This window comes from Elaeis guineensis, chromosome 7 (assembly GCF_000442705.2).
Source record: "Elaeis guineensis isolate ETL-2024a chromosome 7, EG11, whole genome shotgun sequence".
NCBI classification, from domain to species: Eukaryota; Viridiplantae; Streptophyta; class Magnoliopsida; order Arecales; family Arecaceae; genus Elaeis; species Elaeis guineensis.
The window spans coordinates 98,643,255-98,712,856 of record NC_025999.2 but is presented as its reverse complement, the minus strand read 5'-3'; the positions used below and the strand labels follow the sequence as shown (position 1 = coordinate 98,712,856).

General features: G+C 39.9%; 3 protein-coding genes across 6 annotated transcripts; 1 reads left to right on the top strand and 2 right to left on the bottom strand.

Annotated features, from left to right (window-relative positions):
- The first annotated feature begins 14,760 nt into the window (after positions 1–14,760).
- Positions 14,761–25,714, top strand: LOC105048139 (E3 ubiquitin-protein ligase GW2). 2 transcript variants are annotated; one of them, XM_029265487.2, is made up of 9 exons: positions 14,761–15,712; positions 15,902–15,953; positions 16,059–16,104; positions 16,182–16,263; positions 16,371–16,530; positions 16,636–16,738; positions 21,598–21,684; positions 24,666–24,735; positions 24,870–25,714. In XM_029265487.2, the coding sequence occupies exons 1-9, from the start codon at positions 15,521–15,523 to the stop codon at positions 25,419–25,421; spliced, it is 1,344 nt and encodes a 447-aa protein (XP_029121320.1). In that variant the 5' UTR covers positions 14,761–15,520; the 3' UTR covers positions 25,422–25,714. The 2 variants fall into 2 exon arrangements, with proteins under 2 accessions (XP_029121320.1, XP_073116539.1); XM_073260438.1 differs by lacking the exon at positions 24,666–24,735 and having other exon boundaries at positions 14,769–15,712; positions 21,618–21,684.
- A 1,468-nt stretch (positions 25,715–27,182) lies between these two features.
- Positions 27,183–37,362, bottom strand: LOC105048140 (uncharacterized). Of its 3 annotated transcripts, none has more exons than XM_010927349.4 (11): positions 37,208–37,362; positions 36,658–36,828; positions 36,539–36,582; positions 35,536–35,601; positions 35,286–35,393; positions 33,406–33,472; positions 31,554–31,638; positions 30,497–30,657; positions 29,441–29,542; positions 28,619–28,841; positions 27,183–27,824 (listed from the first exon to the last, which is right to left on the bottom strand). In XM_010927349.4, exons 1-11 carry the CDS (start codon positions 37,244–37,246, stop codon positions 27,691–27,693), a joined length of 1,200 nt encoding a protein of 399 aa, XP_010925651.2. In that variant the 5' UTR covers positions 37,247–37,362; the 3' UTR covers positions 27,183–27,690. The 3 variants fall into 3 exon arrangements, with proteins under 3 accessions (XP_010925651.2, XP_010925655.1, XP_019707139.1); XM_010927353.4 differs by having other exon boundaries at positions 27,479–27,824; positions 37,167–37,302; XM_019851580.3 differs by lacking the exon at positions 37,208–37,362 and adding an exon at positions 37,093–37,158 and having other exon boundaries at positions 27,479–27,824.
- Positions 37,363–58,076: 20,714 nt separating this feature from the next.
- LOC105048141 (gibberellin 2-beta-dioxygenase 1) lies at positions 58,077–59,991 on the bottom strand. Its single transcript, XM_010927355.3, has 3 exons — positions 59,505–59,991; positions 58,993–59,338; positions 58,077–58,648 (listed from the first exon to the last, which is right to left on the bottom strand). Exons 1-3 carry the CDS (start codon positions 59,906–59,908, stop codon positions 58,409–58,411), a joined length of 990 nt encoding a protein of 329 aa, XP_010925657.2. The 5' UTR covers positions 59,909–59,991; the 3' UTR covers positions 58,077–58,408.
- Between the last annotated feature and the right edge of the window lie 9,611 nt (positions 59,992–69,602).

Here is a 69,602-nt window from a genome sequence, read left to right as displayed (position 1 = left end):
CCAACTGTTGCGGAGGGAGCGGGACTTTAGTCCCACATCGGTTGTTCAGTCAGACCATCTTACATTATAAGACTTCGAAATCGTCCAGCCCGTTGAGAGGCGCCTTTTGGCCTGCACAATGCAGTCCGAAGGATAAAGCCGTACAGAGACCCCATGGAGACGCCCAAAACGGACAATACCTCCTAGACGGGTGGGGCCGCCTTACGCCCACGTGGCTATGGATGCGTCTCGGGAGCCGGTCTGACCTTATGAGCCTGACTGACCGGACCGTAACACTGGTGGCCCATGCAGATCTCCCCCCAACAGGCAAGGTCCCCTGACTGGAGGGGCCACTATTGCGGAGGAAGCAGGACTTTAGTCCCACATCGGTTATTCAGTTAGGCCATCTTGCCTTATAAGGCTTCGAAACCCTTCAGCCCCTTGAGAGGCACCTTTTAGTCCGCGCAACACAGCTTCGAAGGACAAAACTGTGCGGAGACCCCATGGAGATGCCTAAAGTGGACAATACCTCCCATGCGGGCGGGGCCATCTTATGCTCACGTGGCTATGGACGCATTTTGGGAACCAGTCCGACCTTATAAGCCTAGCTGATCGAACCGTAACACTCCCTCCACAACAAATATAATTATTACCATCACGATAGTACACTATAACTGCCTGTTATATGCCACCTAAAGGTAAAAGCTAACCAAAATTTGTAACCTTGAAAAATCTTGATCTTGGTCATCCACACATCTACGATGGAAACCAGGAGGAACAGACCTTATCTGGGCAGGAAATCCAGGTAGCAAAAATACCTCAGACCTTGAATCAGGATAAGCTGCCACCATAAAGTTCCCTCAGTTCAATCATGATATATTAACGACAATCCAATTAGAAATAAGAAAGCAAAAAATAGATTTGTGTGAAATTCATTTAGGTACTATGACACCAAAAAATAGAAACAAAACATCATATGGCACATCATATTCTAACAAACATGACAAAAACAAGAGGGGGTAGGGTGGTGAGTGAAGGCTCAATCAACTAAGATTATGACTAAACAACTAGTCTGTTGCGGAATGGCAGATTAGTACCGCAAAGAAAAGTGACCAACTAGCAGAGTTCACTACCCTCAGAAAGAAGGGTGCATGTCCCAATATATATTTGGTACATAATAATTCCATATTCAGTTTTATGCAGTTTCAAGAGACTAGACTCAAAAGTAATTAAAAGGTAAATTCTAGACATAATGCAGATTATGCAGTTCTACCTTACTAGACATAATGCAAAAGCAGCACTTCCTCTGGCTGACAACCAAAATTTTCCATTAAGTGCCATCTAACAGAAAGTTTTTTCAGTCAGACAAATATAATGATAAGCAAATAGACTTCGGGATAAGATTTAGTGAAATCATCTAAATCCCAGGGAAAAAGAACATTCAAGGTTTGGAACTCAAACAAATTATTTACTGCATGCACTCATAAATATATGCATGCATATGAAAACAACCACAACACAAAATGCTAAATTCATATCAGTTCAAAAGAGTAGCAAAGAAAGCCTCCATCAAAAGACAGCAAATAAAGCCTCCATCAAAAGGGTAGCAAAGAAACATACAAAACAATACCATGTCTCACTGCTTATCGATGACTTGAATCAGTTAACTGATGTCAAACCAGCACAAGCAACTTTGGCATAATGCAGGCCTAAGGTTTCATTAAAAAGTATTACCATCATACATACAGATTGAATTTTTAAATGAAACATAACAATCTTCCATAGGGGTCACAAATAGTTTGCATTTATAGACAACTATATGTATCTCCAGCTCAAAAGCAACCAGAATTACAAATTCTATCTTATAATACACACCTACTTGACATGAAAGATGATTCACACACACATTCGCACACGTGCAAGACAGACACAGAAATGCAGAGAGAGAAAGAGACCCAATTAAATGAATAAGGAACTTGAGAATATTTAATAAAACTAAAAGGCAGCCAATTAAAAAAAAAAAGAAACAAACCATAGAAGTTGTTTCTTGATGACAAATTAAACTTTATAAATGTATATATATAAATATACATGCATATATATAATATATACATAGAAGGAGAGAGAGAGATAGATTTGGCTATGCTTGAGTGGATCTCCACTCAGATCTGGCCAGATCTATATTGGATGATGGAGGTCTCACATCGATGATCTACTATCTCTAAACTACTTGCACACCAAAAATCATATAAGTTAGAGACCTCTAGTCCATGCATCAAGTGGTCAAAAAACATGTATTGTTTCATGTTTAGTGAAACTATCCCTTTTTTTTAGGATCCTTGCCTACTTTCTTAACTAAGTATTATATTTCTCCAAAGTCTTTTGTAACAACCTACTGGCCTAGAGTTAGCAAAAGAATACTAATAATGGATCAAATTCTTAATTATTTTTAGGACTCCAAAATTCTTTCCTTAAAATTAATATATATCATTCCTACAGACCCAAATGAAGCATATAAGAACTGCACCTGCCACCCATACATATGCCAACACTAGCATCTTCATTAAAAAGAAATTTCAAAATAGTTCCCGCAATAATCTGTATCCTGAGGCATGTAATCTCTTCTTTTATTGGTTAAGATAAGGCTACAATGGAAAGAAAAATAACAAAAATACTCCTCATAAGTCATTGGTCATTATATAAAATTGGAGCATTAAGTATGGGGCCACAAACAATGGCCTGAACACATTTGAATTTGGAGGAAAAAAAATGGAAAGCAGACTTGATGACCTTTTAAGAACAGCCAGCAATCACAACTAACTTTATAGAAACTCTAGACATCACAAATTACCAGCAGAAAAATCAAATTCGGAATTTCAGCATTCCATAGGACAAACGAGCTTGATAAAATGTTTTAGGCTCTTCAGCAAGCACACATCCATTAACTTGTTGTCATCTAAAAGGTAAGGTCCCCATCAGCAAGTATCTTATAATTAGGACAATAACATCCAGTTAAGTAACATGGAAAGCAGTACATCAACACTCCAAAATATTAAACCCTTCTTGAATGTTATGAGAAGCAGCAAAAGTAACTTTCTTAGGGCCTATTTCACCAAGACAACAAGAAAAGGAGAAACAAGACATCCTAGCCTAGCTCACTGGAGACTTAGGCATAAGCCCTTCAAGCTTCATGGAAATGTGTGGCCAGCCAAACTAGGTAGGGCATCTTATAGAAGTCACACTAAATTACCAACTAATAGACTTCTTTTTTCCTTTACTTTTGTAGTAGGAGCACTACTTCAGGAAGAATCATTTTGCGGTAACCAATATCTCAAATCTGTATGGATCACCTCTATTGAAAGCAAACTTGAGTTTATTCACCAATACAAAGTTATTGTCTCTAGCTTCCATGGTGCAGTTTCATATTATAAGGAGGCAATTCTCTCCAACTCTAGGTGCGTTAGTGCAATGACCATGTACTTTGGTAATGCAATTGCATTAGTGATAGCCATTTTGTCTTCTTTTAGGTTCCTTCTGTATTAAACTTCTGTTGGGCCTCTCAGTTCTAAATTCTTCTTAACTTAATATTTGCACACCTTCACCCAGATTGTCGTACCATCAACTCAGCCACCAATTCAAAACCTTGCCTACCTAATTACCTTATTTGTTGACTTTTTGTTTCATAGTTCAATTTTAATCTAACATCAAGTTTATTATCAGATTCCAGCAAACCTGCAACCTTTGTTAGCTCTCCAAAAAACCTTCAAAGCTTCAATGTTATACCCTATAATTCTAGGTATAACCTGTAAGCCTGTGTTACCTAGCAACTTGCATCCAGATCCCAGAATCTACATAACATATAGCATCCAAATCAAATACTCGTCTGACACTTGGACACTTATCAAGTTTTTTAACTGTAGCTTTTAGAAATGGATGAGAGTTTGATCACTGTCATAGTTCTCATAGTAATATATCTAAAATCCTTAAGCTGATTGGGAAGTTTGAATAAGAAACTTGTTTATTAAAAGGTTTCAGGAAATAATAACTTTTATTTTTCTTGTTATACATATTTGAAAATATATTTATTTTAGTTGAAATTATCTTTTTCAACATATCCCCATATCTTTTTTATTTCCTCTTGTTAAGCTAGACAATTGAACGCATGTCCGAACACGATTCTCATGTCTGTTGTCCATGTATCATTGACCATAACCCCCTAGACTAAGCCTTACACAGTGTAGGTTTACTAAAATTCTGACCAAAGAATTAAATTTCATACTTCAACCATGAAGTCCAGCATAATCTTAAGCACCACAAATTTTGACAATAATTTCTACTTCCCCTCCTGCATCACCAGCTATATACATTAGAATGTTCTGGATCAGAAAGAGCAGATGAGCAAATGATAAACAAAGGCATAAATGAGGAGTTGAAGTAACTGTGTTTTAAATTTAGAAAGAAGGAGAAGAAAATACTACACTAGAGTTTCTTAATAAAACCATCAATGGATAAAGCACAAGATAGCAACTTGAATAGTCTGACTATAACCCTGTTTACAAGTGAGTATCGCATTCAAGTTGAACCGTAGAGGCAGAAAAGAAGAGACCAAAAGAAGTCCTGTATCCAAGCAGCCACAGCATGGGTCCGAGGGTATTTTTCATCTTAAGGACTCAAACAAGGATATGAACTAATTGCAAAGCTAAACACATAAAGACTTCTTCAAATAGGAGTAGGGAATGTTTTTGATAAAATGAATGTCAGTTTTTCCTCTGTGAATATAAGAAAGTCTACTCAAATTAGAAAGGAAAACGGATCATTCTTCAGTTTGAGAGTTTGGATTTATAGGGGGTCAATACAAAGCACAAGCATGAATACAAAGATAAGGAAAAAAAAAGGTAATCAAACACATTACGAACAGAAACCAAAGGAACATGTTGACTAGATTAAACTGCAGATTAATGTCAGACTGAAGGCCCAAACCTCATATCCACATTTACGAGGCTTCAACTGTTGACCAGCCCAAACCTCATATCCACATCTACAAGGTTTCAACTGTTGATCAGTCAGATCCATCTCCTCCGTGCATAGGGGGCAATATCTTTCCCCTTGGTTGCCATAGTCTTTCTAATAGATGTTAATACGAACAAATTAAAATGAAATACAGAGATCCCTCATGGCTCAGGCTAAGAAAGGAAAGAAATTAACCAATTAAAAGCACTAAACAAATTAAAATGAAATACAGAGATCAATCATGGCTCAGACTAAGAAAGTAAAGAAATTAACCAAACAAAAGCACTATTTAAATACCTCATATATGTACTGAGCGACTCATGTAGATAGGTGACATAAATGATCTAAAAAAGAGTACAGAAATAATATATTTAAAAAATATATGGCATAATAATGTAACATTTGTACAGACTGAGATAAAGGATAAATGATCTATCTTGCATGCTTAGGATTATGATCCAACTTGGCTCTTTGCCTTAACCTTTGGAGTTCTATGTGTTTCCCATAACAATCCTTGCCTATTTCCTTCTTTATTTGACTTCTTAAATGTCTAGGTCAAATTTGGAGGGGTGCTTCCATGTTGCATGAGTTCAAAATACATAAAAAATTAAAGTAACTTCCATACCTGACATACGCCTTTCCGCATTTCTTGTCAAGACATCATGTCAAGTCCCTCTTGCCCAGAATTGCCCTGGCTAAGAACTTAGCATCAATGCAGGAGAAAGATATCGGGCTGAGGAGTGATAATAAAAATTTTAAATTTAATAATGCCTTCATTTATAATCCCTGTCTCTGGGACAAGGACCAGTGATTGAGGTTAGAGTTAAGGTTATTTATCTTCTGTCAAAAGAAAACAAAAAAATAAAAGAGACTAGCACATATACATATATTTTTATACATACATACATATAGATCTGTAGACAAATATATACTGAATGGGTACAAGATTTCTTATGGACAAATGATTAAAAGTTATCTTTTATAACTCTAGAAAAAGGATTCTAGGAGACACCGCTCAGTGATTAAAAGAAACCACCAACAGCTCTAGTCTTTCCTGCAGGACCCCAACAACCATAAAAACCAATTACCACTACTACACCATTCCCTCAGGTCACTGTTTCTACCCCTCCATCCAGGAGGCATGGCATGATATCTCGAAGCCCAATACTCATTGGAACTAGGCATGCGACCAACAATTTGGAACCAAACATAGTCTAAGGGTGGACTAAAAGAAGATTGGCCACTAGCCCTGCTTGTATTCAATAGCCAAAATGCCCATTTTAGTTTTAGTGACACATTCATATAATAAAGTAAGTTTTGATCATTTCATTGTTCTCAAAACAAACCCTTCCAAAATATCATTATCATACTACAACCTATCTATATTGTGTACTTGTGCATGTGGAGATTGAGGGCTATGTGTTAAGCATATTTGTTCCTGTAAAGGAAGTTTTGGTCTCATGTTACCCTAACCACGACAATTGACCAGCAAATCAAATTTAGGTTTGTGGACTCTTATTTATCAATTGTCTTAAACATTATACTTGGTGACATTTCTTGCACTCCCTCCTCTTTACTATCCAATCAAAGCTCCTTCCCCAACAAGAACTCTTTAAGTTTTTCTTGCCCATGCCCATACCATCTCAATAATTTTTTTTTCACTGATTAAGACAACTCGTGCACCTTTTCTCATGTATTCATAGCTCCCCTTATCTTCCCCATTCTCAGCACAAATTCACAGCATCCACACCCATGTTATTGTTCATCTTTTGTGCTTGGACCCTCTTATTCCCAACATTCTAATGCATACAGCACTAGAACCTCTATTTTATATTGTAATGTTTTCTCCAGAAGCATGTATTGCTTCTGACACTCCCAAAAATATCTCTCAACTTCATCCACCTAATCTAATTCTATCAATATATATTCATCTTTATCCTCATTCTTTAGAAATATGAATTCAAGATAACAATAGCAAGCACGCCGTATGGTCTCTTAGACGTCATTTTTGACTATGGCTCACTTTCCTTTTATATTTCTCCAAACTACATGTCTTTTCTCATTATTCTTCAAATTTTCATAGAATCATCCTTCAAGATGTTCTATGTCACTCCAATTTAGCAGCCAGTCCGATCCTCTCTTATCAGTTAGCATATATTACACGCAAACATATGACATGAACGTTTTTCGACGGGAGATATAAAAATGGTATGAGGCCAATGTCAATCCTTGATTTAAGTCCCGCCACCATACCTTCTTTTTCTTCTTTGATCGGGATAAGAAAATTCTACGTTGCATCATAATCTTGTCTACGAAATATCGATCACAAACCAACTGATTCTCATCGACCGAAAAAAGAGAAGGAGAGAAAAAAATGCAGCGAGAAAACCGTCGAACTGAACGCAAGAACTAGAGAAAGATAGAAAAACTGATGAAATAATCGAGAATGAGGAATTCTTGAACTTACATTGCGAAAATCTCGAACTCGAACCAACGGAAATCCAAAAGCCCGATGATGAGAGACAAGAGGAGAGAGGAAGGAAAAGGGAAAGAGGGGGAGAGAGTCTTGGAGGCGGTTGCACAGTGAAGTCGTTTTCCGGCCCCGAATTCGATATGGGTGGCAAAGCTCAAGAATAAACAGGATTGCTAATGTTATGCTTCGGCAAAAGGGTTCGGGTTGCATCTTTCGCGCAAAACAATGTTTCACCTTCTTTCGCGACTCCAGCCGTTCGATCTCGCAATGGCCGCTTGGAGTGCTTTGACAACTGTGCAATACGTGATCCGATGGTAACACTGGCGGAAAAAATAATCATTCTTTCGGTACAACCCGTACCATATCGAAGAACGATTTTTTTTTTTTTTTTTGCTACAAGAAGAACGATTAATCTTCATCGCGATTTTTTTTCCCTTCTACAGTATAAAAGTATAAATCACAAACTCAAATCGTATTGTCAAAACTATCAATCACTTTTTCTAAGAAAGGTATATCCCAACCCCTATTAGAAAGAGTTGTTTCTTTCTCTTTGCTTTGTTTGGCTCTCCCATCGGTCACTCGCATTTGATGCATGGACATACCCTTAGCTCTTTCGTGCTGTCTTTTGAATATTGCCGGCTCCATTAATTATTGTGGTGGTATAGAGATTGGTTAGGATGATTTCGGTTTAATTATAAAATTATCTTTTAACCTTTAATTTTATTCATATTTTACATATGCTTTCCTCATTTTTAAAAAATTTAGTTAGATTTTTATATTTAAAAAAAAAATACTAGCTTAGAACCCCATGCGATGCATGGAATGTGACTTTTATCATCAATGACAAAATTGGAGATCTTGATTATGATGTCCTGCATATTCACTATCCTTCCTTATTCGTAATGAAATTATACACAAAAGAATCAAAGGATAACAACGATTTTAATGTTGGTATACATAATCATCAACATCAGAGCTATTTTAGCATTATCTATTCTATAGTAGGAGGATATATATGCACCTCATTGATAACTAAAATCTGTAGTAATCGATCAAAGTATTCAACCCATCAGCTTCAGTGTTAAAATCTTTATTTGTCATGGAAAGCAAAGCTAGCTGTTATGCCATCTACATGAACTATTATAGTAACTTGTACTGATACAATTATGATAGTTGTGTTGTTGATTAATATACATAAACATCGTATAAGAAAGGAGAGAAAATAAAATTAAACTCCATTTCCCTATCTATCGATTAAAATTAAATTTTAATTTTATTGACCACAATGTATTACTAAGGCTATTGGAGTTTTTTAATTCCTCCCACCAAAATAAAGAAGAAACAATGTTAACTTGTTACCTTAACCCATTCTTTATGTTCTCAAAAGTGGGGCCATCTTGTCAGTTGAGAGGGTCGAATTGCATATGGTACCAAAGGAAAGAAGAATACCGAGTCCCATCTTGTTTGATTACGTTCCAACTAACAGGATTCTTCTACATCTCACAAGCATTTAATAAAAATGTGTCCTTCATTAACATCATGCTTCTACCAAGAAACCAACCGAAACCTAAGAAACCACTTCGATCTCCGTCAGGTGCTCTCCTTCCCCACAGATCTCCAGAGAAAAAAATGAAAAAAATAAAAAAAAATAATGAAAAAGTCTTATCTTTCATTTTTCTTCTATTTTTTTCCTTAAAAGTCTCAATCAGGGAGCTACTCACACTACCACAACTCGCCAAAATCCCATATGTTGAGAAAAAACTCAATCGGAACCAGAGAAACCCCTCTGATCTCCCTTAGGTGCTCTCCTTCTCCACAGATCTCCGAAGAAGAGAATGAAATAAAATAAAAAAAAATCAATGAAAAAGGACACTCGGAGAGATGGGGCTCAGAGGGGTCTCAACAGGGGGTGGGGGGGTGTTGTTGGGCTGCTCGAAGGATCTCGATCGGATGGCTGGAGGGCTGCTTGCAGGGGTCTCGACATTGGTGCGATAGTTGGAGTTCTTCGTCGAATGGTGAAGCATGGCGATTTCAGCGGCCGAGGAGGAAGGCAGTCTCCATTCTCCACGGCGACGCTTCTTCCCTCCTTCAAAAACCCTTCAAATTCCTCATCATTTAGCCATAAAACGATGGCCAGGGTTTTGTGATTTTTTTTTTTATCCATATGGCTTTTTTTCCCTTCTCTTGAAGTTCCACGTGTCAAACGGAGGCTTCTCTATTGAGAAACCTCCATTTTAATATATATATATATATATATATATATATATATATATATATATATATATATATATATATATATATATATATATATATTAGTATCTATCCTTATTAATAATAAAAACAATATCCATCCATCCATCCCTACTAATTAAAAAAAAGGGACCCACCTAAATCTTAAAAGTGCTAAATTTATAATAAAAATTTAGTATCTAAAGTGAGGATAGATAAAAAATAGGAATGCGGCATTTTTACTATATATTGGTTGTCACCAACTTTTGACTTATCTATATTTTTCAACTCTAACACTCTTTTGACTTTCACACCTCCACCTACCTCCATCTCCATACTACTATGGTTATTCAAGCACCATCCATTTTCATCTTTTTCACCTATAACTCCCGCATGTACGCCAATACCTTCTTCCTTTGTAAGCTTGCTCTCCATCTCTTCCTTTACATGCTTGCCTCTGAGGATGAAGATGCAACTGTACCAAGACTATATATTACTTATTTATATATATATATATATATATATATATATATATATATATATGGTGACTCTTGTATTGAAAGTCAAAAATTTTTGGTAATCCATGCACTAATGTGCTTGTTTACTTGTCAAAGTGGTCAGTGTTACCATGATACAAGGCTATGTCATTTTTTATCTTTTTTCTTATGGTTCTATCTTCTTACACACTCAGTTGTAGAATTTTAAATAATAGAATGGGGATCAAGGACTTTTTTTTGGTCCTTATAACATTGAATTAATTTTGAAAGAGTCAAAATATACGATGCTACAATATGCGAAATTCTTTGTGCACCACGAGCGATGTAGAAAATCTGACGTGAGGCACACCATCTTGTCCGATTAGTTCATATAGTCACCATTTTTCTATATACATTTAATACTTGCAGGTCGATTTTTTATTTAAAAATTTTATATGATGAAAATATCTCTATTTTTTAAAAAAATTATGACATTCTATGTTCATATTATGATATCCTATATTCAGAAAATCATAATTTTTGTCCACAGAATGTCATAATATGACACATGATGTCATAATATATACGAGATGTCATAATTTTTTTTAAAGAATAAGGATATTTTGGTCATGCAAAATTTTCAAATGAAAAAACCGACAGGCAAGCATTAAATCCGAATTGAAAAGTAGTTGGACAAAAATATTCTTTCATATTAATGATATTCTGGGCCATATTATGACATTCTGGGCTATAATATGCCACAGGATATCATAATTTTTTTCAAAGGACAGGAATATTTTCATCATACAAAATTTTAAATGAAAAAGTCGACCTGCAGGTATTAAATGCGCGTTAAAAAATAGTGACTATGTGGACCAATTGGATGAGGCGGTGTGCTCCACATCGCACTTTCTACACCGTCCACGGTACACAAAGAATTTCTCGCTACAATATTTTAGTCAAAGCTGAACATTGCTATTTTATATGAAAATCATTTTGCTGAAGTAGGATGATAACTTAATTATAAGTTTAATTTTGAAAATTCATGAATGCAAGAATCCTTAATTTATTTTTTTCTTTTTAATTAATCTGAGCATATCAAAGGCACATAATTTAGTTTGACATTGGATTTTAACAATATCTATCTATCCACACCTGCCTTTTGTTATATACCTCCTTTTGTTAATTAAATTCCTGATGGAAGGAATACATCACACAGACATCAATTATTACCTTCAACAAGAATGTAAAATATGCGACCATGCTGATTGGATTGCGCATGCTTTTATGACTTCTTGACTTCAACCATAGAGTTCGAACTGCAGCTGGTTATAATATAGTGATCCATGAGGCTAATATATTTTATGTTCAAGATAGGAAGGAGAGTCTTGTGAAAAGAAACAATTTTTACAATCTTCGTTCAATGAGAACCGATTTACACCGAGACTTATTGATCAGGCCTAAACTGCAATATACCATGTAAAGTTACTGGTGACGCCAAACAAGACTTATCATCGCCTCTCTCTCTCATGCTTTTATTGCTCAAGAAAGCTGAAGCTTGAGGATTTGCAGTTGTATTAATTCCACTAAAATCTGCTGCCTGTTTGATTTGTAGAATGCATTAGGCTAGTCGTCATTCATGACAGGGCATTTTTATTTTGATTGAGCACATTGGAAATTTTGGGGGTGTATATATATATATATATATATATATGTTTCAGCATGCCATAGCAATATATAAACGATAGTAATTCTGTAGGAGATCGAGCCTCCAAACTTGTACCTATAGAGAGCTTTTGAGAATAGAGAGGAGATTAAATCTCACCAAATGGACCTAGTATAGGAGGGGTTCGAATCCAGGCCATTGATACTCACCCTCTAATGATCTAGAAGTATTGGATCCTTATATTTTCCAGTAGATGTCAGGTTATATTATTATAATAATTGCCCGTTTAGCTGAGCAATATGCTATCTTATAATGCTAGTGTTGCATGACAATATATAGCAACTGCCATTTTCTTATCATTTTAGAAGGCAATATGCAAAAAGTAGCTGCCCTGATGTAACAATAAAATTGCTCTATTATGATATAAAATGATATGGATTCAAAACACAGAAATAATTTCTTTATATGGTGAAGTAAAACCGTATATATCTGATCCTTGCGGATCTTGCAGTGGCCAGAGTCCCAAATATTCGGACGTCCTTTTTTAATATGTAGCAGCCGGCTGCTATTGTTATATTGCTCCATCATACACTTGTAATTTCTTTGTTATATCTATTCCAAGGATTTATTTTCTTCTCTTTTTTTTTGCCATTTAAAAAGAAGAACTTATTCTCTTCATGGGACATAAAATTTAATCTTGGTGAACACTAATTCAGCTCCATCCAAAGCAGCTGTCGTTGCTTCCACGCATCTTCCCTTGTTCCACTCATGATCCATAAGCAGGTATTTGTCACACACGCACCTTTGTTTGACAAGGACAGCGACCCTATACCTTTGACTCATTCCAGTTATTGTAGTGGTGCTCACGGGAGCAACGTTATATCTCTAGTCTGACGACAGTGCAAAGGGGGCTAGCTCTTGCAAGATCATTAAAATTTGTTAAGAGACATTATATTGAATTCACCTAGTCATGTCGCAGCCTACATGCCCCGTTGAAGAGGGAAGAGTGCAGGACTACCCGAGAAGAACGGAGAGTTATACGGGTTAGGTCATGTCGATTAACGTAGGCCAGTTTAATCCCAAGCGTATACATCCAACTTGGAATAGGTCAATTAGTTAAATCACTACGATCCATCCATTTCGTTCTTTAGCTTATATATATCTCAGCAGGAGTTCTTAATGGGGAAACAATAGAGAGACTAAAGCCACGAGCTAGGCAGTGTAGTCCAGAACGCTGAGTTGTGTCCACGTGGTCTAGCCAGAGATGTGGAAATTAATTTTGTTCACGCCTTTGATGATCTGGATTTCTGGGAATCTAAGATCATACGAAACCCTCAAAAAGAATAATAAAATAAAAAAAATAATAATAAACAATCGTTATACCGGGTCAACTAGATGAGGGTCCTCGCACCGCGTGGTGACTCCCGGTGGCCAGTTACTCGCCGCCGAAGAGCGCCCCGATTCGCTCCCCGCATTACTTTACCGTCGGCGTGATTGGAGAGCTCTTTTAAGCGGTCCAAACTATCACCAAATCAACCACGACCCACAGAACGCAGCTAGGGATGACAATGGGTAGGATTTGGATCGGATAGTATACTACCCATCTCCAAATCCGAACTTAATATCCTATACCCAAACCTACCCGATACCCAATCGGATAAGAAAAGAGATATCCATCCCCATATCCAACGGGTTCGGGATACCTGTGGGTAACCCATTTCCCCATACCCAATCCACAGGGCCGGCCCTGAGGCAGGTCAAACTGGGCGACCGCCCCAGGCCCCAGGCCTAGACCTTGTATTGATGTTCCAATAGGGTACAAGGGTGGTTTTCTATAATATTATAACAAGAAAAATAATTAAATAGGTTAATGGTGGGTTTTATACACTGCTTAACGAATATATCTATAAAAAATTATTGCATGTAGATTAATTTTTTAATGATAATTAATATTTAAAGTATGTTAATTTTTAATAGAGAAGGTCCCATTTTTTCATTTAGCCTTAGGTCTAAAAAATGTCAGGACCGACCCTGCCAATCCATACCCGCCCCATACCCAACCCATACCCGTCCATTCTATATCCAAAAAAAAAATAAAATAATTTTATGCATATTATCAATCAAAAATAGAATTACCAATTATATATATATACACATACATACATACGCACATACACACTTCTAACACACACATACATACATGCATACATATATGCATGCATACATATACATACATATATATAATTATATATATATATATAGAGAGAGAGAGATCATATATATATATATATATATTGTGTGTATATGTGTGTGTATATATGTATATGTATGTATATATATATATATGTATATGTATATGTATGTATATATATGTATATATATATATATATATATATATATATATATATATTAATATATATACATATATATATATATATATATATATATATATATACATATATATATGTATATATATATATATATTCGGATATGAGTTTGGATATTATCCATATCCATAAATTCGGATCGGATTCGGATAGAAAATAATACTATCCATATCTACTCATATCCGTACTATAATTTTCGAATTTTATCCAAATTCGAATTCAAACTCAATTAAATTTTATTTTTTGAATTTGATCAGACACGGATAAATGTATATCCATCGGATTGGATTAATTTTATCGTTCCTAAACGCAGCAGCACAAAATCACACGCTCATATTTCCTCAATCCTCGGGGAGTACGCTGATCTCTCCTCCCCCGCTTTAATAAAGCGCAGTTGGCTTAGGGTACGGGGAGGTGAGCGTATCGAGAGACACGGGCAAAGAAGGGAACGGGAGACCGGACCACGCAAAAGGCTTCAGTTGGTGTAGCGCAACCACACTAAACATCCAATAAAAAAACCAAAAGAAAGAGCCCGAAGAGATGATATAAGATAGCACAGATAGAGAGGGAACAGGGAAAGTTCTGCAAATCTCTGTCGTCGGCCCACCCCCTCTCTCTCACCGCCTCCCAATCATTCCCCGCGATCTTTCTCGTGCTTCCCAACGCTCTCGTACGGTAGCGCGCTCCCACTGGACCTCTGGCTCTCTTTTGGATCTCTTCTCCTTCCCCCACGTCTCCAAGGCACCGTCGTCCTCTCTGATCCCTCTCTTCTTTCTCTCAGTTAGCGAAGAGGTATTTAAAGAGAGAAGAGAAGGTGGGGTTGTTTGTTGATTCGTTGGCCATCGATTGGATTGTCTGTTGCGAGGTTTTTGGATGGCTTTGATGGTGCTTGATGGACGGGGAGAGGGATTTAGGGTTTATTGACCTCGATATTGGTGCTCTTTATGGTTGTATATTGTGGGGGTGTGTGTGTTTTGGAGGGGAGGGTGGTTAGAGTGGGGCGGTGATGGCGATGCGGTCCGTGGGAGCGAGAGCCAGGGGCGGAGGAGCTGCTTGCTGTGATCTGGAGTAGGGACTAGGGTTGGTGGTATTGGATGGTTTGATACCATTCGTGGTGGTGAAGGCGGATATTGGGGTAATCTGCGAGGAAAGTTAGAATATTAAATTTCTTTTTTCTGTTTTTCTATAAACCTCGAATTGGAGATATAAAAAATTGTGGGATAAGGGAGAAAAGGATTTTTTTTTTTCCTATAGTTTTTTCCCCCTCTTCTTTCAATCTCTGTGGTTGTTCGTGAGTTTGATGGGGAATAAGATTGGTAGAAGGAGGCAGGTGGTGGATGAGAAGTACACGAGGCCGCAGGGCCTGTACCAGCACAGGGACATCGATCACAAGAAGCTAAGGAAGCTCATTCTTGACTCCAAGCTGGCGCCTTGCTACCCTGGGAACGAGGAATGCGGCCTGGATCTCGAGGAGTGTCCCATCTGCTTTCTGGTCTGAATCCTTTCTGTCCCTTTTTTTGTGTGTGTGTGTGTCACTTACGTTCAACAATTTTAGGTCCGCAAGCTTCATCAACTTAGGAGTGGATTGGATTCCTTTTTTTGCTCTTAATATTCTTTTTGATGTATAATTGCACTTGTGATATTGTAATAATTTGTTCTTTTGTCTTTTTAATGTTTATAGTATTATCCGAGTCTTAATCGGTCGAGATGTTGCGTGAAAGGCATATGTACAGGTACTGTCCACATGGCAATCTAACTTCGATGTGGAAGAACTACTTTTCTTTTTGGAATTGTTTCATCGTATTTAATTTCTCACCTTGAACTGGTTGCTTTTGCAGAATGTTTTCTTCAGATGAAACCACCTCATTCTACTCGACCTACACAGTATCCTTCATCTCTTGTTCTGATTTCTGAGCGTGTTAGTTTAGATACTCAAAAAGGATTATCTCTTAACTAGTAAGATGTCCCTTCTGTAAAACTCCAAACTATGCTGTGGAATATCGTGGCATGAAGACAAAGGAGGAAAAGGGCATGGAACAAGTTGTAAGTTTTGCGCAATTATTCACCTGTCCTCATTCTTGGTATCCATGAATGTGGTGTTGCTGGGACTGAGACTGGACTTAAACATTTGGATTTCTGTTTTTGTGCAGGAAGAACAGAGGGTAATAGAAGCGCAAATAAGGATGCGGCAGCAAGAACTGCAGGATGAAGCAGAAAGAATGAAGAAGAGGCAGGATGTAAGTATGCCAAGCAGAAGAATGACTTCAGCAGAAGTTGAACATCGGGATATGTGTAGCACCTCACTTTCAGGTCTTCATTGCATTATGCACGTGGCTTGACCTATCCATTATATTTTCTGCTTTTGTTTAGCGTCTCATAGATGTAGATAATTGATTTGCATCAATTACTCTACAGTTCCATCCTTTACATGCACGGCACTAGGTAATGAGTCTGTTACATCTCAAGCCTCATGCTCTGCACCAGCAAGCACCAGGCCTTCACACTCAAGGCAGAATCGGTATGATATGATGCAATTTCATTATCGTTTTGAATTTTCTATAATTTATTGTGTTGTTTGGTTGACTGTTTAGTACAAATTGTCATTTAATCGACATATGGTAGAACTATTGTCATCTTCTTGAAAAGGTATGGAACCATCACAGTATAACAATGATGATTCTGCTAATCTCACATTTCACATATCTGGCATATATGTTTTGGTCCCAGAAAATTACTTCTTCTAAACGACCACCCAGTGTTGATTTTGCTATTGTGAACTGAAACAATTTATTTGTCCTGTCATTCAAAATTTCTCTATATTTGCTGCTCTAAAGATGAAGGCTTCCATATATCAAACCTTGTCTCCTTGCCTTGTAGTCTAGATGTTGACTCTTTCCATGTGTAGATGTCTTGAACGATTCCTCCCCAGTTTGTGGGCTTAAAATGGTGTAATCAATAAGGTTTGTGTCCTTTACAAACTAGTCCTCTCAGACTATTGAAGGCCCACCTTTCACCCAAATTTCCCCTTTCAAGTATCTGATCTGATTCATGGAAGCTGATCCGCTGAGGTGGCCGCCCCCACCCCCCCAAAAAAAGAAAAAAAGAAATTCATATTTTAATTCATTAAACAAATGTCACAACGTCATATTGATGGTTGGTTGCAAAAAATGTTTCTATGAGAACAAAGATACATATTACAAGAAAAATAAAAAAAACAACAACATGGGTAACTTTACTTCAAAATGAAGTGGCCACCTTGGACTCGGAATGACATCGAACTGGATGTTCTACCAATTCTGTCCATTAATGTTCACTGATTTCGAGGGGGAAAAATCAATGCATATTTGCCACCAAATTGCAATATGAAAATTTGTGCCATAACAAGCCTTCTTGTTACTAATGTATTTTGCACCATGCTCACTTTGGTGGTAGCAAGATTAGCTTTATTAGGTCAGGAGACCTGGCAAAGCACAATGATCAAACCTTCTTAAGCAAGCTACTTATGATTCACTAGAAGAAAGTCGTAACCATTTTTTTATTTTTAAAACTTTCATTCTTTTATTACAGCCTAACTTGGTCTGGTTCTTAAAATTAGCGAGTAAGAATCTAGAGATTAGGCCTCCTAAGTTTCCTTATGGAATCTCTTGAAAGTGGGGTTGCCCTTCCCACCTTGAACCCCATGGTTTAATTATTCCTCAGCCTTAGATATGAATTAAATCAAATCGCAATGAGCCTAAAAAACAAGAGAGCTAGTGTAATTGCCAAAGTGAACTATCAAGCAAAAGTTAGCTCTATTATCCCTAATTATTAGTCCTAGCATCACAATCAATGTCGGCTGTATCAACCTGTGGCGACTGTACCATATCATACCGGTAAGGTATTGGTAAGGTATTGACGTTTGTTCCATATATGAGTTGAACCAGCCCGAACCGAGTGGGACCAACTGGGGTGCGCACCATACCATAAATCTTAGTTTCTGGCAGCATTGTTATAAAAAGTGAGAAAAAGGGGGTCGAGAGCTATCTTGATATAAAGTGCATACTGCACTGCACCATTTGTACAGTACGGAATTAGTAATGTACCAGTATGGTACCCAGTACCGAGATTGTGGATCTTGATCAAAATCTTCTGTTTCCATGCTATACTCTTGTCCCATCTTACTCTTCAATGTATCAGTATCCTCCAATTTTTTAGATGTACATACTCGACAACCCACAATGCCCAAGTTCACCCTATGCAACTGCACCCCAAAATTCTGGTTATGCCCATAAACAAGCTAAGCAATCGAATCCCTTTTTTATCTTCCATTTCTGTTACTTTGTCTCAAGAAATTATTTTGCACACTTGGCAGTGCAGGTGGATTAGCAAGCAACTATAGCCAAAAATATACCTGCCCCACTAGAATGTGGTCTATATCCACTGGCTAATTTTTTTGTTGAATCTTTGAAGAATTGAATCATGTCATGCACATTGAGTTACACTAACATGTGTTTCAAACAGTTGGTGACTAACAAATTGATCATGCAACCCAACAATTCTTCCCGCAGGTGAAGTCCATTGCTGTCCATTGTGGCTCTGTTGAGATCAGCTATAAGTCTTGCTATTGACAAAATACCAAATTATCCAAGCAGTATAAGTATCTTTTAGGACAATCAATCCTTTTGTGGATATCTCAATTCTTGTTTGAGTTCTTTCTTACTCTTCTTTTTTTTAAAAAAAAAAATAAAATTTCAAAATAAATGTCTGTGCTATTTTTCATTGCTGTAGTTTGAGATTTTTTTAAAAAATTTTTAAATGCTCCCTACATCTCAGAAATCTTTTTATAGTTGTGTTTTAGAAACTGTTAACTTATGTTCCCAACCACTCTAAAATTCCTTTCTGTTGTGAAGCACTGTATGTTGGTCCCCTCTTCAATCTCTATTTTGGTGTCTGTTGTGCTGCAATATCCATCATCCCCTTGTCTACTACCATGCTTCCAGTTCGACTAGCGATTACTTTCTGTGCTCCAGTTTTATTATAAACTAGGGCTGGAACTGGGAACTTTAAACATCTAAAACAGATGCATGCAGAAGTTTGTCATTCCCCTATTTTAAATAAACTTCTTGTTGCATTAATCTCTCACAGGCTTGTGAACTGATGTAAGGTGGGTGTTGTATTGGAGCAAAACCTCTTTGATGACGTTACTCTCTCTTTTTACCTCCATGGTTGCTAAGCCATTTACCCTTACGTGTCATTCTGACCAGGTCTTAAATTTGTCATCATAATCCAATTAGGTCTGCATATAAAATAAAATGTACAGTATTCTTTCATGTACACATGATTGTCTATTAAGAGAATGGTAATGTCTTGTCCGTTATAACTGAATATATATTTTTTACATGAATGTTATGGGTTGATCATACTAGATTACAGTGGAGTTAAGCCACTTAATTAAGTACAAGACAGTTCATATCAATGTTTCTTGTGCCTACAACTTTGAAGTAGGCAGAACACTGACAGCTTACTCATTGATGGTAATAGTTGTTTGATAAGTTACAAGTCATGATCTGATATGATCCAAGACTATGTCAGCCACCATCAGTTTGTTCTGGGCTGATGATGATGATGACGATGAAACAACCTAGGAACATACCAAGAAAGGAATTGGTTCATATCATTGTTTCTTACAGCTACAACTTTGAGTTAGGAAGAACAGAGACAGCTTATTCATTGATGGTAACAGTTGTTTGATAAATTACAAGTCATGGTCTGATTTAATCCAAGACTACATCAGCCGCTGTCAGTTTGTTCTGGGCTGATCATACTAGATTTCAGTGGAGTTAAGCCACTTAATTAATTGCAAGATAGTTCATATCGGTGTTTCTTACAGCTACAACTTTGAGGTAGGCAGAACACTGACAGCTTACTCGTTGATGGTAACTGCAGTTTGATAAATTACCAATCATGATCTGATATGGTCCAAGACAGCTGTCAGTTTGTTCTGGGCTGATGATGATGATGATGAAACAACCTAGGAACATAACAAGAAAAGACTTGGTTCGTATCATTGTATCTTACAGCTATGGCTTTGAGGTAAGCAGAACACCGATAGCTTACTGATCGATGGTATTAGTTGTTTGATAAATTACAAGTCATGATCTGATATGATCGAAGACTATATTAGCCGTTGTCAGTTTGTTCTGGGCTGATGGTGATGATGATGAAACAACCTAGGAACATCCCAAGAAAGGACTTGGTTCACAAACTACCACTTTGAAGTAGGCAGAACAATGACAGCTTACTCATTGATGGTAATTGATTGTAATAGTTGTATGATAAATCACAAGTCATGATCTGATATAATCCAAGACTGCATTAGCAGTTGTCAGTTTGTTGCTGGATAATGTTTCAAGTTATTGAGGTTTTCTATAAATCCTGATACAAACACAATGACCTTTAGGCACTTCAGAAAATTTGTATGCATAGTTATGTGAAACTTGTTTTCCATTTTTTGGCTTTCCCTGAGAAACTTTCTTGAGAATCTGAATTTTCCTTCTTGAAAGAATCTGTTTCCCCTATATATGGCAGGACAGAATTCGTTGTAACTGCATTGGGAACATAAGATCAATCTTAAGATCCTATGAGTAACTGGTATGACAATAGAGGGACGTGATATATAATATTAACATAATGCAACAGCACATTGTCATGGTAATTTTATGCAAATGTTAAAATATGGTTTTGTTGCATTGCGTGGGTGGATGACAGAATGAATGAGAAGGGGACCATTGAAGCCCTAGTTCCCATCTCACTTGCTACTTTTTTGATTCTTTTAATGGTTTATATAAAAATTAATGGTGCTTTAACTTGCATGTATCCTCTAGAATGCTTTGCTCTTTTGGGTTTCCCACATCACAATTTTTATTCAATCTTATGTTTCCTGGTATTTTTCTGCATCCATTTTTAATTCTGGTGACCAAAGTTGTGTCTACCATGTAATTTGATATGAATCAGTGATATACTCGTTGGCTACCTAGCAAATAACTACAGCTTAAGTGTCTGTTGCCTATGGAGTTCTTGTAACGTATCTTGATCCTGTCAACTGTCTCTTACTGTTTCTGATGTGGATTAGAGTCATCATTCACTTTTTCTGTTCATTACTCTCATGGAAAAGATCTTTGTGTGCATGCCCTCGCATTCTGTGGGTTTCTGGTTATTTTCTTCTATGATGTTTGTGCACTGTCTTATACCTTAGTCAGTAGTTCTCCATCTTCAGTTGTAATGGAAAGCTATCAATGTGGTCGGATAGTTCTTTAACTTCTGGTGGCTGCACACTTGTTATCATGTAGCCTAATGACTTTAGGTATGTTCTGATCTCATAGCCTTATGTTAATTTAGGGAACTTCAAAAAAATGCAGGGACGGCAATTTTGACCTGGATCTTGAGGAGATTATGGTTATGGAAGCAATTTGGCTTTCTATTCAGGTGATGCTATAAAACATTTTTTTTTATTTTTTCAAGGAACTTTGAGCTATATGATAGTATCATAATACAGGAATAATATTTTCTGAACCAATGAAGAATTCTTGAATTATTTTCAAAATTTTAATTGGTGGGACCTTTTTCCCCTGTGATGCCAAAAAAATTTAACTGTTCAATAGTTCATGATCTGATAATTTTGTGACCTATGTGTGAAGTAGTTATGTATCAGGTGCTGAATCTGCTGATAATGTTACATGGTGGTAATGTTGCTGTTGTTCGCTATTGCTTTTCCAGTCGTTCGTCCATAAACAGTTTTGCTGTGTTGGTGATGTTACATCTTTTGATGTTTATTTTTCTTTCTTAACTCCTTTTGCATTCTTTCCAAAACTTTTGCCGGAATTTTAAATCTTTGTTCTAGCTGAATCTTTCTTCGGTGCCTAAATTGTCACTGAGGAGAGCGCCTTTATCATTTTTTTGTTGCAAATTATCGCTTTTATTCTATGAATCATTTTTTTGTCGCAAAGCATCTCTTTTATTCTATGAATAATTCTTTTGCAAAGTACCTCGTTTATTTTATGATGCATTAGTGGTTATGTGGGGATAAATCATGATTACTATGAACACTGTGTTAAAGTGGGTGGAAATAAATGGGAAATGATATTTCACTTTTCTTGATGCATTGGTAACTAATTTTGACAATTTTCGACTTTTAGTTATTTACCAGTGCCTTGATATGATTCATGTTAATTGACTGAGAAGGCTTGGCAAGCTGTAAATGCAAGCATGATTTTATATAGAAAGTCTTCTTTGGCATCCAAGTATCCAATAAAATCAATTATGAACTGGAGGTGCATCATGCTTGTAAAATTATTTAAATATTATAAGCAGCTCTATTTATTTTCCGAATCAATGCATCATATCAATATTTCACTCATGATTCCCGTGTCAATATACATCTTTTTAACCTTTGAAAAAGCCAGGTTGCATTGTCAAATTTCTGTTATTATTCATAAATTGACAGATGATATGAGAAAAAGTATTAATAAAACCTACTACAATTTTTCCATGTAACTTGTGTGGATGGTAATTTATATGAATTCATTGCTTGTCATTTCTTTGTTAACCACTATCAAACTTTTCATTTTTAGATGGTAATCATATTTTGTGGGAGGAATTCTTGGTAGTGCAATGCTATCTTCCTATCATTTCTTCTAATTGTAATGTTCTGTTTACACCCCTTATGAGTGCTTTTACTCTAGAAATGATCTGAAGGATTGTTTCGACTCTCAACTACAAGTTGCAAACTGAAATGGATGTCAGATCTGAATTTTTTCTTTAAATCTGAAAATAATTTAAGATTTGATGCAGGGAAACCTGTGCGGGATCATGACTATGATCTAGGGTCATCAATCTGCAAGCCACAACTGATAGAAAATACACCCCAAAAAGGAAAAGAAGGGAGGGATCGGGAAGAAGGGAACCAGAATTTTGAATACTTTAAATGTTGGGGATGGCCTCTTGCCTACGTCCATGGGCTATAATAACCTAATCCATAATAAAGCTGGGCTTCATCTGAACAGGAGTTTTAAGTTGCCAATTTTATGAGTAGAGAAGTAAACAGAAAATGATAAACATCCTAATCTCTTTTTAGCACTTTCAAGCCATCATAAGTTTTTCAAAACAAGCTTGTTTGATGCATCTAAGACATCTAAAAATTGTTTCTTATCAATGCCCCCCTAATTGACATATCTTGCTTAGCTAAATCTTATCTTAAGCTACCAATTCAACATATCATCACTTCTAGGTAGTCTCATGATTGGTTGTGCACATATGAGAACATTTGATCATGTTCCTGTTGGTGTGGTTATAATTAAGCATTTCGTTTCTATTGAGATGCATATCCATCCAAACATATACTTTTTCGCTCTAATTTATGTATTTAAGATTTGAGGTAGTGCTTTAAGCTAGTTAGTCGTGTACACTGTTTCAAGGCTTGACAAGTACCTGTTTGTGACCAAGAAGAGAGTATGTGAATTGTGAATCAGTAAGGTGCCTGAGATTTTCTCTAGTTTCCAGAGTCTTGAGGTATTTGGCTTGCAGTGTTGGTTGGATGGTTCCAATTCACTTTTATGATGGTCAGGAAACCAGACATATGGAGTGATGATGGATCTTGAAAGGGTGCTATGGAAATGATTACAGTGTAACGTTTGATGCCGAGCTCTGTTTCCTAATCCAGTGATATCTTATTTTCATAATTTGATAATCCCTCTTATGTTACACACTTCTTGAAAGAACCCATTTTGAGAGTGTCTCTTCAAATCTCCTCCCTTTGAGCGGGGAAAGAAGCCAAAATCCAATAAGTTATTGTTGTCTGAGAACTATGAAATGTAAGGATGGCCTTCGAATTTCTAAGATCTGTCTGCCAAGGGTTGATAACTGAGTTCCATAGTCATCTTTAGGCAACCGGTGGTTGTTACCTCCCTGCTAAGTGTTGATAGGCATTATATTAAGTCAGTGGGGATGCCTGCTTCAGCTATGACTAGGCTAAACTTATCATATTAAACTTACTAAGTTTCCTAGCACTACTCAAAATGGTGTCTTCACTGACAGAAGTGCCCGGCACTATGCTACCACTAGTTTCAAGTAATGTTTTACAATGTAGTCTAACTGTAACGGACAAACTTTGAAACAATCACTGTATGTTCAGATGGACTGTTTCAGCTGATAATAGATAGAAAGGTTTGAATTTACTTCAAATTTTCATCCTTCTAATGCGTATAGGAATTACTTCAAAATTTTCATCCTTCTTAATGGCGGTATCAGGTTTTCAGTCTCTTTCACATCAGCACAGTAATTTTTTCCATGTCGCAGTTTGCCCGCTTATTTTATTTCACAAACCATTCACTTTAAGCTAGATCATCTTGATGACGCTGCACAGCATGGGTCAAATTAGGTGTTCACACTTAGCCTCATGGAAATCTCAGGCAGAGGTTAACGAGTCTGGTTGGTTTCTACGTTCTGTTCATCTGGAACATCCCGGGAATTGCCTCCATGGTAAAGCATGTCATAACATGACAGTACTTTTTGTTTCAAATGCAGCCAAGCCTTTTTTTTTTTCAAAAAAAAGCTGTCATAGTTAGGAAAATTGTGCTCTGGTATCTGTCTTATTAATATTTATTTTTGAATAGGAGCAAGGAAGCCCGGGAAATCCACCTTGTGGTGGCGATGTTTTGCCTGAACCATCCTTCTCAGACAACTCCGTCGCTGTAGCTCCAGTAGAAGCATCTCCTGGTGGGCTGGCCTGTGCGGTGGCAGCCCTGGCCGAGCGTCAGCACATAAATGGAGACTCTGCTGCTGGCATGGCTGGCAGCGACGCTTCGTCTTTCGACATGCTTCGGCAGCCAAGCAGCTTGCCTGTTGGCATGGCGACTGCAGCGGAAAATGATCCTCCGGGGTCCTGGAACGAGGTATTACCAGACAGTGGGAGGGGAGTAACAAGGGAGGAGGGTGAGTGTTCGACCGATCATTGGTCAGAGGTCACAGAGGGGGGGACCAACTATGCCGGCTCTGATGTCAGGGTACATGCAAGGTCTGCTGCCGTATCCCTCCCGGAAGCTGGTAGCATGGCTGTGAGCCACCTCCTTCCAGAGAGCTTTGAAGAGCAAATGATGTTGGCCATGGCTGTTTCTCTTGCGGACGCTGGAGCGAGGACGAATGCCCAAGGGCTGACCTGGCTGTAATGATCGATGGCTTGGTTGTAAGAGTCTGCATCTATTTGTTTCCTTTGCTTCTTTCCTCTCTCCCCCCTCTTTCATCTATAGTTGTTGCTTCTACAGATTTTTTTTTTTTTGGGTTGGTTGGTTTCTTTTTTACATATATGTGAAAAGGGAAAGGAAAAAAAAAAAAAAGAAAAAGAAGGAGAAGAAAGAAAGAAAGAAAATATGGTAGTGACATTTGTGGATGATGGGTAAGAAGGCAGGTACAGTTGAAAGGATAACAGAATGTGCAATAATTTGATCTCTTCTTCTTTGAACTTGATGGGTTATTTATTTATTTATTTATGCGTGGGAAGTGTTCAGATTTTGGCCGCAATGTTGTATCAGTCTGGGACATCGTAGGACCCGTTTGCCTAATCGACTAGCATTATCCTAGCGTGGCTATGGTATCACAAGTCCTCCTGAACCGCTTCAACTGCTGCACATGGTATGACTTAAACCATAAATGGTTCGGCAAAAACAGACGTTGTTTTTGGTCATTGGCCATTTGTTGTCTGGTTACGAGAAACTGACATCTTACGTGACCCGCACGGCGTTGATCAGAGTGCTTATGGGATGGGTCAGGCCGGGCTCGAGCCAGGTTCCGCTTCAAAGATGATCCAAGTCAGCTTAATTTTTGTCTTTTTCTGTCGTCAAAAGGATCGGTTATTCTCATATATTAAAATCGTTAAAAAATGTGGAGTGCGAATGAATAGTTTCTACATCCTCGTGCACCAGCAAGCATGGTAAAAACAAAAGAAAAAAAAAAAAATCTTGAATTATTGAAAAATTTCTCATATGTTCTTGATTGTTTTCTTTGGTCAACTGATTTTTGGTTTGACCGAGTAACAAGCTTAGAAAATTAAAAAAAAAAATTTAAGCACTCACAAATTATATAGAGATTTTATGATTTATGCAAGAGTTATTAATGACCGATTCAAGGATTTTTTTATGGATTATAAATTAATCACGATATGTGTCATTACTAGCTTTGTTTTTTATAGTGTTCATTGTTCTAGATTCTGCTGGGTTTGTTTGAACATGGTAACTCAATTCTTCATTTTCCCCTCTTATTTCAGGCATCAGGAATTCTTGTTAAAAAATTTGAGTTACCCTTACCTCCAGCCCAACTGTTTCTAAATCCAAATTCCTGACGCGAGGACCAATTGATCAAACGCTATTAAATGAGATCAGATTTCACATTTATACTGCACGGATGAGAGGAGAGATTGTAGGCCTTCAGTCATGATGGAAGACTTTGTGTGGTTGTATTTTCGGCTTTGGTTTTTTTGGGTTCGGATTTGATGCAACACGTTTGTTTCAAGTCGTTTTTTTTTTCCTTCCTTGGTAAAAAGGGTCTCGCCTTTGACTCTATTTGCTAGTAATTCTCCATGATGCCCTTTAATAGTTCATGTTCTACAAATGTACTGAAAGAAGAGTCTTATAAATGAATTTTCAAGCATTAAGTTGAATTTGCAGCTGTAACCATGTTATAAAGGAGCATGATCTGGAGCAGAAATTAAAGATGCATTTGATTTGCAACTGAAATTGGAATGAGAATAGATTAGAATGAGAATAATCATATTTCTTTAAGCATTTAGTTTGTGACTAAAATTGAAGTTAGAATAAACTTTGAATACTTAAGGAGAGTCAAAATTATAAAGGATTGGACATTCGCATTCTTCTTTAGAATCAGAATGGAAATAAAACTCACTCCAATCAAATAGTTGAAATACCAACCAAATAGTTGGAATAAGAGCCGCTCATTCTTATTCCTATTCTAGAACCCAACTCCATTCAACCAAACATTCCTTAAGAAGAAAAAAATTCACCATTGAAGAGCTTCCCAAAAACTCCATCAAGCAAAAATGTATGCTTGAAAATGTTGTTGGCCCTTGATTCTCCAATATTCAAAAGCTCTCCACCTCTCGTCCATCTCTTAAATGCGAAAATACAAACAGCAACATGCCGATAGTCTCAATTTACCCTGGAAACATCCAAGGCACTAAACATGCATAAATTAAGGGCTCATCCTCAGTAGGCACCGTAAGATCAAGACCACAGTTGTATATGATTTTGCCCTCATCCTCCGTAGGCAGCATGAGAGCAGACGGCAGTTGGATATGAATTTGGCAGACAACTTCCAGTTTATTAACCAACCATGATGAATGCAAAGTTTGATGCTTCCAACATGGCTATCTGGACCAAGTCCACATCATGCAGTCCTGTTTCTGAAAATGATAACATATGGCCCTTAATGAAGAATCTGGCTGCCGTAGTCCTGGTTAAACTTTTCATAGCGGTGGGCATGGAGATGGGCTGACGGCCTTGTGTTTTTCAGAGCCACTTGAATATCTTGGACCGTGACTGGACCAACTGGAGGCAACTCTGCAAGTAATAAACAGGTTAGTGACATTCAGCAAGTATAAATTGGTACAAACATTCATCAAAAACAGACGCAGAAGGTTTAAAAAAAAAAGAAGGCTTGCACCATTTATCTATATCACTTGCATGTATTCAGCGTAGCACCATGTGTATTAAAAAGACAATCTTTATGTTGATCCCGGATATTGGAGAAGATCAAACACTTCTTCCAAGCACTTGTCAGTGACTCAGAGTTATGAAGTAAAATCCCTGTAGCAAGAAGTTGCCTGATGGATCATCCCATGATTCTCCATTGACAAAAGCCAAAACCCTTCATCAGAAACGCCTTGATCAGGGATCTTGGTTTGGCCAAATTGGATACAAGACAATATGCAGGGAGATCAAAGTCTTCCCTCAAGGATTCACTACAGAGAATAATTAGGGATTAACGCTGAGAGTTACTAATCTTGGAGATGCTCTATTGAGCGATTGCAGAAGGTGAGGTGCAAAAACTTCAAAAATCTGTTCTGGAAAAACAAAATATACAAATTCTAAAGCTACAATCAGTCCCAATTAATATGCTTATTCAACTTCAGTGAATTTTAACTTTTAACGCCACCAGTGCTGGTCCCAAGCAAGGATGGAAAATGTGGTTGGTTGGTCTTAGATTGACAGCCAGTGATTATACTCTGTCAAATTATGAAATGGATCCAAATTCAACTTGGAGAATTAGAATACGTAAAGCCAACATAATAATTTGGACAAGGCTTGATGGTTTTCGGGGGCCATAAAATAGAATCATGAAGAAGAATACTCACCATCTTCATCGACTGGTTCCTGTTTGTCCTCCAAAAGTACCATCAACCTCCTTAATGGCTGCATGGCTGCCTCCTTGCATACTAATCGGATGTCTGAACCTGAGTAGCCTTCTGTCTTTTCTACAAGAAAATCATATGGAATCTGTGCTTCCCCAGGAGCCGATGGCAAGAGATCCTCAAACATTGCATGCCTTGCTTCCGGTTCTGGAAGAGGGACAAGGATCTGATGGAAAATGATAATGGAAAACAACTGAGTGCGAAAAGCGAAGGGAAGAAAAAGAGCAAGCTCTTTCAAACAACACTACCACATGGTTTCAAAGTCTCCAACGTGATCAAATGTATCAGTGAACTAAAGCAGTTGCCATATAACATTATGGCCAGCAGACCAAATTGATCAGTAAACAACCCAGGATTATTATTCATCTAACATTTCTTAGAGCAAACAGATTTTGTTAAAAGGAAATTCTAGAATTGCTTAGAAGATAACCCTACAACTACTCCATGTATCAGATAAAAGAATGGCATATCTAAGCTTCTAATGGCACCGAAGAATGTAGAAAGATAATTTTGGACCTGAAACGAAATTAAGGGCAAACTATTTTTCTTTCCACTTTATATTCCTTTTCCTTCATTTTGAAATTAACCTTCAAAAATGATTTTTTTTTTTTAAAAAAAAAGACCTCAGTTTTATGCCTGAAAATGATGAAAACAATGTCAGGCCGCACACTAAAGGTAAGTAACCTAAAGCAGTATTTCGGGAAAAAAATAATGCCTATATGGCTATTTGTCTATGATCATATAGATAATTCATGTTAAGGATACTCGCTTTTCAAGACGCCGGAGCATAGCTGCATCCAATTCCCAAGGTAGATTAGTTGCAGCTAAGACGAACACAAGTTCATTTGTCTTTGTCAAACCATCCATCTGCATTAAAAATCCAAACAACCAATTGTTATTGAAGTTATGTACTATCCTCATCATAAATTTGGTGCACGCTAATGTCAAACTACAATTGACAATTATTACTTTACCTATACACAGCAAAAAAAACAATATTCAAGCGAAAAGAGAAAAGCATGTGTTCCATCATCCTTATAGTTGCATCAAACGACTAACTCAGAATAGGTCTTTCTTTCCTCAGAAAATTTGGTTGGTTCTGAGTCATCTGATGGTTTCAAATAATATGAATCAAACAGCTCTAAAGGCCCCATGGCATTTCTGGCTGAATACATGATAAAAATCTTTCAAGGATCAAATGTAACATCTCTTAACCGTTTCTGAAAGATATGTAAAACAAGCCTTTTACACTTTAATATAAACTCCAAAAGCATGCATGCATATCAAAATACATACACACTGTGCTGCTAAACCTACCTTTTGGAGCTCAAGGAATACAACCACATATATAAGCCTGTGAGACAAACAGTCATGCTGAAAGACTTCTAAAGGTTTTTTGAATATGATAGGAACCAAAAACTAAAGTACCGGTACCAGCATCCATACTGGTAGCTCACTGCCATGGTCTGATATGGTAAGGTACTGTACCAACACATGATACACTTCTTAGTGCCAGTTCAGCAATAATAAGGGTACAGAACAAGCATCGATACAGTATCAATACAGGGCATGTTCTGGTATCTATATCTTGCCCGCATGGCCAGTATGGACAATGTGCAAGAACACCTGGATCCTTGCTGGGATGTTTGTTCATTGTCCCGTCTTTACAAAATTGTTGTTCTTAAAACTAATTGATGGTTAAATTGACTTGAAAAAAGCTTTCCTTTCACCAACAACTTTATTGGAGCTATTTTTCTTTGTCCACATAAATGGAATATTTTTTCTTTTCCTGAAACCTGAGATAACACAAAATGAGATTACCTGTATAAGGAGCTCGGTCTTCAAACGTCGACTAGCTTCATGCTCACTTCGTGCTTCACCACGTTGACTAATGATTGCATCAATCTCATCAAGAAAAATAGTAGATGGTGCATGGTGCCTGGCAAGCTCAAATAAAACTTTGACTAGCTTCTCTGAATCACCTGCAAACTCACAAAAATTTAAAGATTGATATAAACCCATTTTTCAATGATAGATCAGATAAACCAATAGAAAAGATATTACAAAGAAATGCACTTAAAATTATTACTTGCATCATCTTCTTAGGATTAGTTGTGTTGTTTAAATAAGGGTAAGTGATAGTCTTGCAGGAACCTATCGACCAACAGAATTTTCTTTCCCCATATATACAATCACAAAGAATTCTATAGGAAACAGAGAATTCTATTGTGTTCTTTATACAACTCTGCTGCTTCCTTTATAGTTAAATATCAAAGGCAAACTTTGTAAGTCAGACATAAGATCCTGGTGTACAATGAAACCACCAAGCTCTGACAACTCCAAAACGAGACGAACGAACCGACCAATAATGCACCTTTCATTGATCAAACTACTACTACTTCTTCCTTTTGTTTTTGAGTTCTAGATGATACATTAAGATGAAGGAAAATATATGCAAATTCATCAGGGAATATAGTTGTTATTCCCTGCCAACTGAAAAATTTGTTGATATGGAAAAGGAAATTCAGGACAGAGGATAAGGACTACCAGAATTAACAAACAGTGAAATACAACAAGAATTAGAACATATAAACTAGAAAAGCCACTCAGGCAGCTTTAGAATTTTGACAGAAAATATCATCAAGTTTCGGCATTATGTAAACAATCTACAAAAATAACAAATTTCAGTCACTATCTATTATGGAACACATACAATGATCCTATCAATCAAATTTTACCTTTTGTTGTCACAGCCATCTTTATGAGTTGGAAACTAAAATAATGATGATAAACAAGCATATCACAGGAGTGAGAGCTGGAAGACTGATGTTATCACAAAAATTGGAAGTAAATGAATGTCTATTCCACTATCACATACCACGCCATTTGCTGACAATTGATGATGCTGAAATATTGAAAAATGTAGTCTTGCATTCAGTAGCCACAGCTTTTGCAAGCATTGTCTGGCATACAGAAGTTAAGACTCAGGTAAGAAGCACATTTAACTCGTCAAAATGCAGCACAAATGTATGTGTATATATCTTACCATTGCTAGGATTTTCAAACAGTGGTAAAACGAAGCTACTTTTTGGAACACAATGTTACCTGGACACATTACACAAGCTCTAAATTTTGACATAAGAACCTCCAAATAACGAGAAACATTGCCACATTTTTACCTTATGGGTCTTTCTATAAATTGGTACAGACATGCTTATCACTAATAATCAATTGGACCTATTCCACAATAACTTAATACAAGCTGCTAATTCCTTTAATCAATATAACCTTATTCAACACCTTCTCTAAACATGAGCCAAAAAAATGTAGGATAGGGGTGTCATCACATTTTGGATAATTGAAATTTTAGATTTTTTTTTTTTTTTGAGTCCAAATGTCTAAACCAACTACAAAGTTAAAATTAGAACTCCTGCGTGTATTAATAATATAGGTTCTCTAATATAATGTCACTAAGAGGATTGACATTTTAATTTTTTAAGCCTGTTTTTCTTAGCCTTGATTTATAAACATTTGGTCAAGATCAATCTATTTGTCAACTGGTCAACTTGGTCTAGTACTCTCTAGTCTAGTCCAGAAATGAAGTATTTTAAACAGGGAATAATAGGGATGAAACAACATGAAACATGTTTAAGCACCCCATGTCACACATGTAACTAAAAATTGAAACCACTCTAGTTGAGACAATTCACTCAGGAATGAATTTCAAAATACATGCATCCATAACTCCTAAAATGCAATGGCTTTTTGAGCAAAAGCACTTATCTGGTATCTACTGATAAGATGGATCCCTGTCTTAAGATTTGCTGCCCAACAGCCTCTCTATATGAAAAGCAAATTTGGTAGCTATCAAACCGAGCCATTTTAATTGAATTTCTGATTAGACATCATCCGTGAAGGTCTGAGACCACTTTTTCCAAGTTAATGCTACATCCACTAGATTGCAAACATACCCTTCAAGATGCCCATCACTTATTAAATCTTTTACCATAGATGTCTTCCCTGCACCTTACCTTGCTCTACATACAACAATGTCCACCCAGAATAACTCCTTAATTGCCTCTCCTCAAACAAGACAGTCTGTGAAATGCAGTCTTAACATCATACAGATAACTATATAGATATGTAATGTAGGCAAATAGTAACAAAATGTGACCAAATTCAACCACGATAACATGATCCAAATATTTGATAATGCATAGGGTAGCTCTTTTGTAATGAAGAACTGAGTACTTGCAAGCTATCACATGCATATCAAATGTGACATCCAAAGGAGAGGTTCTGGTACAACAGAAAAATTAAAGGTAAAAGTTTGACCTAGTATTGGTATGCATAATCATACTCGGTTATGCATTATAATATAGATTAGGCTTTGTACCAAGGCCAAGGTGGTTTTATGAGACTACCTCGAGCACGCAACATCTACAAGAGATAACTACCAAGGTACCATGATCAGGGCTACAAAAATAACTTAGTCCAAAAATTGTTGTTAAGATGTGCACATTTGAAGCAAATAAGTTTACATTAAATTGACAGATAGTATCACTTTATTTGCATAGCGAATAGCAAGTGAGCAGTACAAAACTGGGGAAAAAAATAATTGAAAAAAGGGTAAAAAATGAAGTCTAAGTACTTATGTAGTTATGTTTTAAAGCACATCAGCGGAAAATAAGAAAAAAATGATTCCCATTAAAGTTATTGCAATGTACAACCTTCCCTGTTCCCGGGGGACCAAATAGCAAGATGCCTTTCCATGGGGAAAGAAGCCCGGTGAAGTACCTGGAAATACATGTTCAATGAAAATTAATATCAGTTCTCATGCAAATTTTAGTTGAAAGTTATAAATCTAATCTAAATGCATTCATTGCAAGGAAAGGATATAGAGCAAATCATTTAGTAATTCAGCATTCTAACCTGAAATTTTGATTGATTGAAATTACAAGTAGCAATATCTAACCCGATCAGGGAGAGAAACAACATGAGAATATGTGAAGATTCAAAAGAGAGTCCTAGTGCTCAAGGCTCCTACCATTGCGAGGTCTGGGGAGGGTTAGACGTATTCAGCCTTACCCCCACATGTGGAGAGGGTGTTTCCATGAGAATATGTGTACGAAGACTAAATAGGTAAATCATCACGTTCTGTAATGACAACTAGCAGCTAACATTTATGCAAACATGCAAAAAGTTTTCTAAACTGCTTAGGTTTCAAAGCTTCTACTTCTTACTTAGTGATATTGTTAAAGTTTGCTTTGATTATTTTCTCAAATGATTGGATGCATGGTTTGTTTCTTTTGCATTCTACTTGTCATATTGTTGATGCAAGATCCACATTCCTCTAGTAAACTCCTGTCTTCATAATTCGACCCTAACAGAAAGCCACCCATTCAGATTTTTATTACTAATCTATATATAGTCAACTAATGGGTGTTGATATGATATTATCCCTATAACTAAATATTATTGCCCCCACATCTTCAGTGACCATTTCAAATTGGTTCTCAGAGACACAAGCACTGAAGAATTGGAACTACTCTACTCATATATTTACATATTTCATCACTTTGGTCGCACCTAAAGCTCAAATTTCATAGTTTAAGAAATAGTTAAAGGGCATTCAGTATGTAACAAGCTAACTCCTCCTCAGCACAATTTTAAAGCTATCCTTTATATCAAGGATGAATCCTTCATACCTCCCCCATTTAGCAAATCTGTTTAATAAACATGGTTTTGAGTAATAAATAAATAAACAATACAGATATAGAATTTCAAATACCAAACCAATATTTTCTGATATGTACTGAAGATATGAAAACAAGAAAAATGATTAGTGACACAATACAACCTGTAAGCTTTGCCGGTTAATTTTACATGATGATTAAAATGAACATCCGCACAAATCAATTTAGTCAAGGTGCAGGTTATGCTCCATAGCAATTCTAAACTCTGAATTATTGTTGTAAGAAGTGTTTTGATGGTGCATGCATGATATTCAATAGACCTAAACAAATGAAGTCCAAAAACCAACATGTTAGTGCCAAAAATATATCATAAAAATTAAGACGGGGTGGAACCGAGAACCAGTTCTGCATAGCCCAAGACATACAACTTACCATAACTAATGAAAAGACAAGAACTCTACTTAAAGCACAAAGGACTAGATATAAACCTGGTACACCTGGTTAATATATTTTTGGAATGACTTAAAAGCTCGTCTAGGAAATAATAAGCCAAAAACCTAATATATAGTCGAAAGCCAGTCTAATGAATTGAAGGAGATAGTAGTTGTATATGGATTTTTGAGCATAAATTAACTATTTCATGCAATACAAAGCAAAATCAATGGATCATTATGCAATAAAACTACCAAATCAGCAAACAAGATTCAGAAGGGTAACATGAAAAGTAACATTTTCTGATAACACATTATGTAAAAACACTTATTCTCAAACATAAAACTACCAAAACACTAATTTGAGGTAGCAAAAAGGTATAAAGAAGAATTTTTGGATATCTACAGGCTAACTTCAAGAACATTTAAGTAACTTTGTGCAATCAGTACTAATCCATAAAATGAAAGGATAAACAAACCTACTTTGGGTACTTTATTGGCATGACTACTGCTTCCTTAAGAAGGCGTTTCGCATTTTCTAATCCTTTGATGCTTTCCCACTTTACATCAGGACTTCCACGGATGATGTCTCTGCAGCAGTGTGTGAGACATGATTAACTGATGAATATTTTGTTCCATATCATGTCAATGTTGACGTATGAAAATCCAGACATTTAGAAACTGAAATTTTGAAACTGCTTAGCTGCCATTATCCCTGACATAACACACTGACCTGCATAAAGTCTCTGCCAAAGTACGCATTTCTGCAGACTCAAAAGGAGGAAGTAGGGGCCTCTGACTGCAAGTGAATTGTTGGTAATTTAATAAACTTCAGAAAATAAAGCAACATTGCATGCAGTTTTGTAGCTTAAATGAATAAATAGATTGTCTATGAAATGGAAATTTTCGTGCATATGATACCTGGATATTTCAAGAATGCTTTCTCTAGAAAGGGGAAAAAAAAGTTAAAATAACAAAAAGAGCAATTTTGCTAAGAAATATAGTGGAAAGACTATTGAGAAAGCTTCTCCAAGATCTTGCTAATAATACAAACAAATAATTGAATTACAAGTCGTATGCGATTAACTGGCAAAAAAAGAGAACCAGATAATCCAAAACATTTTTTATTTTTCCTCCTCCGATATTGTCACATGTACAGCAGTTCTGCATTACAGATCTTCATTGTCTAACAGATAGATATGTCCAGAAGTCCATATTGCCATATTGTTTATCTTCTATAAAAATCCTTGACGTTAACCTCAACCGACAAGCTTCATCCCATTATATGGGATCAGCCTCAAGGATTATGGAATGATTCATCAAAGTAGAAGAACTTTTTAAGACCATGTGCCTATGTTAGTTTTGTATGAACTAGTGCCAAATTCCTAAACGACAGCACTACTAAAGCACTTTTGTATCAACTATTCAGGACAGCATAATTTTTGACAGCAAGGGCATTGTTGTTTGTGCCATCCATCATTATCAAGAACCCGTACTCATAGAATTAAAAAAAAAAAAAGGAAAGAAATTCAGGGCAAAGTATAGTTTTTTGAATCACAGAAGAAATCAATATTTCTACATCATAAAGAGAATGCTGCCAAACTAAACTGTTTATCTTTCTATACGAGAACCATCGAATAGTTGAAACTTCACAACTGGCTGAAATTTTGTGTTGAAGCAAACACCAAACCCTAATCAACATGCATCCAAAAAGATTTAGGTTGATGAAATCTTACGGCCTTTCCGAGATAACTCCCGGCCGCTCATCAATTCTTCTCTCCTGTGACTCAAAATGAGAGACCATCACACTTCCGGCCAATGTATGCATCACCGGCGGAAATAAAGCAAATCATACCTGTTGCTCGAACTGCTCGTAAACAGCCAAGTCGGCAGTGTTCTTCCTGCTCCCATTGGCATGAACCGATCCATTCCCATAACTCACATTATGATCCGATCCAGCCTCCGTCATCTCTTCCTTTGTCTCCTTCTTCCTTCCGAACTTCATGTTGTAAAACATCTTGAAATCCTTCAAGAACCAATCAAACAGCTCACATCATCAAATCTTGAAAGCTACACAACTTCCTATCGCAACCCATCTTGAAATCCCTCGAGAATCAAGAAAGCAGCAAATAATCATCAAACCAACAGAGCCACATTTTTGAGGAACCAAGCAAAGAAGAAGAACAGGCTCAGAGAGAGAGAAATCCAAAAAAGAGAAGTGCAGGAAACCAAAGGATTCGAGAACACGAGAAAAGAGGAACCGCAAATTTAAATTATGTCCACAACCCACGGAGAGGTGAAGCACCCCCGAGAAGAGAAGCGCGATGAAGATAGTGGAACCAAGAAAGAGCAACATCCACGTACGTATCTCACGAGTTAGGGAGTGCACTGGCGGAAGAGTTCACCTCAAAAGTCCAGCGAGTGGGCGCCGGATCTTCTGCCATCTCTTCTCGGTCCGTCCGTCCTCCGTCCTTCTCTGCCTCTTTGATTTCCCTGTCCCTCGCTATCCTCGTGATACGGTGATACGGCGGCCAAATGGTGATAGAAAGAAAGGGCGAGAACGAGAAATAAAGAAAAGATATTAATGTAGTGCTTTTTATTTTAATGAAAACGACAGCCAGGCAGGGGCACGTGGCGCTTATTTTTCCTCTCATGCAAAGAAATCGGCGAGACCGGAAAAAAAAAAAAAAAAAAAAGGGAAATTGGGCACGAACGGAGCGGGGTTTTTTTTTTGTGCGTGTTCTTTTCCTGCAGAATCTTGATACGGCCTTGGAGCGTGTCGACTTCTCCCCGGCCAACCCCTGAGCAGCGGCGCGCATGTTGAGCCAAATGGATGGCACGGAGATGTGTGCTGATGTTGCTTGAGATTTTTCATATATTCCGCAGCACCTGGAGGACACCAGAGCCTCACCCTGGCTGCAGCCCCATGTGTGATTTTTTTTTTTTTTTGGGTACAGAAGTTGGACACAAGAAATGGGCTGGCTGGGACAACGAATCTGTTCTATTATATATAGAAATTTAGTTGCCTAAAATTCTCCATCCATCGTAATTCCAGCAGGAACAACGAATCTAATCTATTATATGTAAAAATTTAGTTTGCGAAAAAAAATCTCCATCCGTTGTCATTCGTTGACTAGGGTTGGAAATGAAAATGGATCCAATCTGACCAGCCATATTTCTACTCTAGCCTGATCTAAATGTTTTTTTTTTTTTTTTTTAAATTTCAGATCCGGATTAGCTCTGAAAGCTTTTAGAACATACAAATCCTAGTCCAATCGGAATCCGATTAAACTAGTCCCCAAAACAAGAAAAGTATGTTCTTCTCCTCCTCCATGACGTACACTCTACTCCAACCGCCACTCCATTTCATTTCAATTAATTTTGTGGTCATAGAATTGATTTTTTTTTATGAAGGGTAAGAGACCAGTAACTCATCACCAAACTTAACAACAAAGCAAGCATAGTTAAGAAGAAATTATAAACTTTTTATTAGAAAAAACAAAAACAAGTTCCGATGCCTGGGCAACATTCTACTCGATTTGAAGTTATAAAATTTTTATTAGATGATTTTTTGTTAATGTGGTTTGAATTTTAGATATTTTTATGGGCTCGAATTATGATTCGATTCGAAAATCTCATGTTGCGATGGTCCATGCCCGAAGCCCACCACTGACCTCATTGGGGGGTGCAGGGGCAACGTCCCTTGCGGTACGGATCAGTATAAATATTGTACTTTCTGCCAATCTTGATAGTTTTGTGTGAGAGATTTGAAAAATCAAATTGCGGCTAGGGTTTGGAGAGTTCTGAGTGGTTGTATCTCTCTTTTCATCATAGTGAAATTTTTTTCTCGTGTCTTGCTCGTGAACGTAGGCTTTTCAGCCGAACCACATAAATCCTATGTCCGTTTTTCTTCTCTTCTTTATTCTGTGTGATTGTACGAATCTGTGTGTGCCTTATTATTTTACTTGCTGTAATATTTTTTTAATTATTTTTTTATATTCCCATCATATAAGAAATTTTGATTTTTTTAACCAAGGCAGCCTGTAACCTAACCTCCCAATCAACTTGCATCTACCCTGATTGCCCTGTTATGCTATCAGTCTAATGGACTGGAATAGTTTAAACTCTCTCTCTCTCTCTCTCTATATATATATATATATTGTTGCGGCCAATCCCCTCGTCGTCTGGTCGCCGGGAACGAGCGCCTGCAAAAGAAAGTCCACACTGACCGGAGGCGGCTCCGGCGGAGACCCTCCGACGGTCAAGTCAGAGAGGAGACTAGGCAACAGTGAGAAGAAAACAAGGAGCTCAACGAGAGGGTGAGGAAGGGAGCAAGCCTGTGGTTTTTTTTTGAAGGGCCTCTAACACTGTAGCCTTCCCCGATATATATAGTGGAGCGTAGTATAGCGCCGTCATTAATGGCGCAGACAATTGAGGAATTGTCAGCTCACTGTAGACTGTCAGAGTCGCCGTAAAAGTGTCACATCGCCATGGGGTTGTCAAATCACTAGGGTTGACAATGTCCTAGGTGGGATAATGCCCTTAGGCGGCAGTGCCGCATGCTGCTGTCAAGGCTGACAGTCTCTGACAGCTGTACGACGATCGGAGGAGTCGACCGACCTTAGGTCGGTGGCCAGCTGTGTGGCGTCGGGTGGAGATTCGAGCCCTTCCAATGGTCAGTCGGGCATGTTGCGAGAGTCGGCCATCGGACTTCCTGGTGCAGTCGATCGGGAGAGTGAAAAAGGTCTGCCCGACCGACACATCCTCAGTCGGCTAAGAGCCGTTAATCGGTCGGTAATGGCATCCGACGATCGGTCAGTCGGCCGGTCGGTCGGTCGGGTAGGCCCGATTATAAGTCGGCGTGAGCGGGGTCGGTCGGTATTCCCCAACAGTTGCCCCCCTCCACTCCTGAGTCGGACGGTGCGCTGGTCGATGACTTCGTTTGGGCAGCAATGCCGGGCGAAAAGGAGTGGATTCACTGTGTGCCAAATTTCGACCGTACCGCAGATTGATATGATGTCAGGTGTCTCACGATTGCCGGACGATTCGCTGTCGTCAGGTGTCCAGTCGGTGTCAGATATCTCATCCCATCGACGTCAGGTGTCATGTCGGCGTCGGACGTCCCGCAGGCGTCGGACTTCCCACCGATGTCAGACATCCTGTCGGTGTCAAACGTCTCATCCCATCGGGAAGGGAGCCGCCATTCCCGCCGTCCCTTCGGGGATGCGAAATGTCGCGGCCTTTACGCCACGTGGCGTGCGGCCATTGGGACAGGTTCGTTGGAGTGGATGGAGGTGATGTGGCTCGATCTGAAGGTAGGTACGTCGAACCGTCGGGCCGACGGACGGCCCGGATGACGCCACGCGGCAGGATCTGGGGAGTCCTCGTTGGTCGTGCCTTCATCTCGACCGTCGGGGGGCACTATATATACAGGGTCGCCCCTATTCAGTTTTTTATCCTCCTCATTTTACTGTCGAGACTCTGCCTGCGTAAGTCCTCATTTCAGGTACTCTCCCCCGTTTCTCTTTTTCTTTTTCTTTGTAGTTCCTTCTTCTTCTGAGGGCCATCATCATCTTCACCATCTCCTTCTTCTTCTTCCCTGCCATTCGTTTGAGTCCATGGCCAGGACGTCTCCACGAGGTGGTCGGTCGGGAGAGCCGACTGACGACACTCGATCGACCCCGGAGGTGGAGGTTTCTTCACTTTCGGGGCCGAACGTCGATCGGCTCCGGGAGCAATACCTCATCCCGGGGCAGTTTCGGCTGTTCGCCCCTGGTGCCGACGGTCGGGTTAACAGCCCGCCTAAGGGCCAGGTGGCCTTCTACTTGGAGGACCTCCGGGCCGGTCTTCGTTTCTCGGTTCTGGAGTTCGTCCGAAACATCCTTGACTATTACGGGCTGTGCCCGGCACAACTCGCGCTGAACTCAGTTCGGCTGATAGTCAGCTTCGCACTTCTGTGTCGGCTTTTGCCGACCGATCCTCGGATCTCCCTCTTTCGAGCTTTCTTCATCCTCCGACCCTACCTTAAAGCCCGAGGGTGGTGGTACTTCGTTCCTCGAAAGGGGCTCTCCTTCATTACTGGTCTTCCGTCGTCCATTCACGGATGAAAGAACCAGTTCTTCTTTGCATCGTCTTCCGCTCCTTGGGGGTTCCCCGTCCGTTGGGAGAATCTCCGAACAGAGCCGAACGAGAACAGTCGGGTGGAGGCTGAAGATCGGGAGGACTTCCACCGGCTGAAGGACATCTCGGTGCCGAAGCAGAGTGAGCTCGTCACCGAGCAGGCCCTGTACGACGCCGGCCTCAGCCCGGTCCCCCGCCTAGGTCGGTTTTTCATTTTCCTTGCCATTCTTCTCCTTTCCATTTCTTCTTTACGGTACTGACCATCGCCGTCCTTCTGCAGATATGCCGCCGAGATCGTGACTGACGGCGGCCGACGTACGCCAGTACGCCGTCCGAAAGAGGCCGACGCAAGGGGCCGGACCGTCGCGGCCTCCCAAGAGGCCCCACGCAGCTCCGTCGAGTGAACTGACTGGGTCGGGGGCAGAGCCCGTCATCGCACTGTCGGCGCCGACAGTGCTTGTCGAAGTCCCGTCCGAGGGACCATCGGGCGAGGGCGCCGCCTCGCCCGAAAGAAGGGCGGCTGACGAGTCGGTCGATGGTGCACCGACTGCCAGCCGACGGAGGAGAATCGGGAGGAGGTGCATGAGCCCGCGCGACCCGCACCAGCTGCTGCTGTGCCGACGGTCGAGACTCGGTCGGGCTCGAGTTTGCCGTCCATTTCCGATGTCAGGGCCTGGACGTCCGGCCGAGGGAAGGCCCCCATGGCGTCGGGTGACGAAGGACGATCGGTCGGCGGAGGGTCAATCGACTTCCCCCTCCCTGAAGGCGCATCGGGCCTGGCTAATCATGATTTGGCCAGGAGGCTGTGCCAGGCGCTCCTCCTTCCCGCCGACATCGAGGCGATGAAGAACCAGTGTGTCTCCGACATGCTGTCTTCATTCTACCCGATGATGATCCGGGTAAGCTCCTCTTTCCTTTGCCTTCAATGTAGTTTCCGCAGGTTTGGTTACTTAACGGTCGGTTTCGTCTTATGCAGCTGGTCTTCAATATCTCCGAGCTAGAGGTCGGGTACCGAAAGTTCGGTGATATGCGCACGGCTTGGAGAGACAAGGTCACGGGCCTTGAAGCCGACAAGGTCATCCTGGTCGACCAGCTACAACAGTCGGTCGAATGGGAGAACTGACTTGAGGGGGACGTCTCCAGACTTACAGAGGAGGTCTCCCGACTCAAGGGCGCTTTGGCAACATCGGAGTCGGAGCTGCAGTCGGCCAGGGACAACGCGAAGAAGAAGTCCCGCACTGTCCGTCGGCTCCGGCACGAGCGAGACAGCGTCGCCAAGGAGCTGGAGGCCGACCGCGAGCAGCTCCGAGTAAGTCTCGAAAATCTTGCCAAGGCCGAAGAAGGTTTGTCCATCGCCCAGGCCGACGCGGACATCGCGAAGGCTGAAGCAGAGTCGACGAAGGAGGCCTTGGGTCGGGCCGTTGAAGGCTTCCGTGACTCGGAAGAGTACCGAGAAGAGCTTCTGGAGAGCGGCTTCCTCTCGTACCGGGTCGGGTACGAGGATGCTCGGGAAGCCGTTCGAGGTCTGTACCCGGAGCTCGATCTCAGCAGCGTAGTTCTGCCAGAGTCGGAGGCCCCAGCTGCGGAGGAGACGGCCGAACCAGTATCGGAAGGCCTTTCCACCAGGGCGGAAGCCGAAGAAGACGTAGAGCGGGCTACTGAAGATCAAGCGGCCCCGACTGCCGAAGCCAAGGCGGATTCGCCGACCGTTTCTCGTCGCTATCCAGTGGAGGAGGCCGACTCCGATGATTAGTCGGATTTTGTTTTTCCTTTTCGCTTTTGCTCGGCTTGTACTCGGGCTTCGACCCAACTTTGTAAAGTCTATTTTGATCTTCAATGAAATCAAAGTTCTCGGACTTAAACTTTTTTCTTCTGCTTATCTTTCTCTTTCGATGTGTCATAGAATGCATCCGAACACGTAAGTCGCCAGCCCATATAGCTCAGTTAGGACGTTCGGCAATTTGTGCCGTCACGAAGGTAGAATAAGTCCCAACTTTGAATCGACCTTTCGATGGTCGATGGCCTAAGTCGGGCGTCATTCGCCCGGCTGTGAGTCGGGCGTGTCCGTTGAGTCAAAAGCCGACCGACCACCGGGTAAAGCTTGGCGGTCGGGTTTCTTCTGACGCGTTCAGTCGGATATCGTCCGGTGCGTTTAGTCGGGGAAATGGTGATAAGTCGGATCCCGATACCCTTGTGTCGGGTATTTACACTGCGCCTCAGGATATACGGTGGTAAGCCGAATATCTTCCGGCCGACCGTAGCTCGATCGGTGAGTCATGAACGTGACTATGGTCGCATCGTGTGATAGTCGGTGGCAAGCCGAGTATCCTCCGACCGTCGTAGCTCGGTCGGTAAGTCACGACGGTGGTCGCGCAGGCCTTTTCGCCTTTCTTTGATCGGGGCTCAATCGGTAAGTTAGCCGATAGTCTGGCCCGAAAGTTTGACCGTAGAAGGAGTGTCAACCCCCGTCGCCGTGGATGGTTCGGTCCTTGTGAGTGCCCGATGCGTCGTCGGTGGTTGGGCAGTCGATTTAATACGGACACAAAGTCTGAGTCGGGACGTCGGGACTCGACTTTCTTGGTGAGCGCCGATCGTCAGTCGAAGAGTTAGAACTCCGAAATTTGAGATCGGATGTGTATTCCGAATGAACAAGTACAAAGTTCACTGGTGATACAACTTCAGGTTGTCGGCGTTCCAGGTCCGGAGAATGGGTTTTCCTTCCGGAGTCTCCAGTCGGTAAGCCCTCAGGCCATAGGTGTCTGCTATCATGTAGGGCCCTTCCCAGTTCGGAGCCAGCTTCCCTTGGTCCAGGGGCTTCGAGACCTCTGCCATTCTCAGGACTAAGTCACCAGGCCTGAAAAGCTTTAGTCTGATCTTGGCATTGTAATACCAGACTACTTTCTGTCGGTATGAAGCCATGCGAAGTTGGGCCTCGTTCCGCAGTTCGGGGAGGAGGTCTAGGTCGGCCCTCCGACAATCAGAGTTGTCCGGCTCTTGATACCGCTCGACCCTGATAGACGGCAGTCCAATCTCGAGTGAAATCATCGCCTCCGTCCCATAGGTCAAACCGAAAGGCGACTCCCCGGTCGGAACGTGGGGGGTCGTTCGGTAAGCCCATAGAACGGAGCCTAGCTCATCGACCCAGAGGCCTTTGGCTTCATTTAGTCAGGTTTTGAGTCCGTGTAGTATGGTCCGGTTGGTCACCTCGACTTCGTCGTTGGACTGTGGGTGCCCGACTGAAGTCAGTCGGTGCGTGATGTGAAACTTTGCGCAGAAGTCTCTGAAGTCTTGGTTGTCGAATTGCCGCCCATTGTCGGTGATGATGGTATGCGGCAATCCGAACCTGAAGATGATGGATTTTTGGATGAAGTCCTCCATCCTCCGTTCGATAATCTGCGCCAGGGGCTCGGCCTCCACCCACTTAGTGAAGTAGTCGATGGCGACGACTATAAACTTTCTTTGACCCGATGCTGGAGGGAAAGGATCGAGAATGTCGACCCCCCACTGAACGAAGGACCATGGAGCGACAATAGGAGCGATTTGGCTGGCCGGTCGGTGCTGCACGTTAGCGTACTTCTGGCAAGGTTCGCACTTTCGGACCAACTCAGCCGCATCCTTCCTCATGGTGGGCCAATAGTAACCCTGTCGTAGGACTTTGTAGGCTAGGGATTTGCCCCCCAAGTGACTCCCGCAGATTCCTTCGTGCACTTCTCGGAGAGCATAATCCGCGTCGGTCGGTCCCAAGCACTGAGCAAGGGAAGGGAGAACGACCTTTTGTAGAGTCGGCTATCCATGATCACATATTGGGAGGCCGACCATCAGAGCCGTCTGGCCTCCGTGAGATCTTCAGGACTGATTCCGTCAGTCAGGAACCGAACAATCTGATCCATCTAGCTCGGTTCAGCCGTTAGTTGTAGCACCTCTTCGACCTGTCGATACTTGGCTGCTCAAGGTTCTCCACGAACGTCCGGCCCAAAGAGTCGAAAGCCGAAGTCGCCAGTCTGGAAAGTGCGTCGGCCCGGGCGTTCTCCGACCTAGGGATGTGGGAAATTTCAAAATACCTGAGGCGCGTTACGAGATCCTTCACTTTCTGAGGATATTTGGCCATGACCGAATCTCGCACCTCGAATTCACCTTTGACCTGCCCCACGATCAGCTGAGAATCAAAGAATGCCCGGAGGCTGTCGATCCCAAGTTCCTTTGCCATCCTCAAGCCGGCAAGGAGCGCTTCATACTCGGCTTGGTTATTGGAGGCTTTGAAGTCGAATCGGAGGGCGTACTCGGTGACTACCCCATCCGAGTTGGTGAGCAGGAACCCAGCCCCGCTCCCTTGAGCATTTGAAGCTCCGTCGATGTGCAGTACCCAGGTGGAGTCCGGGTCTGGCTCGGAGACCGCGTCTCATCCCGGGTCCGCTCCTTCCGACCCTTGGTCGGCCGCCGGGCATTCGGCGATGAAGTCGGCCAGGACCTGGGCCTTCAAGGCAGGTCGCGGTTGGTACTGTATGTCGAACTCGCTAAGCTTCATCACCCATTTCGCCAGTCATCCCGACGTATCTGGTCGGTGCAATATCGCCCTCAAGGGTTGGTTGGTGAGAACCACGATAGCATGCGCCTGGAAGTATGGACGGAGTCGTTGTGCGGAGACGGTCAGGGCGAAAATCATCTTTTTCGTCTTCAAATATTGAGCTTCAGCACCGCGGAGCACTTTGCTGGTATAGTAGATAGGCTGATGGGTTCGGCTCTCGTTTTCTCGGACGAGCACCGAACTGACCACCTCAGAGGAGGTGGCCAAAAAGAGATACAAGGTCTCTCCGATCTTCGGCTTCATAAGCAGCGGCGGGGAAGCCAAGTATTTCTTCAGATCTTCGAAGGCCCGTTGGCACTCATCCGACCAAGAAAAGCCCTTCGCCTGCCGTAGAGTTTTGAAAAACGGGAGGCACCTTTCAGCTGATCGAGAAATGAACCGGCTGAGAGCGACGATTTTTCGTTCAGCTGCTGGACCTCCTTCTTGGTGTTCGGATGATGCATGTTGATGATCGCCTTTATTTTCTCAGGGTTGGCCTCGATCCCTCGCTGAGAAATCAGGAATCCGAGAAACTTCTCTGAGGTCACCCCAAAGGCGCACTTAGTCAGATTCAGCTTCATTCGATGTTGTCGTAGAGTGCGGAAGGCTTCTTCGAGGTCATGGACATGGTCTGCAGCCTGCGCACTTTTTACCAGCATGTCGTCTACGTATACTTCCATGTTGCGCCCGATCTGGTCTTTAAAGACCTTATTGACAAGTCGTTGGTAGGTGGCGCCGGCATTCTTCAGTCCGAAGGGCATCACTCGGTAACAGTAGAGGTCCTTGGGGGTCACGAAGGCAGTGTGCTCCTCGTCCTCGGGCGCCATCCGGATCTAATTGTACCCGACAAAGGTATCCATGAAGCTGAGCAGTCGAAATCCGGACGTCGCATCCACCAGCTGGTCGATCTTTGGAAGTGAAAAGCTGTCTTTCGGACAGGCCTGATTCAGGTCGGTGTAGTCAATACAAATCCTCCACTTTCCGTTGGCTTTCTTGACCATGATGACATTGACGAGCCAATCGAGATATGTGGCTTCCCTGATGAAGCCCGCCTCGAGCAGCTTGTCCACTTCTTCGTCGATGGACTTCTATCTTTTCGAGGCAAAAGACCTTTTCTTTTGTCTCACCGGCCTCATCGTTGGATCGATGTTGAGTCGGTGCATCATTGTCTCCAGAGGGATGCCCAACATATCTGCTGCCGACCAAGCGAATACGTCAGTGTTGGCTCTCAGCAGCTCCACCAATCGTCATCGGTCTGGGTCGGGTAGTTGAGACCTGACCCATACCTTTCGGTCGGGATCCCCGGCCATCAGGATGGGGATGAGTTGTTCAGCCGGTTCACCACGTTTCTCCTCCTCCCGCGGGTCTAGCTTGTCGATCGCGAGGGGGCCCTTCAACTCGTCGCTTTGAGCGGAGATCTGGAAGCATCGTCGAGCGAGCTGTTGATCTCCGCGCATCTCCCCGACTCCATTTTTGGTCGAAAATCGAACCAAGAGATGGTACGTCGAGACAATCGCCTTGAGGGCATTTAGTCCGGGTCTTTCGAGTATGGCGTTGTAGGCCAAAGGCAACTGGATGACCGCAAAAGTCAAATGGACCGTACTTTATCGTGGTTCGGTTCCGACCGTCACGGGCAGGGTAACTTCTCCTTCCGTTGTGACTGCATCCCAGGCGAAGCCTATCAGGGGCGTAGAGATCCTCTTGAGTCGGTCTGTCGATAGTCGTATCCTGGAGAAGGTCGAGTAAAACAAAACATTCGTCGAACTTCCATTATCTACAAAAATTCTTTTTACATCATAGTTTGCTATTGTTGCCGAGACAACAACAGCGTCGTCGTGGGGAGTTTGGATGCCCTGAACATCTTCTTCCGTGAAGGCTATTACGTCGTCCGGGCGCGGCCTCTTCGTCGGCTCCCCTCCAGCAGACGTCCCCGATCCAAGTCGTCTGGAAATCATATTGATGACCCCGACCGTCGGCCGATTAGTCGTCGCTTCCTCAGTCGGCTGGGGTCGTCGATCGGCGACCGATTGAGTCGGCGGGTTCCTCCGAAATTTGCCGAGATACCCTCGGTGGATGAGAGTTTCGATCTCATTCTTAAGCTGGATGCATTGCTCGGTATTGTGGCCGTGGCCCCGATGGAATCGACAGTACTTTCGTCGGTCGAGGCCTTTTGCCTTCAGAGACGGAGGCCGTCGCAGGTATTCTTCCCCCTCGATCTCCATCAAAATCTGCGCACGGAGAGCGGAGAGAGGAGTATAGAAGTCATACCTGGGGCGTGTCGGCCTTGGAGTCTGCCGTCGGGGCGACTTTTGGTTTCGTCGCGGGGGCGAGACCCGACCATCAGTCGGGGGCCTGCTGGATTCGGCGGGGTCCCGACCCTTCTTTGCTTTTTCTTCGGACCCTTGAACTCGGTTGAGCGCCGGTTGGAGGCTCCTTCGTCCGCGCGTATATACTTGTACGCGCGCTCCAGCAATTCGGCATAGGTGCGGGGGAGGGTCTTGTCCAGGGAGTAAGTAAAACGGGACGCCCTCAACCCCCGTTTCATGGTCGAGATGGCCATGTCTTCGTTGAGGTCCCGGACCTCAAGTGTGGCCGTGTTGAATCGCGCCACGAAGTGCCGGAGCGTCTCGTTTTCTCCCTGTTTGAGAGAGAAAAGGCTATCCGACGTTCGCGGCGGCTTCCGACTGGTACTGAAGTGAGCCACGAAAGAGTGCTCGAGCTGCCCGAAGGAGTGGATACTTTCCGACCGAAGATCGGAGTACCAGGCCCTGGCAGCCTTGCGGAGCGTGACGGGGAAGCCGATGCAAAAGAGAGCGTCGGTTGCCCCCTGAATCGTCATGAGAGCTTTGTAGCTCTCCAGGTGGTCGATTGGGTCGGTGGAGCCGTCATAGGGCTCCACGTGCGGCATCTTGAACCGATCGGGGATCGGATCGTCAAGGATGAGTCGGGAGAGAGGTTAGGCGGTCTGGAAGTCAACGTCGTTCGAAGACTTCTGCCCGTCCATCTGCAACTGCACGAGCCGACGGTCGATTTTCTCGAACCGACGTTCGTAGTCGTCCGTCCGTTGGTGCTGGGAGACCCCAGGAGTGGAGTCTCCGGAAGATTTCGAAAGGGAGGCGGACGGCGTCCGCGGTCGCTTCTCCCTCCTTACTCGTTGCAGCTGGGAGGGAGAAAGCTGCTGGGACCGATGGCATCACGCCGCGGCCGCGCCTCCTCCCCTCTGTGGGAGCGCTGTGGCAGGCACTCCCGCGGAGACGACGGAGATCGGTGCGGGAGTCGGCGGCTGCTCCTGGAGGGCATCGGACGCGCCGCTGGTTGCCCGGCCGGTGATAGCGGCAGCCGTGCGGGTTGTTGCTGGCGGCTTTTGACGGCGTCCGTCAGCACGGTCATCTATCGTACGATCGCCGCGATCTGCGCCTCCGTGGTGACCACGGGATGCGGGGAGCTAGGTTCCGCCGCGGAGGGTGCGGAGAGGTCTCTTCCCGACGGGAAGAGCGTCTCGCCGACCCGGTGACTCTCGATCGTTGAGCTCTTGTCTTTGTCATTAGTATCTACTGCTTGCGTCCCTCCTTCCTGACGCGTCAATCTGTTGCGGCCAATCTCCTCGTCGCTTGGTCCCGGGAACGAGCGCCTGCAAAAGAAAGTCCACACTGACCGAAGGCAGCTCCGGCGGGGACCCTCCGGCGGTCAAGTCAGAGAGGAGACTAGGCAACAGTGAGAAGAAAACAAGGAGCTCAACGAGAGGGTGAGGAAGGGAGCAAGCCTGTGAGTTTTTTTTTTGAAGGGCCTCTAGCACTGTAGCCTTCTCCGATATATATAGTGGAGCGTAGTATGGTGCCGTCATTAATGGTGCAGACAATTGAGGAATTGTCAGCTCACTGTAGACTGTCAGAGTCACCGTGAAAGTGTCACATCGCCGTGGGGCTGTCAAATCACTAGGATTGACAATGCCCTAGGTGGGATAATGCCCTTAGGCGGCAGTGCCGCATGCTGCTGTCAGGGCTGACAGTCTCTGACAGCTGTACGACGATCGGAGGAGTCGACCGACCTTAGGTCGGTGGTCAGCTGTGTGGCGTCGGGTGGAGATTCGGGCCCCTCCGATGGTCAGTCGGGCATGTTGCGAGAGTCGGCCATCGGACTCCCTGGTGCAGTCGGTCGGGAGAGTGGAAAAGGTCTGTCCGACCGACACATCCTCAGTCGGTTGAGAGCCGTTAATCGGTCGGTAATGGCGTCCGGCGATCGGTCGGTCGGCCGGTCGGTCGGTCGGATAGGCCCGATTATAAATCGGCGTAAGCGAGGTCGGTCGGTATTCCCCAATATATATATACAGACACACATTTTCTAACTCCCCATCGATGTCGGGCGAGTTGGATGGCGTTGTTAAAATGGTTGACATATTTCAAAATTTTAGCTGATTTCCTGGGAGCTACAAGAGTCCGGGGGGTGCTCAATTTTTTAGAGCTGCTATCAATCCCCGCACCATCCCTCACCTAAGTCGCAGCCGGGTATGGATGGCTTGGTGCAATACACAGGGAAACTATGACTTACAAGAGATGACAATCCGAAATGAGCAATATGATCTATCAAAAAAAAAAAAGAACCATATGATGAATGGGATCCAGAAATTTAATTGGCATGCTATATTGCCGTTATATATGATGCATCTAGTGTAGGATATATTTGTTTCTTGGACCCATCAATGGACATACATGTTTGATTGGGAATTGGCACTGTAATTTCTCAATAGACAAAAATAGTTTGTGGTACCAACCTGGCTTGTATTAGGACAAATATAAATAACATAATTTATGTCCCCATTGGGGCATTAGAGTTACATAAGTGGTGTTTCAAATTTGGACATTGGTGATGGGTTGGACCTTCGTTATTGGTCCATGGCTAAACAAAGGAATACAAAATGCCTAGCTGGCAGCTAGTAGCTTCGACCATTGGCACTATCCCTCCAAGTAAAAGGGTTTTAATTAAGTTCAATTATTATATTTTTTTAGAAACTGATTTCTGCATATAACTAGAGATATTATTACTCAAAAGATGATAAAGATTAGTTGGGTATTAGGTTCTCCAAATAAGATAAAATCCAGCATCATGGCTTTGGTGGGTTGCAATTGACTCTACAATAGAAATGTATAAAACTATATCTTATCGAAGTATTACAAAATTTGTAGGGAGTCTACATCCAGGGACTCGATTCTGCAGCAGATTGGCTGACCCCTCAAAGAATAAAGAAGTGGTTGAAACAATCAATTTTATAATGGTCCTTCAAATATTAATGTTGCTGCTTTCAAAAGTTTCACAAATTATCTACGCCTCCATGCGTAGAGGAGGGTTTGCTACCATATGCACTGCCTTGATCACGGATGGTGCGTCTATTTCTCAAAGAGATGGGCCATGCATCAAACCCTCAGTATACTAGGTTATCTTGCCCAATATAGCGAATCTTTTGGTCTATACCTATGAGAAGTGGAGATGTCGAGCATAATTGACAAGCATTGTGCATTCAATTCCCATTTCATTCATTAATTCCTTTCATTTCACTCATACACATTTTTTTCTTATAGAAGAAAGGTGCATGCAAAGTGTGGACTTCCAGCACATACATGCTAGATTGGCTTGCTCACAACTACAGAAAATCATTTTACTTACGAGCAAAAACTGATCATTGGTTAGAGTTGGCACAAAAAATATCAAATTTTAAAAATACTCGGCCTAAAATCCAACTACAATTAAATATAATTGAGGGTCAAGGGTCAGCTCTTGATTAACTCTACTTGTTGCGGCCAAGCTCCTGTCATCTGTCATCGATGAAGAGCACCTGCAAGATAAAGTCCTTACAGATCAGAATTGTATCCGATCTTATCTGTGAGGATTTTATCTTGTAAATATTTTTCACCGGTGACAGATGACAGGGGATTGAGTGCAACACTACTCATAAGAAAAAGAGTAATGCCATAGAGATTATGCTAACTGGATATGAGATTTCTCAAGCGGTAAGAAATGGTTCGTGTAATTTGCAGAATTTTTTATTAGAACACAAGTTAATTGGCAAATCAATGGTGATGGATTCGATAAAATATTCATGTGTGGTAATTGATGCAGAAAAGATTATTCCTTCTAACCTAAGCATACGCCGAATTATCCCCACAAACAATATGTAGGCAGGGTGAGTTGTCATATCCAGCAGGACCCGACTAGTGCTCTTACAATCCCCACAAATATGATTGCCGCTCACTGCAGGAATGGCCGCTTGCCTCTCCTATAGATAGAGGGAGAGATTCCTAACAAAAAAAAAAAAAAAAAAAAAAAAAAAAAAAAAAAAAAAAAAAAAAAAAAAAAAAAAGAAAAGAAGAAGAAGAAGAAGAAGAAGAAGAAGACAGGAGACTCTAAAATAAGCTCCTCAAATCTCTCTCATTCTCGTTCTGTCCACATTTCTCTTCTACTGTTCATTGATACCCGACTTAATATTGGAGTTCCATTGAAGTATCCCGTAAGAAATATTTTTTTTTTTTTTGTGCGCGTGTGTAAATCCATCTTTTTGTTCAAAAATTCTACCATTTGACCGACTTGAGTTCTCTTTGGTGGACGCTGATTGCACGCTGGTTCGTGTCTTGGTGTCCTCGACATGCTTGCCCCGCATGGGAGGACGACCAGGCCACCGGGAGGCTCTTCACACGGTGAACTCATACCCTACACGCCACGTGCTCCACGCCAATCACCTCGCCTCGATCCTGTGAGCCATTGGAAGTCACGAGCGCGTATAACTCTGAGCCGGCTAAATACCATCATCAAATCGGTCAAAAGGGTACGACCCTATCTACGGATCAAGTTACTTATCAGAATTGTTTCCAATCGAGACCCTCCAACGTTTAAAACAGTCATTAAAGAATAATAAAAAGGAAGAAATGAAAAGAGCTTGAGAGCATATCTCAATCGCTATTGCCTCCTATTTACACATAGGGCAGCTAGCTATATTTACAAAATAGTAGAAGTGATTTTGCGGTTGAAAGAATTACATCGCCTCTGCCATATCTAGACAATATGAGCTGCCATGGATCTGGGTATATCCCATGGATGGGGTAGATATGGTAACAATTTGATGTTTAACAGTCTTTGGAAATCTTGGTCTTGTGCAATAACAAAAACACTCCAACTCAAAAAGCTTTGAGATAAGTAGGTCGGTGATTATTCGAGACACAACAAATGTTGATCATGTTAGGAAAATTTTTTCCCACAAAAATCGATTGCAATCTAATTAATTAAATTAATAAATAAATATTAATATTAAATTAATATAAAATTAATATAAAATTAATATTAAATTAATCTAAAGCTTACAGACCGAAAGTGTACAATGTACTGTCCTAATACGATTTTCGATCCTCGTGCAAAATCAGATTTGAAAAATCCATCTTAAGATACAACCAAAAATCTTTTCTGCGAACATGACCGTTGATAAGATGACAGAGTTTTGACCAGCAGACGAACAATCAAAGGAACAAGAAAAGATTTTTAGGAAGAAAACACTGATGAAGAAGATGAACGAGATCAGAAGGATGGAAGGAGCAAGTATTTTCTACTCAATCTCTCCACTATAGAGCCATTTTATAGGCTCACAGTCTGACTAAACCAATGTTAATCTCGTAACCATCCATTCTAAACGGGCAAAACACAACGTTCGAAAAAAATAAAATAAAAAAAATAAAATTTAGAGAAACAAAATGTATGCCGTGTCAGGATGTGGGTGCGGCACTATTGCATGCGTGGGGGCCGAGCTGGAGCACATGTTCATAGGTCCAAAAAAGAGGTCTTCAAGATATATATATTTTTTTAATATGATATTAAACTCCACGAAAAATAAAATTTTGATTGGAGAAGAAAGTGTAAAATTTTAATTTTTAATTTCCCTTCAAAACCAACAGACCCCGTACCTGAGGTAGCCTCGCACTCCATATCATGTACTAACACCTACACATTAATAAATCAGGGAGTACCTTACTTCTCTATTACATTTTTTCAAAAAACTCAATGGCGAGATCTCCCATTCAAACTAGATTTGTAAAAGTTTTAGTGTGCACATCGTGGGAATTACTCATACTCTTCGAAATACTCGACTTTCGGAATCCTCCAACTCCGTATCCCCATAAAATAATGAATTTGAGGGCCTCGAACTACCTCTCGTTTGATACCATGGAGTTCGATACGATGTGGTTATTTCTTTTTCTTTTGTTTTCTTTCTTTTTTTTTTTTGAAAGAAATTCTCCCAAAAATAAACGAGACATGGTTTTTTTTCTGTTCCCTAAACTATCCCTGTATTACATTCTTTTGCCCATCCACACATCCACTTGTACTCCACTTGAAGCGAAAGAAAAGGGAAAAGATAGGATTGGCAAGTACGTGAAGTTGCATGCTCAAAGACTCCAACCTAGAATCTTTACTTGCCAAGCAAAGAAGAACAAACTGTGTTCAGAAGCTTTCATTACTACCATATAATAATAGTTCATCACCATTAAAATTTGAACCGACCCAAAAAATAAGCTAGTAGCTGTTGGCATGATTTTTTTAAAAATAAAATTTGATGAGCATTACTTTGATGAAGTATTGAATAAATCACATTCCATTATTTGGAAACGTAGAACCTCCTTGATATGAGAGAGGGTTGCAATTGCTATAGCCAAGCATGCAACTTGTTTAGAAGTGATAATTCTTGGTGATATACAATGAAGGAGAAAGATGCAATGTTCCACGTAATGTGATATCATCATATCGTCAATATGGATTCGTTTTTCTTTTATCACAAATGATATTCAGATAATTTTCCTTGTGCTCGTCAAATAACACTATCCATAGTATAGCACCCTTTCACTGGGCTCCACCTACATCCAATATTCAGGATCAGGTCTCCCTTTCATCCATCTTTACCTGCACAACTCGGAGATCATCAGATAGCAACCACCTATACGAGCTTTCAGACAGATTCATCAAACCAGACTGAGACAGACATCGTACTAGTTAGGGAGTTACACCTAGCTGCTGGAATACACCGGAAGGCATTAGAAAAAAAGATCAGGTTCAGGCCTTCAAACAAACGAACCCTACCATGAATCCTCATCAACAAGAGCAAGGCTGCTCAACTAAAAGGCACGAAATCCGGGTAGGTCCATGGGGTTATGGCCATCGCTCCCAGTGAAGTCCTCTACCCAATAATACCACTTTGACCGGGGCTACATCCTGGGTCCTTCGTCTCGGGGCTCAGGTGGATCCCAGACTTTGATCCCACACCCCCATCCGAAGCATTCCTTTATTAGTGCACGGCTGTCACCTATCAACCCATGCATCACAGTTGTTCTCATCTTACCTGTAATCTTTCTAAAAGGCTGCTCCTTGTCGATCTTAAATGGCTGCTTTTATGCGTTATGGTCATCATTGCAGACGGGCCAGATAGAGAGGTGAGAGGGGGCTAATGGAATTCCAATTGGACGTGAACAAGATTCAATCAATTTGAGTCAAAGAGGAATGGTTAACAAGGGGATACTAAGGTTGGCTAAACTAAAATCCCATCCACAGAATCCTCTCTAGTTATTTAGAATTCAAATATACAATTATGACATGCGTGGTAACTGACTGACTATCTGTTACAACATAATAATATACATAATGGACTTTGTTACCTGCGCATGGAGCACCCATCAAGAGATTGACCCGAAGTCGTCCAAAACGCTGAGAGGAAGGGGCCTTTGATGTAAATCTGCTAATTAGTCTTCTATAAAATTAAATAGACTTAACCACTAATTCTCCTAGAACAACTCTTTCGTGCGCAAAATGATAACCAATTTCTATATGTTCTCTGTTCGTGCTTTAAAAACAGTGTACTGACCAGCTAAATAGGTGGCCTTGATGTTATCACAATGGTTGGCTTGTCTAGTAAGTTTATGAAGCTGCGAAGACGTCTAGGGAGTGACATTCAGCTTGAATACTAGAAATGAGAGATCATAGTTTAAGCAATGAGGTGTTTGTTATTGGATGATTTGATTAAGTGAAGACTGTGATTAAGGTGCCTTTCAAATAACAGAACATACTTTCAACAAGTTAAAGATGGACAGTAGTTGGCTGGTGCACAAATGGGCTGACCATGTCGGTGGTGTTAGAATGAGATAGATTAAGTTGTATATTTGAGTCATCCTATGAGTCATTCTAGGAATCAATTTTTATATGGAGTGGGCTTATGGCTGAGGAGTGGTGTGCTTGGGTTTTAAGAATGTCTCCGCCAGAAGGACGTCCTCATAGAAATGTGGAGGAGAGCTACGTGAACAGTTAGTTTCGTTCTCGACTTCAGTAATGGAGAACACTACCATAGTGTCGTTTTAGTACTGCTTTAATTTGAGCCTCAAACAATTAACCTAGTAGCTTGGCTCTTGATATTGGTGAATAATCAAGGGTCTCCGGTCTCCTCATCTCCTAGTCCAGTCCACTCATGGAGTTTATCATCTCGCACTTTATTAATTAATCTTGGGGATAATAAATATTACTCTGCCTAGTGAGTCTTGTATACCTTTATTAATGAATAAAAAGTTTATTATTCTCTCCTAAATTTCCCATCCAAATTTATTTTTCTCACAAATCTATCTTATTATTGATGTATGTTGTTCTAATCCGGGGCATCGCACAGTCAAGCGTACTATCCTGCCACGCTACATGATTGAGCATGTCTTTCGCATGCCATCCACCTCTCTCTCTCTCTCTCTCTCTCTCTCTCTCTCTATATATATATATATATATATATATATATATAATTCAAACGTATAGTTGTAACATACATGATAACTATTACAACAGAATAACATACATGATGGACTTCGATAGCTTGGAAAACAAATCAATAATTGACTGCTAAAGAGATCAATTTAATTTAATTTATACAAGTCCATGCATCAACATGGCAATGCTGTTTAATTTTGTTCAAAACAAGCATAATCAAGTATATAACTTGCATAAACATGTTTAAAATATATGAGTACATTTACAACACAAAGAACTATATTTTCATAAAATATAAATATAAATATAATAAAGTAAACAAAGAGGACTCGAAGTTTTTGATGAGACATAGTTAGATTAAATGAGAGGGCATACCAATTAATTGAGTTAAAAAGTCCTGCGTTGATATCGAGACTTGAATCTGATCCTGTCCTCATGCCAATTTTCAGATGGTCCCCCACTTGCACCTGTTCTCCTTCTTTAAAATAAAAACACATCGAATGAGTGTCCGATCAAAGATCGAGAATTGTGTTTTTGTAAGTATAATATTCATTGTTGAACGCCCCATGGCATTCTTTGAAAAATAAGTATGATATCTGACTTGTAATTATTTTTGGGGGGCGTAGAGAACTCGTAGGTTTCTATAAAGATATAAACAGAAATCCAAGACATCCAACCATTAGAGTTGATTGACAATTCCCCATAACAACATTAACTCTCAGAAATCAACATGCTAAACTGCTTCAAGAAAAATAATGCTTTAATTATTTTTTTTTTGAGAAATATATATCATGAAGATATATATATATATATATATATATATATATATATATATATATATATATATATATATATATATTTTTTTTTTTTTTTTTTTTTTTTTTTTTTTTTTTTTTGAGAGGAAGATGAGGTAAGTGAGGCACTTGCTATTAAAATATTAAATTATGGATACATAGTATATGGTCTGAGATGACCCAGAAATTAAATAGAAAGTGGGGGCTACATGATGTTGAGAGAGAGGAGCACGAGGATAGAGACCAAAAGCACCCTCTCTTGGTGCACGCTGATGACCTTTGGATTTAAGGGAGATTTCGGAATGCTGAATGGAGTGCCCAGTCAACTGGATAAGGCTAGCCGACAATGCTATCACTACTTTTCTGCAGAGTGATGTTGAATTAAATATTTCAAGAGATAGTTAAGCAAATAGTCTCCTTAAAGTCCATGCAACACAAATTTTCTTAAATAAATCATAAATATTATATAGATACTAAGAAACAACATCTCCCGTGTCCAATTTGCAAAGAAGCTTGCCCTTGTCTTAGCCCTCCCTCGGACCAATTCTCCAAGCTTTGTCTTTTTCAGGTTTAAGTTACCGACTCTAACCATGGCGCAGCAAAGGTTTTACCATATGGTAGAGCATAAAGATTCCATGGAGAATAGTTAGTCTCGAGCATTTATTGCATGTAATACCCTTATTAAACTTTTAATGCTTTGTCACTGTCCCATTAGATTCACAAGCTGTACCAGACTTGCTCCATTCTGTATAGCATATTAGCCTTGTCATACAAACAAATCTTAACCACCCATTTGATGACAAAAGAAGAACTAGGGTACTACATGGTCAGACGATAGATTGGAACATGGATAGCCCAACAAGCTAGTTTTCTTCTCTTTCTACTTTTCCCTCTTGTGAAAGGTGGACGAAGATCCATCAGAACGCTATATTAAATTTGTAATCGAATATAGATACTCCGAATCAAATAAAAACACTCTTTGATCTTAGCCAAGCGAAATCGTGTATTATAATCTTCTTAAAACCATAATAAAATATAACTTGTTTGTATTTAGATGTCCCATGATAACCAGACACATCATTTGTTTGGTACAACCTGAAATCGACGCCCCATTTAATTAGATTTTGTGATTCCATGGAATCCATGCAAAAGTAAATGGGTTGTCAGCATAGAAGAAAGGAAGGGGAGGATGGAAAGGATTAAACAAAGAGAAAGGTAACATCTTTTTGTTTCCTTCTTTAGTTGGCACTTGGCAGGGAAGCGTGGGTTAACTTCGGGAGACTTCTTTTTGACCAGGGCCATCAATGTTGGGCCATTTAAAGAAAGCCGATGCATCAGAGATATCAGCGGTGACCCTCCTACCGCTGGAACTGCCCCAGCCTGTTATCAGTCAGCCTTGTTCCATGGGCGAAGCTCTTGTACTCGCACCATGTGAACTCCCTATAGAGGCTCTCCTCTCCCTCTCCCATCAACAGTGGCAAGGGTGCCAGTCTCTCTCCAGAAGGTGGCCCTCCGAAGTAGATCATGGAGACCCTGGATTTCAAACCGTGGGCCAAAACCCTGTGCTTCACACTCCTGAATCTCCCATTGGTCAGAACCTGGAACAAGCCCACAGTTTAACCATTAGATATATTCCCAAAACACACAGGAGACAACACTATCACGACTACCATGTAATCTTAAAAAATGGAAAAATGCTTTCTTTTAATCCAACTCATGTACCATCGATCGGCATCTGTGGTTGGTTATGCTATAAAGAAATGGAAAAAGTCAAGGTTATATGGTCTGGATGTAACTTTCTATGTTAATGTTGGAGGAGAGAGGAATATAGTTTGTTAGTAGGAGAGTGAGACTGGAGCTAATTAGGTTGAGACAACTAAGAACATGAGTTTAGAATATTGTGAGAAGAAAGGGAAGGTGGAAACGATGCATGGTTCGTTACCTGCAAGGAGTCACCAACATTAATGAAAAAGGAATCCTGGTCAGGTGGAACCGTAACCCAACTCCCATCCCTCAGATATATTTGCAGCCCCGAGGTGTTGTTTGACCTTAAAATTGAAATAATCTGTGGGTCTGTGTGCTCTCCAAATCCAGTCAGGCTGCTGTCCAGCTCTGGAAGGTGGGGGCATGGAGGGTAGTGATTCAACCTTAATATCGAGTCGCTCTCCTCATCCATGACCAGCTTGCTCAAAATATTTCTTGGCTGAACCCTTAGCCCTTCAGCCATCAACTCTAAAACCTCACAGACCAGCTTCCTCATAGCTGAGACATACTCATTCAAAGCAGAGCTGCAACAAAACCCACCAAGAAAAAAAAAAAAAGGAGGAATTTTTTAGAAAGTAGCAGCTATAGAGAACCAAAATTGCCAGAGTAAGGCCAAATAAAAAGTTCAAAAGTTGTCAGCTTTATGAAGACTTCCATAGAGAAGCTACATATTTTTAAGCACCGTCCTACCATAAGGAGCTTGCTGAAGGTTCTTCGAGAAAGGCTAGTGCAGTGTGAGACATAGGCTTGGAAGTGACATCAAAGAGGAGGTACTCCACCCAGCCCACATCTCCATTATGGCCAATGGTCTTGTTTCCATAACCTAATGGATTACCTGTCCCTGCTCGTTCTTTTTCCACTTGGGCGAGGGAGAAGAACTTCACAGCCTCCTCCTCCAGCCTAGCTATGAGTTCCATGGGAATCCCATGGTTGGTGACCTTGAAGAACCCTAGCTCCTCGCAGGCTCTCACTAGGAGGGTTTCCGAGCCCGGTTGCGCGAGGTTTATGACCGGAATACCGGAGAAATACGTGCTGGGTTTGGGTGCAACCGGGAGGGTGATTCGTTCGAGTGTTGTATTGGTTAAGACCACCATGCCTCAATAGCGACGAAAACAGAGGAAAACAGAGCAGCCTTGGCGTGGGTGTGAGGTAGCCCGTGGAGGCTGCTGGGCTATATATAAGCAGGTCGAGGCCATCTGTCGATAAGAACGTGGAGTGGGAGCGTGTCAGCAGAGAAAGCGAGGCAAAAACAATGGGTTGAAAACTAGGGGAAGGATTAATTAACTAGGATTTGTTAACAAGATTAAAGATTTAATAGGATTTTTTATTTAGGAGAACTTGGTGTTGCTATGGGCAAAGGTGGAATTCTGGAACATAACCCTCGACAAGATATTTTAGTTGCGACTGTGTGGTCTTTGGCCTTCCACACGGCCACCGCCATGGATACCTCTCGTAATCACACGTGCCTCCGTAGGGTACCACATGTACCTCCACTGTTTCTCAAATGGATCGGGGTTGTATCTTAACAAAAAAATTCATTACAATGATGATATCATATCAAAATTATCACAATTCAATTAAAAATTAAAAATCGATGGTTAGTATGGGATATTATTTACAGAAATCGATGAAATATATGGTACTCGATGAGATGCAAGTATTCTTATTAGGTTACGATAAATTTAACATGATATCACTGTTGCTACGAATATTTTGCATATCTCAAAATTCACCTTCCTTTGTATGGATCTATTGTCCGATTGCATAATGATTACTTCATGGTTATGCAGAAGAGCAATGATCTCAAACATTCATAATGTTTTGAGATTTGTGCAGAAGTAATGCAACGGTCAATATCGGGAGAAGGAAAAAAAAAAAAAAAAAAAGAACTGTCATCCTTGCGCACGAGAGATGCAACCCGAATCCGTCCAATGATCCACCGCTGTACAATACTCAAAGTCCAAAGAGATCTTTCATCCAGAAATGGTAGCTTTTCCATTATTATTCTCCAATTGAAAGGTCTATAGACCTTAGAAAGTGATCTTTTAGAGCTGGACGTCATCAGGGGGCTCGGTTTCCAGTCGTACTTCACGGGTCACGCAAAAGTAACCATGTATCCTACGTGAGCAAATATATGTGAATGCCAACTACTTCATAGCAGATCTTGAAAGTACCGTTCTTTGCAGAGCTAACTCGTAGTACAACTTCTAGATGGATGGTGAGGCTGTCAAATTTGGAGATGGCCATGGTATCTTTGCAAGCATGCACCACATATTGTAGTGTTATAGCAGGACTTCGACTTTTCGTTTGGGATTGGTCACCATAATTCTATATTATCCTTCTTTTCTTAAAAAAGAAGAATTGTAATAAGGTGTTGGTCATCGGGACAAAAAAGTTGTTCGAATTCTCTTCATGCTGGTGTGGTAGCCAACCACTAGTTTCTTGTGTACTGCACCAATTCTTATTAAACAAAATACTCTTGTGCCACGTGATTGAATAATTTTTTCTATGACCGAACAGGCAGCTTGTAATGTTAGTCATTTGAAATAATGAGCCTCGCTTGATTTTAGAGCGTTCTCTTAAAATTCTATTTGTCAAAATGTCTTTCTTGAACTTTTCTCAAAAGTTGAATTGACCTCAGGTAAACTTTCGTAAACAATCCTTATAGTATTGATTATTTTTTATTTTTTATTTTATGCATGTAGTTTGTTGAGTATGAAAAAATAAAATACGATAAAGTATTTTTTTATCTTGAGAAATATGGTCCGGATGTCACTACTTAACTTCCAACTGCTTTCATGTGGAGAGGAATGCTAATTATTGAGCTAATTTAGTTGCTTGTACAGTCTAATAGACTTACCCTTTGCTTCTCTATATATCATACTTTCTTGATAAAAATTATTGCTGTGGAATTTTCTCAACTTTCAATTTGCCATGACATCATGTACTGGTTATGTCATCAATATTTCATAAAAAGCATATAATATTTTATTGATCGTTATGCTTTTTGCTTGCTATTTATGTTTTTATTTGATTTATCTTACACACTTCCTTTTGTCCTTTTATTTTTTTTCAATAGATCTACTAATAATACAATATCGCATTTTTTCATTTCCTATTTCTTTTATAGTTTGTAAGTTATGTTTCAAATTTTATATGGTTCAATCGTATATTTGTTTTTCATTAAATTTACAAAACTGCATTACATGCGCCAATTTGTTAATACTGAAAATAGTTTAACAAAGGAATAGGGTGATATTGATTGCGATTTTCTTTGGTTCTAGCTAAGGAATGTGTCTATCCCTATGTTGTAGGGTGCCTAGCCTTGGTAGGTAGCAGTTGGTGATTAGAAGATGGTCCTATTTGTTATTTGTTACCGCATCTTATTGTGTTAAGCTCTCACATCTGTTTTATGTTACATAAACATCCTAACTAATTCAACTTTCATTATACAACATCCTAACCAAAGTTTTGAAAATCAATACCAACGGTCGATTCGATCGATCGACGGTATGATCTGGTATAGTTTCATACCAGATCGAACCAGCGTGAACCGACAGAGGGAGATCGAAAGAGACAGAGAGAAAAAGAGAGGAAGAAAAAGAGAGAGAAAGAGAAACAGGGAGGGAGGTCCACCGAAGGGCCTTCAGCTGGCCGTCGTGGCCATCGAATGATGTAAACACAGCCTGCAGCTTCGCGGCATGAAAAAGGGACAATCGTCCCTATTTCACGGGCTTTTTCAAAAAAGTCCGATAACAGTGAAATCGACAATGGGTTTATCGGTTTCACTATTTCTGAATTTTTTATAAAAAAATTTAAAATAGTGAAGTCGACGAATCAAAAGCCGACTTTATTGTTCGTCTTCTCCTTTTAAAAACAGCCGACGCCCACCCCTTGCACTCCTCCACTCGTGCCGCTTCCGCCATCCGGTGGGCCTCTCTACCATCTCATCCTCCCATCTTCGATGGTTTCTGTTGCCCAGATATGGAGCCCAAGAGGGAGGATGAATTGAGTCTTTTTAAAATTTTCAAGATTAGTGTATTTAAATAATGTGCTAAGGTGATAAGTGGAATGAGTTGATTTACAATAAAGATGAAATCAAATACAAATGAGAGATAAATAAGTATTAAACACAAAAAGCAAGTAAAGAGATGCAAGCACAATAAACACCAAGAATTTATAGTGGTTCGGTGCCAACGTTGCATCTACATCCACTTCCAAGTCCCTACTTGAGAAGTCAATCCACTAAACGGATTTCAAGGATTACACCACGTCGGACATCTCTGACCCTTGCTATCCAAGCAAAAATACTTATTTCTCAGATACAAGCCAACTGTCAACACTTCGATTTCAGATTTGGATCAACCTATCCGAGTTTTGGAACCTCCCAAAACTCAAAAATTCAAATACAATATGAGAAAAATAGGATACAGAAAATTCAGCACAATATCTTCTTAAATAAACACAATAAACGTAATAGAAATACAATACTTAAGAGGAAGAAGCTTTTGCTGAATACTCTCAATGAATTGCACACTTGATTGCAGTTGGAGAGTGGTTGGTGAAGTGATTAAATACTTTTTTTCTTCTCTTTAAGGCTTGTTTGTGCTTTTCTCGGATGTGAACTTAAATGCTTGCTTAATCTATGATTTCTCACTTCAAGAAAGCATTTATAGTCACCATTTACCTTTGAGAATGTCTTAGAGTTGGTTTAGAGCCGTTGGAGAGTGTTTAATATGTATTAAATATATCAAAAATAGACTAAAAACTAGCCGTTATAAAGTCGCCCAAAATGGATCGTCCCATATGAGTTGTCCCACTGTGATTGAAAAGTCCCATGAGCTGCCTCATTTGGTCAGACAGAAAGTTCAGCTTTCTGTTTTGATCTTCGGATCTCAAAAGTTGTCTCAAGTGGATCATCCCACTGCATAGGTCGTCTCAAGTGGGTCGTCCCACTGTGTGCCATGAGCCAAAATGAAGCATGCCGGCTACCCAATGAAAGGAGATGATCCAGATGGGTCGTCCTGTTTTGTTGCAACCTAATTTTTTATGTATTTAAGGTTCGAAACTTACCAGAACATTTCAAATGCTCTCAAATGGCTTCAAATTAATTGGACACTCTCAGAAAACTTCGAAAAATTCTCCAACTTGCAGAAACTTAAATTTTGACCTATTTAATGAAGCTTTTCAAATTCAATCTTTTGGACTACCTGAAACATCACAAGAACATTCTTCAAAGATAAAAAAATATATTAGTAGTCCCCTCAAATTGTTTGCAATCATCAAAATCAATTTTTGGAGTAATAATCTCTCCCTTTTTGATGATGATAAAATATTTGAGTGTTCATAAAATAAGTCCTTAAAGCTCAAAGAATTTGGGTTTGTGAAGCACTTGTAAGAATATGTCAAAGATTAAACAGAAAAATTATGAGATACATATTTTCAATAATTTTAATATTTCAATTTATTTTGCTGAAACTCATTTGTGAGGGTATCAAAGTTTTTCTAAGGATTATTTTTAGTCAGTTAAAATCCTCCCCGTTCTTATATGAAACAGATAAAAATAATTATTTTGATTATTTTGAAAAAGATCTCTCCCTTTCTTATATAAAGAGTGTTCAATTTATAATTTTTTTTTATTGAAGCAGAGATGGTTCATAAAAAATTTTGTTTTTCTCTTCTTTATTTTTAATATCAGAGCAATAAATATAAAAAAAATATTTCTTTCCCTTTTTCTCATTTTGATATCAAAGCAAGGATGAAACCAAGAATAAAAGAGAAGAATTTAAAGTATTTTGTAAAATCAAAAATGAATATATCAAGGTATTTTGGTATTTATATAAAAAATAAAATTATCAGAAATACCAGAGTACTCAAGAAAAATAGATGTATCAGAGTAATTTTTTAAATAGTATCAAAATGAAGATAAAAATAGATATATCAAAGTAAAAAATAAGCGTATCAGTATAAAATACTGTATCAGAATAAAAAATTTAAAAAAATATTTAAATTTAAAAAATTCAGATAGACAATACACTACTTTAAATCTGATACCATCTCCTTCTTTTTGACATCATCAAAAAAATGAACTAAAGAGAGTAATATTTTTCATGATTGTATGTCAGGTATCAAAGTAATAGTGTATTCATTCAAGTATAACAATCATTCATTCATTCATTCATCTAAAAAGAAGAAGTGAGCTATATAAAAAGATAATAACCTCATTCATTAATTACAGCAAAAAGAGAGGTTACAAGAGTCATAATATATATATCCATGAGCATAAAGCTATCGTACATTCAGCAACTAAAACAAAATACAACAACTAAGTAACCTAAAAAGTCTAGTACAAAATGATCAAATCAGTGAGAATGGATATCGAGCTCAAGATCAAGATCGGTAAAACATGATCAGCCTCATCCTCGATCGAAAGGTCTGGTTTGAGAGGAAGATGTCGAATGACGAAATATAATGGGCTAGACAAAGGTTGGCTCACTGGATGCAGAGGGTTTAGACTGAAGCTGAGTCCTAATGGCATCAAGCTGGGACAAGATCTCCCTCACTGTAAGTCAGAGCCCATCTAAATCAGCAGATACGAAGTCTCTGAAGTTTTTGATATCTGCTTGAATCAGCTCAAGAGAAGAATAAAGCTGGCTGTGGAGTCTCTCTATCTCTCGAGCCAAATCAGCCAACTGAGGTGAAGAAGTGGTCAAAGTACTGGCTCCTCCCGATAGAGAATCTAAAATCCGTCTGATCTCTCTCTCAATATCAAAAATTCTGCCACTGAATCTGAGTAGGGAGCTCTCCACACTCTCCAGTCTAGTACTCAAATTAGATAAGAGCTCCATCAAAGAAGAAATGTGTGGCATGACAGAAAAGTCTGAGGAAGGATCAGAAAAAGAACTTGATGGAGCCGGACGATACTGCTGCGGCTGATGCTGCTGCACCTGCTGGAGAATCTACTCCTAATACTGCTGAAACAGATGGAGCTGCTGAAGAACCTGATCCTGAAATCGCTGCTGTTGAACAGATAGAATCTCTGCCACTCTCTCAGCCAATAGTCCCATATCATCATCCCTCAGACTAAAAGATGGTACGATACGGCTCAATGGGGGTACTTTGACTGAGAGTCCTACCTCAGGCTTCGATACAGGGTGAACAACTGGACTCTATCTGGGTATAGGTGGTGAAGATGGACCCTCCTCTTCAGCATGCTCCTCCTCCTCATCATCCTCCTCCTCAACTACAGCTGCACGGCTCTTGGCCCAACGGCCATCTACTCTGACAAATCCCATGCGTCGAAGAGAGTGGTTGTTGTAGGTGTCGGTATATGACAGTTTACAAATAATCTTCCTCTCAAAACTCACTCCAAACTCCCTAAAAATCACTGTGAGAGCCATGCCATATGGCAAGAGATTTTTGGATCTGTTCAAGGCTTCCCTCATGGCATCGATCATCAAGAAAGATAGGTTCAGAGGAGTCTCAGAAATAATATGGTGCATCAAAAAGATATCCCTGCCAGTCATCAAATTATATCTTTTTCCTCTGGAGAAGAAGATTCTAGACACCATGTGGTGGAGCAATCTCATCTCCACACTCAGATCCTTGACGTCAATTTTTAAAAATACATCTTCTCTTCCAAGGATAGTCCTAAGTCCAATTTTTTTTTTGGATAGCTCATCTAGGCAACTACCCTCATAAGGCATCTGAAGGAGTCTACCTAGCCTAGGTGCATTCAAAATGATTTGGACTCCCTTCACAATAGACCTCAAAACACCATCAGAGAAGACTAAGTTTGAGTAAAATTTCTTGACAAGATTTATATAAATCGGCTCAGATAAATTGAGGAAAAATCTCATCCTTGCTTAATTAATTTCTCTCCAATGGAAAAACCATCACTCCTCAAAAGTCAAAAATCTACATTTCTTCTCAAAGCTACTTTTCTTGCAGATAGAGGGATCTTACTTGGTGTAACCAGTGGAGAAGCTTGGGTTAGTGCTTGAGCTGCCTTCTTCCTCCGTTCCTCAGCCTCCAAAGATCTTACAGACTTCCTTCTCTGCGGCACTCTCATTTTGGGGGCCATTGTCCCAAGGAGAAGAGGAAAAATCGGTTAAGAAAGTAGAGAGAGATGAGAGATGAATGGAAATGAAGAAGAGAAGAGGGTTTAGGAGTGTTTCTCATGGATTTTTCAGGTTAGGGCTTAAAATTTGGTGAAGATTAGGAGAGCAAGTCGTGTGAGAGAGAGAGAGAGAGCTAAAGGGTTTGGGATGATAATCCATGATTTTGTGTGATTTTGAAGTTGGAGGAGAACAAAGAGAGGATTCCTAGGTTTGGGATGAGAGGGAGAGAGAATTTTGGGGTTTGAGTCACCCCAAATGGCTTTTAAATGGAATAAGAAATGGGTCGGCTTAAAGGATCAAAGCTTTACCCGTTCAAATGGGACGCCCCATCTAAGGTTGCATCAAGCGATTAGAAAAATATTTAAAAATAAAAAAAAAATTCAAAAAAAAAATTTAAAATGGATCATATCGAGTTGAGATGATTATGAGGAGTCTAGATAAATTTTGATATAATTTTTGATTGAGTATTTCAATAAAAAAAAATTTGAAAAAATATCTGAATAGCACTGATGATTTTTAATTGTCTTGAAAAAATTCAAAAAAAGATAAATGGCTCTCAAAATTAGGATAATAAAGTCAAAAAATTTTAGAAGAATTTTGAGAGTAAAATTATGATTGAAGATCATGCAGAAGGGTCTAAGATGCCCAATTTCATTCTAATTTCACAAAATTTATTTTTATTTAGTACTTTGGTGAAAATATCAGCTAGTTATTTTTCAGTATTTATATATTCAAGTGTTATATCATTATTTTGAATATATTTTTTAATGAAATGATGTCTAATTTCAATATATTTTAACCTAGAGTGTTAGATTGGATTTTTGGTCAAATTGATGGTACTTGTATTATCACATCTTATGGGGATGTTTTTAAGTTCAATACCAAAATCTATGAGTTGTTGCTTAATCCACAGGATTTGAGTACAGCAACTTCTGGCTGTAATGTATTCGACCTCGGTCGTAGATAATACTACCAAATTTTACTTCTTGCAAACCAAGAGATTAAGTTCACTCCTAAAAATTGATAAGTTATACTAGTACTTTTCTTATCTAATTTACATCCAGCAAAGTCTGCATTTGAGTAACCTATTAAGTCCATAGAAGATTGTTTTGAGAATCAAAATCCTAAGTTTTGTATTCTCTTTAAGTATCTAAAAGTTTTCTTAACAGCATTTAAGTGAGATTCCTTAGGATTTGACTGATACCCAGCACATGCATACACTGAACATTATATCAGGTCTATTAGCCGTAAGATATAATAAAGAGCCTATCATGCCTCTATAGAGCTTTAAATCAATATTTTTATCATATTTATCTTTTTCTAATTTACAGGAAGGAGTCATAGGTATACTATAATTTTTGAGCTCTCTATTTCAAAATTTTTTAATAGTTCTTTTATGTATTTACTTTAGGTGATGGAGATTTCTTGCTTCATTTGCTTGATCTCGAGTCCAAGGAAGAAAGTAAGTTCTCCCATCATGCTTATCTCGAACTCTCTCTGTATGAGCTTGGCAAACTCTTGGCATAAATCTTCATTAGTAGATCCAAAAATAATGTCATCAATATATATCTATATAACTAAATTTCTTTATCTTTTTTTTTTATAAATAGAGTTATATCAACTTTTTCTCTTGAAAAATTATTTTCTAATAAGAACTTACTTAATCTTTCATACCAAGCCCTAGGAGCTTGTTTTAATCCATACAATATTTTTTTTAATTTAAATATATGATCTGAAAATTTATGACTTTCAAAATCTGGAGGTTGTTTAACATATACTTCTTCAGCAATATAACCATTTAGAAAAGCACTCTTAACATCTATTTGAAATAATTTGAAATTCATAAAGCAAATAAAAGCAAGCAGCATTCTTATGGCTTCTAATCTAGCAATAGGAGCAAATATTTCATCAAAATCAATTTCTTCTTGTTGATCGTATCCTTTTGCAACTAATCTTGTTTTATTTCTTATTACATTTTCATATTCATCTAATTTATTCTTATATACCCATTTAGTTCTTATTATGGGGTGATTTTTAGATCTAGCAACTAGTATCCATACATTATTTCTTTCAAATTGGTTTAGCTCTTCTTATATGACAATTATCCAGTTATGGTCTTTTTCAGCTTCATCTATTTTTTAGATTCTAGATGTGAAATAAAAATTATATAATTATAAATATCTCTAAGTGAAGATCTAGTTCTTACTCCTTGTGTCAGATCACCAATTATTAATTCTTTGAGATGATTGTAGACATACCTTCATTTCTTGGAAGATTACCTGTGTCTTGATATTGTTTTTGAATATTCTAATCATTGATGCTTTCATCTTCATGTTTTTCATCCAATTGATCTTTATTTTGCTCATTTGAGTCATTGAGGGTGAGCTCTTTCATTCCATCTTCTATGATACCTGCATCATCACCATCATTTCTCTTCCTTGATAGAAGATTATTAGTTTCATAAAATATAATATGAATTGACTCTTCCACTACTAGTGTTCTTTTATTAAATACTCTAAAGGCTTTACTAGAAGTGAATAGCCAAGAAAGATATCTTCATCAGATTTAGCATCAAATTTGTCTAAGCTATCTTTGTCATTATTTAACACAAAACACCACAACCAAAAATATGAAAATAATCTATATTAGGTTTTCTACCTTTTCATAA

Bases quoted from the DNA above. Each gene is read 5' to 3' on its own strand.
- LOC105048139 (XM_029265487.2), top strand. From the start codon at position 15,521: ATGGGGAATAAGATTGGTAGAAGGAGGCAGGTGGTGGATGAGAAGTAC. The intron at 16,531-16,635 runs GTCTTCATTGCA...ATTACTCTACAG, and splicing joins GTGTAGCACCTCACTTTCAG to TTCCATCCTTTACATGCACG. The intron at 24,736-24,869 runs GTAAAGCATGTC...ATTTTTGAATAG, and splicing joins TCCCGGGAATTGCCTCCATG to GAGCAAGGAAGCCCGGGAAA.
- LOC105048140 (XM_019851580.3), bottom strand. From the start codon at position 37,158: ATGTTGCTCTTTCTTGGTTCCACTATCTTCATCGCGCTTCTCTTCTCG. The intron at 36,583-36,657 runs GTATGATTTGCT...TTTGAGTCACAG, and splicing joins ACGAGCAGTTCGAGCAACAG to GAGAGAAGAATTGATGAGCG. The intron at 27,825-28,618 runs GTGAGTATTCTT...TATTACTTGCAG, and splicing joins GGAACCAGTCGATGAAGATG to AGTTGCCTCCAGTTGGTCCA.
- LOC105048141 (XM_010927355.3), bottom strand. From the start codon at position 59,908: ATGGTGGTCTTAACCAATACAACACTCGAACGAATCACCCTCCCGGTT. The intron at 59,339-59,504 runs GTAGGACGGTGC...GTTTTGTTGCAG, and splicing joins CCTTCAGCAAGCTCCTTATG to CTCTGCTTTGAATGAGTATG. The intron at 58,649-58,992 runs GTAACGAACCAT...GGCTTGTTCCAG, and splicing joins ATGTTGGTGACTCCTTGCAG to GTTCTGACCAATGGGAGATT.